At 43.1% G+C, this 72,089-nt stretch overlaps 1 protein-coding gene across 1 annotated transcript; it reads right to left on the bottom strand.

Moving 5' to 3' along the window:
* Positions 1–17,466: 17,466 nt before the first annotated feature.
* LOC8038369 (probable maltase-glucoamylase 2) lies at positions 17,467–56,458 on the bottom strand. Its single transcript, XM_029991449.2, has 22 exons — positions 56,180–56,458; positions 52,158–52,368; positions 49,655–49,803; positions 45,495–45,672; positions 42,354–42,444; positions 41,068–41,177; positions 40,385–40,513; positions 35,393–35,521; positions 31,873–31,956; positions 30,409–30,516; positions 29,761–29,851; positions 28,902–29,016; positions 26,564–26,741; positions 25,325–25,465; positions 23,481–23,620; positions 22,312–22,396; positions 22,184–22,237; positions 21,515–21,630; positions 20,070–20,158; positions 19,827–19,879; positions 19,577–19,753; positions 17,467–17,529 (listed from the first exon to the last, which is right to left on the bottom strand). Exons 1-22 carry the CDS (start codon positions 56,362–56,364, stop codon positions 17,467–17,469), a joined length of 2,676 nt encoding a protein of 891 aa, XP_029847309.2. The 5' UTR covers positions 56,365–56,458.
* Between the last annotated feature and the right edge of the window lie 15,631 nt (positions 56,459–72,089).

Here is a 72,089-nt window from a genome sequence, read left to right as displayed (position 1 = left end):
GGTTTTTAAAGTTGAGGTTCCAGCTCATCAGTCTAAAACAAAAACTTTGCTGCTGGGCAAACATCGCCTTTTGAACTCGTGTGACTGACTAACGTCGCCGTTTATGACGGCGTTCGACAAAACAGAAAGAAACGTTACCGGTCGCTCTTTTGTTTCCACAGGAGTGTTTGCAATATCGCTAAACCGGCAACGCACTTGCGTCATTCCATCACTGTCGTCTGATTATCGAGTAGCAGGTGCCAGTTGATTTGTGTTTTTATTGCCATTTTCTGTCATACTCGTTCAGACCACCAAAACATTATGTCGCGTGTCGTGCGTTTAGCTTTTCTCGGTCTACTTCTAAGAGCCCCAGGTCACCAGTTTTGCGATAAGTATAAAATATCAAGTAAGTTAAAATTTTCTAAATCTAGCTAGAAATTTTTACGTCGCATATTATGAACATATAAATATACCATCTTCCTTTCAAGGCCCACGTAGTTAACGAGGACCACTGTTTTTGTACCTTAATGGTCTCATGCCGTAAATTAAATAATTTTAGTAACAGTTATATACAAAAATACTACAAGCTGTTTTATTTTATTCTTCTTCAAAAGCCAATTAACGTCGCAATATTTTGATGTACCTCATATTGCTTCATATTTTGTTTATTTCAGGTTTTATATTTGCATGGAAATGCCGCGTTCTGTACTAATATTAGATAATGTATTCTAAGGCCACCTACAATATAATCGCGCTTAAAACTGAAGTTAAAGCATCACTGCTGCAAAAATGCTTTGCACTAGGTCATTTGTTAATTTTAATTTTTATTTAGTAGGAAAGTTAACCGACGCGAACATAACTACCTGATTATGGTTACATATCAGCTGCGGCCAGATAAAATGCAGCCGGCCACATACGGCAGTAGGAAATAATTTCTACGGCTTTCCTAAACTCTAGAGGATTTAATGATTCGCGACCCATGTCTAAGTTGCACACGTTTTGTGCCATTAGCTTTGGGATCGTAATATATCCTTTGTATTTCTTTCTTTCTTTCTTTTCTTTCTTTTCTTTATCATTTCTTTGTTATTCTTTTTAAATACACAATCGTTGCTTGGACCCATAGCCGGGGAGGCTAGTCGCGGGTCTAACATTAGAAATAACCTTTACAATGTGGCAGGCAAACAAAACAAATGTACGCACATATCAATGTATACACAAAACAATATACATACTAATTGAAAAATATACACAGGACATGATATTGAACTTATTCATTGGCCCTCGTATTAAGTAATGGTAATTTAAATAGATGTAATGGGAGTGGGTCGTTAGTTTTTATTATTTTAAAGACTATTTCAGCTATTTTTAAGTTGTATAGGAGGTCTAGTGGCAGCACACCAACTGATCGAAATAGAGGACCACTTGGTTCAATATATCTAGAATAAGTAATGAGTCTCATAGCCCTTTTCTGTTATCGACTGAGTGGCTCTAAATACGTGGTCTATGTTCCGCCCCCAGACTCTATACAGTAATTCAAATGACTACGTACAAATGCAAAGTATAGAATGCGCAATATAGACGAATGAAAAAACTCCCGAGCATTTAGTAGTGTGTAGCAACCGTGTGCAAAATCTGTGCTTATGTTTTTAATTTGATTCTTCTAATACATATCGGTTTCAAACAAGACACCTAATTATTTGTAACGGGAAACATGCAGCAACTGCACGTTATCTAAGTATATAGCTATTTCTTATGAATTCGTTTGCTTTCTCCTAGAGTGAAACACAGTGTACTTAGTATTTTTTTAGGTTAAGTGTGAGTCGGTTACTAGTGAACCACGTTAAGACCCTTGTTGATTCTTTATTTATTTTACCTTGTAGTTCACTTATTGTGTCCCCGACAAAAACTAATGCCGTATCATCAGCATACATGAGCGCTTCAGACTGACATAAAACAGAAGGAAAATTATTGACGTAGAGAGAAAAAAGCATGGGCCCCAAAACAGAGCCTTGTGGTACCCCTGTAAGCACTGTTTGTGGTGTAGAAGCTTCGAAAGTTTCTAGCAGAAAAAAAAAAAGAACGTTCACTTTAAGATAAATTAGATAAATAAAAACCTAATATCTGACTACGAGGGCTGCTCAAAAAATAATGCCCCACATTTTTTCTCCCCCCCCCCCCCAAAAAAAAAGGAAAACAACAACAACAGAAGGCGATAGTAATATGGAAATTTACAGGATTCAATTTGATGTTTCCTGTATGAATGTGCTTAATTGCACGGTCGTCGCTCAAAGGACGCTGTTGTAATAGTACGGTAACGTGAAGTGCGTGTCTGACACGCGTCACAAGCGGCGAGCTGTAATTTTGTTTCTGGTGGCGGAGAAACAAAATTGTGGGAAAAATTCAAAATCGTTTGGAACACGTTTGGATGCTGGGTAAAATAATTAAAACCTCGAGAGGTGGAGAGATGAAGTTGTGTGATCGGTCGCAGTCAGAGCTTCCTATTAACGCCGCACTCCCAGACTTGCTGCAGCGCGGGGATGAATTTATTCAATCGAGATGGCACATGCCAAGCCAGCGATTCACCCGAGCTCTCAACCAGCCAAAGAAGTGCAAGGTCAATTATCGGTGTTATCGGCGTGTGCCGCATATGAAGAATCGAGGAGACAGTTTTTCTCCATCTTGACAATTCCCGTCCGCACAGAAGACTCAAACTCAGGAGGCAATTGCCAACTTTTGTTCGACTCTACAGCCCCATTCCCCCTATGAAGCTGATTTGGTCCCATCCGATTTTAATCTCTCGAGGCCAGTAAACAAGGTCTTCAGACCACTAAACAGGTTACGAAACAAAGTCTGCGCTAAACAAGGTTTGGAAAACAAACAAAAAAATGACCGGATCTCCACGTGGTGAAAGATGTTGATTGGGGCGAAGCTCCGGTGGTGCTGATGAAACTGATTTTATTGTTCACAGGTAGTGCTGATGGTGCTGATTTTTTTTTTTTTTTGCTCATAGGTAGTGCTGAGTTCCGGGTTGCCGTTTCGACGTCATTATTACTGCTTTATGGTCAGTAAAATGCAGAGCCAGTGGTTCTTCTAGCGGATTAGCTTGGATCTGCTAGAAGCCGTGGGAACGCATCTCCGCCGCTTAAGTCAACGGTCCATGTCAGAAACAGAATTTGTGGTATGGATCGTGGTTATATACGCATTTGAGCATTTGACCGCAGCGCCCTCTCGTCTTTAAGCGTCGAGCCAATGCATGCAAAGTTTAACGCGATTATATACGCATTTGACCGCAGCGCCCTCTCCTGTATAGACGTTGAGCGGCTACATGCAACGTTTCATCCATGACATCCCCAACTCTTGAGTTACTACCACATCTCAGAGCCCCCTGCTCGTCCCGCAGTCGTGGCCGAGTGGTTAAGGTGATGGTCTAGAAATCCGTTGGGGTCTCCCCGCGCATTTTCGAATCCTGTCGAGTGCGCAAACATTTTTTCCTTTTTATGTAACCACGGACGCCGCACGGACGGACGGAAAAGGTTAGACCCTAAGGAGCTTCGCCCCTAAAAGCGTACGTGGACTGAGACCATGCTTGCATGAGCAGAAAACGAGCTTGTACAGGAAAGGTTTGCGCGCCCTTGTTCCACTTTCGTGTAAAGCCAGAAAAAGCCAGAGATTACGTAAATAATGTAGTGAATGCAAGAAGCAAGCAGTAATATTCGGTGTGAATTAAACATATCTGGATTAAATAGTTTTCAAGTAAACAAATGTAAGGCGCAATACTTTTTGAGCAACCCTCGAACCCTTCGACTGCTTTATAACCATCCATTATTCTGCATATCTACATTTCGAAAGCCTGAACCCACGTATGAATAATTATGCCTCTTTTGGAACGTTTAATTGGGCAGAGAGTTAACTGCTTCTGGCCTAATGCGTCTCGTCCTTACACTCAGCTCATTATCTGAGCTACGTTCTTGATAAGCAGTTATGAATTAGATCTATGCAGGGCCAAATTAAGGTACGGGCTAAGGGGGCTGCAGTTCAGTGCCCCCGACTCTCTGGGGGCCCCCATGCAGCTCGTAGAAAAAAGAAAAGAAAAAAAGACGAAACCTAAAATTATTTTGGAAAGCGATGTTGCTCTGCCTCAGCATTCAAGGAGAGGAATATACAAAGATAATGGCGATGTCAGTGAGGCCAAACGCGCACTTCGCGTAGCACACTCCTATCCCTGTACAAAGCCGGCCCTTTGCGTGGGTGACCGGCCCCTTAGGGTGCTTGTCCGCCTTCTTTTGAAAGCGGCTTCGAGCAAACGAAGAAAACATGCGAGGGGCCCCATAATCTCGAGTTTTTCGCTCATTTTTTTTTATCAGGAAGGGAAATGTCATAAAGAGATTTCCCTACTGATATTTTCCTTCACCCTACTCGGGCTCGTGTCTCGCGCGCGCAAGCACGTGTTTTTGAGCAGCGCTTACACTTTGAAAGTGCGGTCTTCGACACTGCTGGGCAAAGGAACAAAGCTGCATGCCGCCTCCGCGGTGGTCTTGCCGGAGCGCTCCCTAGTTGAAACCAGACGGAAATGGCAATTTTTTTGTATCTTGAGGCTATTTTGGAGTTTAGTTTTACGAACAATGGTGGCCCTCTAGGCAAGCGCACGATTGTTTACGCAGAAGGATGCACACATGGTTCCACTTCGCGAGATGCTGAGTCCGGGTGGCGCGGAGTAATTCCTTTTCGATCATCATCATCGTCGCCATCATCATCATCATTAGGGCCCCTGAAGCGTCCTTAGCCCAGGGCCCCGAAATGCCTTAATCCGGCTCTGGATCTATGCAACGACTTATATATGTGCATATTGTAAAAAAGAGTTGCTGAGCTGTTCACGCGTTCCTGAGTTTGGTCACAGCCTTGAAAGCAAAAAAGGTCACAATCGAAGTTGAGCTATTAATGCTAGGTTTTTTCATAGTTGTATCTTTCTTCGAGTTTTTATCCCATCCTTTTTCATATCCATAATGTTGATGGTGCTCTTAATACATCAACGCCATAAGCTTGCTGGAGTAGAACGAAGTTGTCAACCCATCACATTTATGCAACGGGACATATTCAGTAACAACATAAATGTTTTCTTTCCTCAAAGTCTTGTCACAATACCATGGGACAGTGGTTCTCAACCATTCATGTTTTGGGGAGCCCTTCTGGTTCGACTAAGATGATGGGGGCCCCCCATCCACCAGAGAATACCGGTTTTGGACTATTACAATTAAAAAGTGGTAAATAAAGAAACTAAATTCGCGCAGATCATCTTTGAAGCTATCAAATGCAGGGTAATCAACCCTACTCAGTCGGCGCACACGGTTTGGTATATTTAGCTTTATGGGACAGTCAGCATCAATAATAAAAAAAAGTGCTATTACTGGACTTGTCTGACGGTCGAGGGTTTCGGCGACCCCAAGAACACCTTCAGGGACCCAAAGGGTCCACGGACCATTTGAGAACCACGTCTTGGGGGAATAAATTATTTGAATCATTTACGGGAGTTAATACGCGTGCATTGAGACACCTATCGTTGCCCGACCATGAATTATTTTTTTAACCGACATAACTGGTACAGTCACTCACAGCTTAAGAAGCTTTGAGCGTGGCGTATGGTCACGCTTCCAGCTTTTCGATTCGTTCTTCAGCATTCATATTGGCAGATCGCAATCTTATTGGCTGAGGCGCGATAATGAAATGTTAGCAGAGCACCACGCCCTGCGTTGCATAAGCTGTCAGTGGCTATAGTAGTTCCTTGTGCACCTCTTTAAGTTCTTAGTTTGTTCACAGGGCGCATAAAACCTTTTACTTGGTTTGTTATGGGTTTTTTATATGAAACCGTTTACAATGGTTTTAATTTATTATATTTGTAGAAAACCCAAACCCTCTGCAAATATCTAAAGTGATTAGAAACGGCTTTGAGAAATGTCTGCCGATGTCTGCGCAAATTCGCTTCAAGGTGGACCACACCTACTACCAACAGGTACGTATTCTACATTGTCGGCCTAACGATCTCGAAGTGTGCATCCAGAATAATAATAGGATTTTTCGAAAAACACCTATTTTTCATTATCAAGTCGACAATTCGGCGAGACGCGTTCTAGACATCTCCGAAACTGTTCAGTCTCATGATGCTAGGAATACTTAAAACAAGCGTTCTTTTTTTTAATTGAACATGAAATCAGGTTCGCAATTTTAATATGCTCCTGGCCTTGATTATTTCATCATCCGTATCTCCGTGCCTTGTACCCTGACGCTGACCGAAGGAATCGACGGGTATATTCTAGAGGCTGTAAACTTTGTAACGGCCGGTAACTTGCATTGCTTAGCCTACCCCGTTTATCGAGGCCTCCTCCTCATGATTTTACGTGAATTTCCTGCCCTTTTCATGCCTCTTTAACAATTACTTTTTAGGCTTTCTCTCCATATTAGTTTACTGTATCTGCCAATGTTTTGATTTCCTTTTATGAACCTTAACCCTCTCACCATCTATTACTTCATCCTCGCCAGCAAGTCCAAGTGATTCGGTTGTATCTTCCACCCCTTCACATAGGGCCTAACAATTATTCTTGCCCTATAATACGACATCTTCTATTGGATCAGTCTTGATTTAATATAGGGCAAAGATGGTGTCTGTTTCCTCAACCGTACCATTCAGCATATTGTTCTAAGCAGGGCAGTTTTAACCTCAAAGTGAAGGGCACCTCCACGATTGATCAAATTAATATTATTTTCTTATGTCATCGATTGTGGAGCCGATTCAAATACGCGATGCGTGCGGAGCCAGCAATAGAAAGGCGCTGCTGAGACGCATTCAAAAGCTATAGTGTACATTTAGAAATTTCATGTTTGTGCCGCAATGCTGTTCTTTTTGACCCAAAGAGTTACCAACCTTACACGCCTTACAATTATTTATTGAACATCTTGTTCGCAGTTCTTCAGGACTTGGTGCCAAAGTCTTTCATCGTGCTATCAAGAGAATGGAAACAAGATGCAACAGGTGAGAACCACGTGTGAACAAGAATTGAATGACACGCATGTTATGGGTCTAGGAGCTAAAACTATAGTCTAAAGCAGCCCAGTTATGTCACGTTGTTTATGTCCTTATATTTTGAATTATTTTATGTAATATATTTTATTACAATATTACTGGTCGAAATCTGGTATCTTTTGGTATCATAAAAAATCATAACCTTTCATTGATGTTACCAATGCTAGCTAGACAGTAAAGTGTATGCACTTTTGCCTCCATCATGCTGAAATGTTTCGTCATTAGTGTTATAGAATAATGTCGAACCTCGAAATGAACTGTGGCTAAGGCCACGGGGCGCCATGTTCCATCACGAGCCATTGAGAAACAGCGTGATATATTGCTCCCAAGTGCGCATCAGTGTGCGCGCACGGAAGCGAGATATTTGAGAACAGGTATTTTTATGATTTTTGTTCATTTAACAAAGGGAAGAAAGAAAATGTACCAATGTGCGTGTATCCGAAGAGACAGGATAGTTGGTACAACACTTAGAAGGCTGTACTTTTCCTCATTATTGCTTAACGTATAAATACAAAGCAGCCTTCAAACTGGTCTCATTCCTAGACCTTTCAATAAATCACCCAAGCACGTAGACACATGCTGCGAGTGATGTTACGAATTCTTCACGAACTGTTGTGCTTAAAGCAACTGTCCTCAAGTAAAAACACTGAACAGATGGAACTTCAGACGTGCGTTCGTTAGTGTATTTATTATGTATTAAAGCTTTTATACTGATAAAGAAAGCGCCGTGCAGCTCGCGTACTAGCCTTTTTTTAATTTATTTTGGCATTTGAGTAACTTTTCATAAGGTAGACCTATTGCTAAACTACCTAAGCATCAAGGAGAATTCTGGGATAATAGATTCACGCGCCGCACGCGCTTGCCGTTTCCATATAAAAGATTCGAATTACATAGCCATGCAGAATAAGGCGTCGACGGACGCGAGTGCAAGACACCATTTGTTTCAGGCTTTCGATTTAGAAAAGCTACTGTTGAAGACGCCAGCACGTGCAGCGCGTAACATACATTCCCAGCATTCTCGTTGATGCATATGTAATTTAGCAATGGGCTTATTGGCTTCTTGGTATGCTGGACTTTTAGCATGCAAAAGGTAGTACTTGTTTAACGGAAATAAATACATGTGAACTTCAGCGTCTCTTGCACCAGGGAGCTTACAAAGCAATACACAGTTACTTTTAGAACATACGATCTTTTTGGTCTGGTTAGCTGGCTAGCGTAGTTGGTAGAACGCTCCGCTAGAAAAGGAGAAGTCCCGGGTTCGATACCCGGACCAGGCGGATTTTTTCGGTCGCGCACCAGTCACCTATAGCTGTGTTTGGAGATTTGTGTTTGTCCCCTTTGTTCCCCTTCTCCAGGGATTATTTTCGCCATTCTTGTCCAGCTCGCTTGCACCTTTGCATTTTATTTTCATTATCTAATAAAATAAAAAAAAAATTATTTTATTACATGATATGTGATTAATAGAAACATACTTATAATTATCCATTAATTAATTTTCAATTAGTTTTAGTGCTACTCCTCTTACACCATAATTCTCTAGCTTTGATTTTAGTAAGATGCCTTGTTGAACAGTGTTGAAAGCATTTTTTTTAATCTAGAAACAAGCCGAGCGAGAGCAATTCAGGTCCTTTGTTTTCTTACAATTTAGTCCTTAATATCCAAAAGTGCTTGTTTAGTGAATTCATGCTTCTGAAAACCGTATTGCACGTCAGTTATTACACTACATTTCTGAGAACAAAAAACTAGTTAACCTGTCCTTGATTATGCGTTCGTAAATTTCCGAGATGGGACGAATAGAAATTGGTCTCTGGTATGAATTATTGGTTCTTTGTTTCCTTCGTACGCAGGAACAACTTTGCTATATACTTTATTGTTCAATATTTTATTGCAGTACACCTGCTAGTAACTGCTTTTCTAGAGTGCATGACACCATGCAGATGCTAAAAATGTTAAATCTGCTTTATTACATCACTATATTCTTGTCACTTTCTTACTCAGGCCAAAAAATGCTGTGTGGACAAAATAGCAATAGAAATGGTAAGAATCCAATACATTTTCTTTCATCGTACCTTAACCTCACGTGCCGTAAAGTCTTTAAAAGCCTCTGACACGCAAAAAAAAAAAAAAAATTTTTTTCATGCTAGGCGTTTAATTGGCATATCAGGACATTACAAAAAAATTGTTTCACTATAGAGTTGCGTAGTTTATTAATAAAAAATAGAAATACGAGGCCCAATTCAAAGTTCCCGCCAGTGCACTGTGACGTAACAGTGTACCGCAAGCTGTCGGGGCGGTCAGAAGGGAGGCATCGCCGGAAGTCACGTGAGTTCTACTCCTCCTCGTGCATACGCGGGCGCGTGTAATATTATTTTTTTTTTATATTTTTGTTATTTTCCACATTACCACGAGCGATCCAAGCAAACAAGGTTTCTTTTATTTGCTTTTCATCGCTTAATGTTGCTGTCAAGGTAGAAGAAGAGGAGTCAGTGAATTGACGTGATCAACTACAATGCCTAGAAGGTGCTGTGTGAGGGACAGTCCCGGTATTTCAGCAACTGAAGAAGAGATCACACTGCATGCATTTCCGAGACACATACAAGAGATGGACCGGTGGCCGACTGCGGTTTCCGCAGGAGAGCTATTAGAATCCGTGGGTAGGCGATGGATATGCTCAATGCGCTTTAGTGATGAAGATTACAAGCCTAGGCGAAGTTTACTAAAACTCACAGGTCTCGATATGAGACCTTAACTGCAGGTCTAAAGTTTCTTGCCCATCTCCCTGCAGGAAAGGCACTCAAGAGGCTTGAATTCAGGCATCACGGCGCATCGGCTGCATGTGCGTCTAGTAAACAAATTCTACTCATGTTCTAGACAAAACACGTACTTTATGCTTGACGTTTAATTGTACTTCGTACACTCACCAGTTCGTATTCTTTAGACGGCAGGCATCTTCAGCCTGGAGAATATCCGATGATTCAACGACATCGGTGTCTGAACCTTCAGCATTGCGATCGGGCGTGTCGTATGCTAGCAATCCTAATTTCTGCGAGCGTTCTAAAATTTTTTTCTCAAACCTTGATAGCTCCTTTTGTAATCAGTATAGCTCTGTATCATCGGACTGACGGCATGCACTCGTACACTGGCTTGTACTCGCAACGCTTTCATCATTGACCTCCATCACGTCGATCCACTGACTCTTCGTCCTCAACTTTTACATAACGCAAACTAACTAACGGTACAGCGGTAAAGATCTAGTGGAACTGAAACTTCGTTTTCTACGATCGCTCGTACGAAGAGCAAAATAAAAGAAAAAGAAAAAAAAGCCTTAAGCACGGTCGCGGAGAGCACGAGGAGCGAAACTCACGTGACTTCCGGCGAACCCACTTTTAGTGACTTCCGGCGATGCCTCCCTTCTGACCGCCCCGACACCCTGCGGTACACTGTTACGTCACAGTGCACTGGCGGGAACTTTGAATTGGGCCTCGTATTTCCATTTTTATTAAAAAAAAACAAAAAAACTACGCAACTCTATAGTGAAACAATTTGTTTGTAATGTCCTGATATGCCAATTCAACGCCTCGCATGAGAAAAAAAAATTTGGCGTGTCAGAGGTCCTTTAAGACATGATAGAAGGTTGCTAATTGAGAGGCAGAGTTATTATGCATATTATGTTGTGAATAACAAAAATTGGACATTTATGCGCACATATTCCAAGGCTGCATTCGCTTTGCATGTATAATGCTACCCGTTCGGTACAAAAATCGTCTTAAAAGTTCCTTCGTGTATAGCAAGACATGTAGACTGTTACGTTCAGAAGCGCATGTGTTCAAATTGCTCACTGCTGTATAAAAGCACAGATAAGCAACATTAAGGTATTCCAAAGAGCTGCTTCTACGCTCAGAAAACATGGAAACTCTTTGCGAGGATACAGTTACTCTGTAACTTTGTTCGTAATCCAAAAAAAAATGTGATGTTTGCTCAAATAATTAAGTTGTCAAAAACGCGATGCATATATTGCCCACGTATTTGTAACGGTGTAATAGAGAATTTGAATTCTTCTTAAAAGAAGATAACGTCACTAATCAGATATGATGTTTTGGGATATGATGTGAATAGTATAAATTATTCACGGCTAGCGCATGCTTACTTTCTTTCAGCTGAAATTCAACATGTCCTCATCGGATATTATTAAAGTTGGAAGAGTGCTGGTAAGAGTCTTGTATTAGAACAGCCATAGCTAGTTTCGCGTAAAAGGAAGGTTTGCCGATTTCCACGTAATATATAGCAAGTGTTTTTGTTATTTTTATCAGCCGGTCAAAGCTCTGTTTTGAATGTTTCAAACCATAAACCCGAAGCAACTAGCTGACGTATTTTAAGTGCGGGCAGTCTGTCTTGTTGAGGTGAATACACCAAGTATGAAACAGAAAGTGTGCCATAGGCGATAAATAAAAACGTTGACTTTTTTTCATCTCAAAGACATTACGCCTTTCCCTCCCTCGGTTTGAGGCACCTGGGAACCGATATGTTTTTCTCTTCTTGTGGATTCCTGATCAGCTGTACTCGCACAGAAGAGCAAACGCGAAGTCCACCTTGAATACGTGGCTTTTTGTTTCATCACAATAAATATCTGCCATTAGCCAAAAGGTATAATTATTATTCTTACAATATTTGTTTTTACACATTCTGCATACATGTATATATACAAGGCGTCTCGAATAGCGGACAGGTTCTTTAAATCGATCGCGAAAATCGGTTTCTTAACCTATCACTCTACAATTTTGAGCAGCGTTTTCCACGTGTGCTGCATTATTATTAATAATAATATTATTGTTTACGATGTTTACGATGAAAGACGGAGACACCAGCTCGCCTGTGCTTTTACCCTTTCTTGGTATTAAGTTGTTTACTGCGGTTAACACGGCTGACGATTGTGAATGTCTTCAGCGTGATATAGATTCTACTTCGGCCGTGATGTTTTTTTGTTGTTTTTTTTTCAAATAACCTACACTTAAATGAGTGAAAGACGAAAGTTATGTACTTTTCTAGGAAGCGTAAAATTCTAAGTTTTTACTATGTGTTAGATTCCACCGATATTAGTTGCGTTGAGGACATCCATTATTTAGGCATTTTTATGAATCCTGCAATTAATTTCAATCACCACGTGATTACAATTGCGCATGCTTCCTTTAGAGTGCTGGGAGCTATTACGCGAGTGACAAGCGGTTTTTCTAACCGACTTTGTATTCTCCGTTTGTTTTCTTCACTGAAGCGTAGTCGTGTCGAATATGCCTCAGTTGCCTGGAACTGTATTGGAGTGACGAATTCAGATGTAATTAAGAGTGCTCAACGTGGATTCGTTCGTGTATTGTTTGATCGTTATTTTCAACCGAATTATTTCTAAAGTGATGACAGGATGTGTGAACTCGTGCAGTCAGGCTCATTGCACAATAAGAGAACAATTCGTGGACCGACATATTTGTGTGAGACTGTAAATGGTATAATTGATTCGCCAGAGTTACTCCGTCGGGCGGCGGAGAAAAGCTCACCGGAGAAAAGCTCACCGCAAAACCGGCAGATGCGGAGAAAAGCTCACCGATTTTTTAATTTTTTTCTTAGCTTTGCGGTTTCTGCATCACACGTGGCAATTTAACACAATTCTAATTCGTCACTTCATTAAAAAATATGTCCTTTTTATAATACTATTGAAGTTCAATAGGCATATTTACTAATTCCCCATAAATTAGTAATCAGCCATTTTTTTATAATAATGAAGCCGCAAATATAAAATCAGAGCACCGGACGCCGGTACGAAAGAAAACAATTTATTGACAGCTGACAGTGCGCCGTCGGTAAAGAGGTCTGTTCTTTGCAAGCTAATATGAATAGCGGTGTGTGAACCGCTTAGCTCCAAAGATTCTGTAGTGCCTGATAGATAAGGATGTGTTTGTTGATGTAATCAGTGTCGGCTACGCTGTTTTCTTCTGTTAATTTTACTAACAAAACTTTAGTTGCGAGAACAGCTTCGTACTGCCGTGTTCGTTGCTTTCATTCTGTCGTCGTTGTGTTTAGAAATTTTTATTTACAACAGTGGTGTCATGCCCATAACAAAACCAAAACCCGAGAACGCGCTATGTACAGTATATAGTCTTTCAAGTTGAACGGTTTTCATCATGTATAACGTTTACCAACTCGCCCAATTCGCTACCTTATAGACGACTAGTTCTTATATAGGTCACGAGTAACAACGGTGACGGTGTGCAGCTTTGAAGGTCATTTTCGCCGTAGACGGGCACTATCACACAAGGGCAACGTGTGAAAGCACCAGCACGACCTGCTAGAAACGTGCATGTCCGTGGAAGAACAAAACCTCGATATCCTTCAGACTGTAGTATCCTGTTTTCAAAGGTTAACAAAGGCTTTAAAGAGAATTTCAGACACCACGTTGTTGCGCATGCACCTTCGGATTTTCGGCATTTACAGTTTTGATTTTTAGGGTTTAGGCAGATATTATTAAGTTTTCGAACTATTTCCTGTTCTTCAAGTTCATAAAGTTTTCAGTTAGGCTTTCGTTGCCTAGAGAGTAAACCACAGAAAACACTCGGCTGCAATAATAAATTTGAGTGCAATTAAGCTTATCAAATAGTACAAAAAAGGACATTTTCTTTTTTACAAAGTTCGCGAATTTTAATGATAATAAATTGATATATGTTACGCGTTATCCAACAGCCTTCATATAAAAAGAAGAAGAAAAAATCGGTGAGCTTTTCTCCGCATACGCTCAATGGCCGGTGAGCTTTTCTCCGCATCCGCCAGTTTTGCGGTGAGCTTTTCTCCGGTGAGCTTTTTTGCCAGATTCACTCCGTCACATCTACTTGCACGTTTCCCGTACGTGTAGTAGACTTTATACTTTGTTTTACCCTACCGATTTTAACCATGCTGCGCCCACGACACGCCTACAACTGACGTATAACCATTTAGAGCAGATTTGTGGGAATGTCAGTCTTGATATTTTTGGTAAAGAGCCTGAATTTCGAAACTGTGTTGAGACTACTTGTTTTGTCCTAACACTTTGTTTTTATCCTCTTTAAAATCGTACTACTAATTGACTCACTGATAAGTGCACCACTAAAGAGGCGTTAAGCTGTAGGTGGGTCACTTAAAATAAAAACAGAACAAAATAAAACAAAGCACATTGAATGGACACATAATCAATAAAAACATGGTTTGTCGGGTTATTTTCACTGTTTTTTTTTGTTTTTTTTTTTCGGGGTACTTATGTCGTCTGCTTTGCAGTTCCGTGCTGTTAGCGCGCCTGTTTTTTGGTTCTGCGACGGTCGCTGGCCTGCGGAACGCGCATCGCTTTTGAGTCGAAAATGTCGTCAGCTAACGACGCCGGCTTTTGGCGTCAGTATGCTCGTTCGCTGACGGCAGTTGACGTCGCGACCGCTTGCACTATCTCTTGTCTCCTGTGCCAAGCGGGGCCTTATTTTTTTGAAGACCGGTGGCTTCTTAGCGTTTTCATAGGAGTTGAGCCTTTTTCGTATTTTTTTACTTTGTCCTCGGGTAAGTTCGCTCTATGCATGTTTTATACAAAAAATGCACCACTTGTGGGCAACACTGCACAAAATCGTAGCGCGATAGGTTAAGAGCCGATTTCTAAGGCCGATTTAAAGAGCCTAACCGCTATTTGAGACAGCCTGTAGTTTATAAAAACAGTCGCATTTGCGGAATTCGACTTCAAGCATAATAACAAATTGTTGTCCAACAACGGCACTTTTTAAGCTTCGAGATTGACACGAAAGTGTGACTGATTAAACTTGAAGATTTTTCTTCCGAGCAAGTCAATTAAACTTTTACATAAAGTAAAACAATTTAGACAAACACTATAATGCGCGATTTTCATAAAGGTCCATTTTTTGTAACTTTAGTCTCGTATATATGACGGCATCATCATACGTTATATGTATACTTCAACCTGAATTCTGAACATCTTGTTTTCAGACTTGTGCCATGGAGCCTATGGACACGCTCGACGTGGCTATGTTCTCACTCCGGTACGTCTATAAGACGACAGGCTGAGCTGAGAACGCCCATTTCTCTCACCGCCCCTTCCGGAAAGAGTTACGAAGAAACGAAAGCGCGAAATAGTTTCATTTGAATAAAAGTTCCGTACGGCGTTCTATCCTGGTTTGCACTGCCATCATTGCAGCTAATTCCTCTAAAGCCAAAGCGATCGATCTGTGTATTTGGAGAATTTACTCTGCTTGGCAGCCTTTCTTCCCGACGGTACAGCTTTTGTGTCTCCAAGAGTGATTTGGGGGGTTTCCCATCATTCTGACATAAAGAAAGCATTGAGCGAGGGGAAATTACGGACTTCGAATGTATCTGAAGAACAATTTACGCAAATGTGTCGGTATCTGGACGAGTATCCTGCAACCGTTTGCAACTGATTACTACTAAAGAATATATTGACGATATAGAGGTATCGGGAAGCCCTGAACCCGTTCGTAAAAAGTCTGGTAATGCTATAAACGACTACGTCTTTCATATAGTGCGTAAACGTGGTCTCGCAAATATTACAGAAAAACATTAATTTAGATATACGCAGATCAGAAGTGTTCCAAGGCTACGTGATAGATGGAGCCAGTGTTCCGGTGTGTTTTCTCGTCGTGCGCAATCACAAGTGACTGCTACGTGATCGATCACGCTCAAACTATGGTGACTAGAACGGGTCTCCGACTGGTGTGTTTTTACCGCGTTCAAAAATGTGGTCCCTCTATTTCCATCTGATTAACGCCATAGAAGTGTCATGCTGTCGCCAGTCGCGATCCTGGCGGCGTCCCAAGAGCTGTGGTGTATGTGGCAGGCGGCTGTTCGGCTGCAGGTCTCCAGTGTGGCAGTCCATGGAAGCTTCGGCAGCCGGAAGTTGGGACGCCGCGACGACAGTGACACTCGCGTTCGGTGGCGCTACTCGCAGCCTTCTCGTTAGCATTCCCACGACCGACCGCCAGGATCGAGATATGCAACAGAGCGACACTTCGGCCTCTGTGACGTCATTGAGTGCCGCTTCGGGACCACTTTTTTGTGTATGAGCAGGATAGAACGCTAAGACTCCAGTCGAAGTCGCGCATCAGGCAACATACTCAGAAGCAAATGTGTGAACCCACCTTAGCTCTGATTTTCTGACTGTGGGTGCACTTGAATATTTTAAAGTTTTGTTTTTACGCAGTTTCTGCAGAATATCTCGAGAGATGAATGCAGTAGGCGGAACGTGTCATTAGAAGATACAACGGTAGCTGTCATCAGCGCTGAGGACAATCATAAAAACTTGAATAGAAAACCATCCTTAAAAAAAAAGAGCTTATCCTGCAAGGTGAAGCTCGTGCCGTCTGCTCAAACAATTATTTTATTCAGTATATAAATTAGCTAACAAATGTAGCGGTAGCTATATTCTTAGAAATGCACTTCTACACGCTTCGCGCGAATTGAGTGGGTGAGCATCATTGAACTTCTTTTGACTAGTGTATCTATAGTTAAGAGTATGAGCGTTATACCTTTCTAACGATCCTGTAGTCACAATTATTAAAAAATGGGATGCAATTTTGACCGCGTAATGCGTGCGAAGTGGAGTGCTTCGACTCTCTCCCTGTTGCTGGCAAAGCTGATTCGAGTGAACTAAATGAGGTCAGCCACACACGCCTCAAACTGTCTTCGTGCAACTTTTTCTCTTATCCCCTCACTCCACAGGAGTGAAAATAAAGACGATTATTATATTTAATACATTCACACCGATCCGATGTAAACTCCAGCTAGAGATGCAAGTGTACATCAAAAGCTTATTCAAGACGCTTTTTTTTTTTTTCGAAAGAAATAAATATAACCTTCGTCAAGGCTGACATGAATACCAGTTCTGAGATTACAGGCACGACAAACGTTTATTATTATTCTCCGTTTCAGATGAAGCCCGATAGCTGATGACGCTACGATGCAATGGCGTCAGTGAAGTAGCTCCAAAAGTGCTTCGTCACTGCGCTCCTTCTTCGTTATGCGTTTTCCATCACCGGCAAGACCAATCAAGCCCATACAAAAACCGCAATATCGTGGAGCTTGATTGGTTCTCTGTCTTAGTGTGGAACGTAGTATATATAAACATTTTCCTTCGAGCAAATAAGTACAACCTTCTTCAACCCGCTAGCGGGTCTTCTTTCCCAGTAATCTGTAGTTTACCACAAAAAAAAAAGAAAAAGAAACTTGCAGGTTGTTATTGTTTATACCTAAAATTTCGTAAGAAAAAGTATTGCAGTCTGTCTACAACAAACGCTATGTGCTGCTTGCTTCTGATTTCATAAAACGTTGTGTCCCAGTAAATGTTTCGACGAATCTGCCTTAATAAAACATATAATGCTCCTCTACTAAGTCCATATTTTTATTGTGTAGCTTCCTGAAGAAATGTTGACTGGAGATATCCTCAGGACCTGAAAAAAAGAAAAGAAAAAAGAAAGAAAAAACACTTGCGTACACCTGTTTTTTTGTTGTTGTTTTTTTCTTTTTCCGCCGGCTGTTTAAACGGACGCTCTGGACCGCGCGAGCGTGATTTTTCCGACGAGACAGAGCGCGACCCTATCATTTACGCTCCCAAACGCTTACAAAAACGCCAGCCGCTACGTGTGTAGCTGTCCTAACAAAATTCGCTTCCAAATATGAGAGCCTTTTACGTTCTCTTTGGCAGATTTTGGCTCAAACGTTTAGACGAATGCCGGGACCACGTATCCTTTATTATAACTCATGTCCGACGGGAGCCGGCACTGCGATCCAATGAAGTAGACCAAGCCGCGCCAAACCACATCTTCAAGACGCTCATCGTCCTTGTGCGATTCTTACCATCCACAAAACAAATAGCGCACAGTAAAGGCGCCGCAATTAGCGGCGAGATGTTTTGGTGGCGCCCTCCTAAGGTTCCCCCTTGTGACGTCATTACCTTGCGAAGAACAAGTTCGATGGTGTTTGTAAATAGCATGGTGGAAGCCTGAAATCATTGCGCTCTCAAAGCAACACTGCCAACACCGTCGAAATTAAAGTTCTTTCATTGCTCTTAATTCCGTCGATGGTATACCCTTTCCGACGTCATAGTCCGCTTTTGGGCCAATCGTGGAAGGCCGACCACAGCGACGCTTTCGGTTACGCACGTCGCCAATATTGCGCTTTTTTTTTTTTTTTGTAAGTGCCGGTTACAGTTAACCTACAAACACGACGATCGCCGTGACGATTAATTTATGGCGCTGCTTGCAAGTATTAACATAAGCCCAACGCTGCGTTTCTTAAGCTATCGGCAGCGTTACTAGAGCTCTCAGTTGGGGAAGCTTACCCTTGAAACCCGGACCGCTCGCGTTTAGAGAGACCAAACTAGACACGATTACAAAAGTCAAATTTGAAGGTTTTACGTGCCAAACCTACGACGGGCATCTGGCACGCCCCAGCGGAGGGCTGAGGATTAATTTAGACCACCCGGGGATCTTTTGACGTGCAACCCAAAGCTCGGTTACACGGCGCCTTCTCCGCAATAAGCCTCCGTCATATTGCGGGCACCTCGGTCGGGATTCGAACCCGTCACCTGGGGATCCGTAGGCCGGCGCTCTCGCCTCGGAGCCACCGAGGCGGCTACACGATTACAGCGCCGCACTTTAGCGGCGAGTCAAAACGCGAAAGCTGCTTTATACCGCAAGGTTGCACTGCGAGATGGCGCCACCGGTTCTTGCACGGTTCGACCGGATCGATACGTGCAGCCGTCCAGTTTCCAGAGTGGCCGCTGTGGGAGAAATGGCGGCGCTGCGATCGCGTCTAGTTCAATTCTCGAGTACGGATCGGAGACACCTTTTTTTTTTTTTTTAAGCTGGCTCCTGTGACAGTTTCTTATCCGAGTTAGCTGTCGTTGACTACACCACCACAATCACCGCCATTGTCGTCATCATCACAACCATTTACACAGACGCACTGGGTTTCTGGCAAATTAAAGCAAAAAACACTACACGCAAGATGGCATCAATTTAGCCGATAAAAACAAAAACGCACACACTGATAAAATAACTCGCTAAAACTCTTTAGCCACGCCTGTATCAAAGCAATACTTGAGATAATATACCTTTTTCTAAACAGCATCAGGCAGCACTGGCTGTCGCCATTTCTTGGGCACGAAGCGTATGATTGAACCCGAGTCCTCACCGAGCGGTGACGCAGCAATCGGTTCTCGATACGAGCTGAGCCGAGCTCACGCCGAACCATGACGCAGCGCTCGGGTCCAATACATGCTCAGAGTACGTGCCCGAGGAATGGCGGGCTCGGATAGTTGGCGCACTAGCTACCAGATGGCGCGCACTCTTGAGAAGGGCTAGTCGATAGCCTTATTTTAGTCAAAAATACTCAAATAATTCTAACTGAAACAACAACAAAAAAAATGCCATATGCTGCAGTGGCGCAATTATTTGGGTTCGACTGTTTTTCGTTTTTATTCATTTCTATACTCACTTCGATCTCAGAGTCATGAGTAAACGAAATATCTTTCCTTCCTGCGCTGCTCTCCAGTGAGACATTAGAGACTTCACGAATCCCGTGCACTGTCACGTCTTGAATGGTGAGCATCCAGGAATCATCGGGACTTTGGATTTCTTTCATGTTTATGGACATCTCAAAATCTTTCCCAGCCTGCGAAATAAGAATATTGGCACGTATTACACGGGAACAAAACTTCTTTGTAAAACGTTAGTTTTGCGCTTACCGTTTTAAAAGCGAACGTTCCTTTAATATGAGGCGCATCTCGAATGTTCTCATCTGCAAGGTAACGGCCAAGTTACGGTGCCGTTGTCAGGTGAGTGGTCGTAAACAAGCTCGCAAATCCCACCAGGACACTGGCCTATGAAAGCAGCTGATTTCTGGTATTCCTCTTAAGCGTGATTTGTATTTAAAGCCTCCCCAAAAGGCAAGCTCTAAATATGCATTTCTAGAGGTAAGGAACACTCACGGTACGTGATTCCGTCGTCCCAGTACAAAGCTCCATCCGCTTTACTTTCCCTGTCTGGGGCAACAAAGAGACTTAGTGCCCTGATGGCCCTGAAACAGAAGGCTTGAATGTACGATGAGCAAACAAAATAAACAATGCTTCATATCGGTATTTTTTAGGAAACAAGCGTGCGCGATGCTGCGTTTCTTTTCCGTTGTTTTCGTTTGTGTATGTGTGTGTGGGGGGGAAGGGTGGTACAATGGTAATGATGCTTGAAAGATGTCGTAGATGCCTTGTTGGGGCTGCGTGAATCTACGCTTAGACTTCACGCAGCCTCAAGGTATCTTTGGTGTACCTGTTAAGAAAGCAGATTTGTGATTTCAATTTACTCAGTTTTAAGACATCTGACCAATGGGCATCACAATTATGACAGAGACTTCTTATACGCCTGTTGCACATAAAAAGAATGCGCTGACATATCGCTACCTCGTCGATTCACAACAAATTTATCTTCCCAACAAAACGCTACTACTCTCTTCTGGTATGTAAATCTCAAATAAAGGGTTGCCGTGCAAACACGTAACTGTGTTGTTGCTTTTCCGCCGAAAAACTATAGTACACATCGTCCAACCCTTAGTATCCGCCAAAATGTCGCGCCAGCTGTCCAAATGGACAAGCTATAAAAGTTTAACAACTTGCAGTTATCTCATTCGAAAGTTAAAAGTTACTCTTTTTTTTCTAATTGTGACTTAGAAAATGGAATCCCTTTTTTGGGTAGCCGACGCCATTCACCTTCGTGCATGCTTTGTCTTTGCAAGCCGCCGTTTCCTTATTGAAACTTTTTGAAAATCGTTTCTAACTTATGTATAATATAACGCCACTAAAATACGTTGAGAGCTCGAAAAGAAAGACCGAGAGCAAGAATCAAACTGCTCTTTATCCGTTTCCTGAAATAGGTAACAGAATTTTTTTTCAACTTTGGCATCTGGCGCTAGCGCTACGTTTTGGACCCAAACTGCGAGTTCGGCGGCGAGTAGCTTATTTTTGCGGTGATAAAAACCAATGCCATTTTATTTTTTCCCGCGAATACTGTACAAGTAGTTTTCAAACCGTTCCATTTCAAGGACCGGTTCGAAAATCGTTACGCGAGCCGTCCTTCAAAATTTCGGTACTAATACAATAAAGCAGTGCCTAGAGGCCTTCTTGTAAACAATACTGCACCTCCTAGGGACTGCCTGTCACATAGTTACGCATAAATGAATATCTCAGATTTGCTAAAATAGCGCCTGAATTGGAAGAAAACTCCCCAACAGGTTAGGTACGGCCGAGAAAATTTAGGGGCTTGTAAGACATACGAAGGCACTTCGGGGACTCATTGGTACCGATAGAAACCCGGGTTAAAACACAACGCTCTAAAAAAATCCAAAAAAAAAAAAGAAGCATTACTTTTTTCAATTTTTACTTACGGTTGCTCAGGAATATATGTTGGAACAATGTACCCCCCTCTGATATGGACATGGGCTTGACTTTCGGAAGCCGGGAAAATGATGGTTTGTCCACTGGATGCATTGATGATACTTCCCTGGAATATGTTCATGCACACGCCGTGTGATTGATATTTTTTCTGGTAGACGGCAGATTTTTTATTCAATAAGACAGCATTAAGGCAGGCGTTCTTCTTCACAGTTCAACCAACCGCAATCATAATCACCATGCGGCGCGTAAGGTTGGAGATTCGTACAAATCTCATTTCAGAAAGACGCGCGCTCCTGCGAGTCAACCACAGATAAGAGCTTTCGGAAATGAAACATTAAAAAAAATAGTTTACGCGTATGTTTTATTTTTTTTTATCCACTACAATTCAAGCTAAATGTGCAGAATGTCCTCATTATGCCTTTCACGGGTACCACGAAGGAAACCTTGCCAAAGAACTGACGGAAGCTTGGTTCTGCATTCTATACTGCCTTGCAGGTGTTCAAATTTTTCATTAATTTGAGTTTTTGTTACTATTACCAATTATTCACACTGTAATCGACAAAATGCTAGGTATTATAACTTTTTTTCTTAAAAACGCACTCAATTTAAATAGGAAACGACGAAATGTTTGAGGCAATAAAATCTGTGCTGCAACTCACGTTGTGAAAGTTGTACCAGATGCCTGGGGGAAAATATGCCTCCACTTCAGGGCCCTGCATTGAGAGTTGATTGAAGTAACAAAGCTCATAAATACATATCTGGTTGAAATTCGACTTAGAAACCTTACCTTGTCAACTCTGGGAGACACCAGCACAGAAGAGCCCCACATAAACTGGTAGCTAACGTCAGCAGCCTTTTTGTCCTTGGGAAATCTTTGAATGGAAAATATTAAAAAAAAAAACATTAATGAAAAGAATGTATTTCACTTCAACTGTCACTTAGCAAAATTTTCTAAAAATAAACCCTCGAAGGCATTGCCAATTCTGGTCGGAGCGTATTAAACACCACCGCAAAGATAGTAACTATACAAATATATTTGAAAAAAAAATTGTCAAGTCTGCGTTAGAGCATCTATTTCTGCACTGATATTAAAGGGGCACAAAACGGGATTATGATATCTTTATGGCGTAAACTCCACTCAGTCTGTGCGCCCAAAGCATCATAGGCAACCCAAAACTAAAATTATGCTTGTCTTTTTTTCCCGTTAAAAGGGTGACAAAACATCGCGACACACCATTTTTCCGGTATATTGACGCGCGCGGGGCCAAGCAAGCAACGCTCAGTCACAACTTCTAGTCGATTCGTTCTTATTCTAAATTGACACTTAACTTTTATCATTTCGTCCTACTTTCTTCTTCTCGAAAGTGCTTGTTCATTCTTCAGCTTCAGAACGTTCGATGCTGGAGTGTTCTGGGTCTAATTTTCGCGATGCCGACTCGCACTAGATAAGGAGCTGCGCGTGACCTTTGTCGAGTCAGTCTCGCTCTCGCTTGCTGTTACGTCTCCAGATCGCCGTCCGCTTTTCTGCTGTTTCGACGCTCGTTCTTTATTTTGTTTGGCACAAGTTCGCCCCATTAAACTTTCAGTTTGAAACGGGAATTTCGCCGCATCTGCTCCTGTCATTCGCGACAAGATAAATCAGGAAAGAGACGTAAGGGGATGATCGGTATCGTTTTTAATACAGGAAAAGGCCTCTCCGGATAGTAGTTTGATGTTTTCTAAACTTTTACGGCGCATACACTGAGCTTGAGTCATAGAAAGGCGATCTCAAACTCAATGTTCTGACCCATCTAATAGCCCAAAAATTTTTATATTAAGTGTTCCGATCACAGGTATAAGTGCTTGGCAGTTTGTCTTTGTGAAATTAGTAAAAGCTTTGTTCCGTTTCTTTTCTTTTTAAATTTGATTACGCAACTGATATGACGACTATCTACCCTTAAGAGGTGACTGACTCACTCGAAAAAAAGAGGCCGAACGGCAGGGACTCCCTCCGTGTGAGCTTCATGAGACAGCGTGTAGAAATAAGGTATCAACTGATGCCGCGTCGCGTGGCAAGTTGAATTCGCGTCGAGCAGTGTTGCCGTTGTTGCGTTGACCTGCACAAAACCAACACGTTATTTTTATCCTACAGTTTATAACAAAACGTGAGAAGGGCCCCTTAGCCGATTAGCGGGTCAAGTATAAAGTCGGCTATTAATTATTTTTGTATTTTAATTGTGGTTTCTGCTATGAGAAAGCAGTGCATGGCTTGCCGGGATAGCTAAACTTAAGGCTAAATTAGAACCGAGTACCTTCACCGCATTAGGTATCTCCTAATGCGGCGTTTGTACGAACGTATTCTACGTGGGATAATACGTTCGAACAAAGCAACTCATAAGACATTATCAATCACGTTAGTGTTTCTATAATCAGAGACAGCTTAAGAACCGTAGGTCGTAGTGAGCCACGGACATCTTATCATCGGTCCTCGGCCAATGATATCGTTGCATTACCCGATAAGAAGGCCGATGAACGAACCACGTGGAGAGACGTGTATTGATAAGTAGCCACGCCCTGAGTATCTTAATGTCGGTTCCTATTCGCGTCTCCATCGAACTATAGGGGGAGCTCTGGGAAAGCAAAAATGGTGGAAGAAAGGAGGTCGTTTTCGTCGTTCAGCACGCGGACCTCCGGAAATGTCTTGCATTGCAGCGTAAAATCGGCCTTACATATGAAAACCAAGCGATTTTTCGCCGGTAGAAACCTTCGTCTAGTCAGTGCTTAGTAAAGACACGGCGGAAGCATAAAATTATAGCTGGAAATGATATTTGTTTCTATGCTGCCTACGAGAACCAAGCAGTGGTAGCAGACGACTGAGTCGAAACGACCTCCTCTCCTGAACTTTTCGGTGTTGCCACTACGCGGCATCGGTTTTGCTGGAGTCGCCAATATTTGTAAAATACTTATGACATAGCCTGCAGAAAAAGCGCGCAAGCATGCATATCTACCATGAAAAGACATTTATTAATTTTCCTATTTCGTCTAATGAATTTTTAGTTGAACATATTATAGACGCCAGAAAAACATTTCCATCGAGATTAATTTTGTTTGCTGTCTAGAGTCATCTTCTGCACAAACGTTAAAGCTTTCTGTGGCATAACGGTTTTGTTTTGACTAACATAAAAGCAATTTCAATCACAAATTTCGTAGCACGTCGTTGTAAATTTATGCGCGATACACACTAAACAAAATAATAGAGCAGGTCGCTCCTCGTACCCGAGGATTCTTAGAGACAAACGAAGACTGTCGCACCAATTCCTTTCGACAATTCACATACCTGCTTAAATTCTTCCTTAAACGTAAATTAAGGAAGACGGCTATTTTATCTTGTGCTAACATTGTTATGGCGGACTGTCACAAAGTTACAAACAAAAGCATCTGCCAGACCTTTTGACATCTTCCGAGGGATCATTTGAAGGTGTTATAAGTGAAACCAACAAATAGCATCTGGCACGCCACAGTGAAGGCCTAAACACTATTGTCGACCAACGGGGCATCCTTTTGATCTGCGGCCGAAATCTTTATCACCAAGGCGCCTTCTCCGCAATAAGCTTTCATCAATTTTAAAGACTTTACAAATGAAGAAAAACAGCGAGCAAATAATGATTGCAAAGAATATCGAACTAAATAGGACGATCGCTGTCTGGTTTAGTTCCTTATTTTACGTCTGATCTTTGCGCGCTGTTTTGAATTTGCGCATTTTGCACCTCGATGCCACACATTCAAAAAAGTCCATTTGAGATTTCCAAAAGCTTTCTCACATCTGTGTCTGACAGGCTTGAGACCTCTGCTTCCATCTCGGCCGAGGCCTCGTTTATAAAGAGCGGAAAGAAGGCTGCTGCATGCATCCATGCCAAGCACACGCCATCTAGGTTGGATGTGCACCTGCACGAACCACCAGTCTGCAATCAAGAATTATGGAAATGCCATTATTTCTGAGGGAGAACGCAAGTAACAAAATATGCAATATAATATTTTTTTGTTTAGTTTAGAATCTGCATTTTCAATTTTGCACTGTGTTTGTAGTTATTTTTCACTTTGGCACACCTTACGTCAAAGTGCCTCCACTACACATAAAAGCTTAATGAGCACAACAAATAAACTAAATGAAAACCGGCGACATGACTACATAAGACCGGCAGCGATATTGTCTTATTGAGCAAAATAATATTTATATATTTATGTTTGGCAACTGGGAAGACGGGCGAGGGGATCTGGCGTGATATGGCCTGGATATGACTAATTTCTTCGCGATAAGTAGTTAACTTCCATCGTAAACCGGAGACACGGAAAAATAAAAAAACGGACAAAACAACAACAAGTCTCAATTTGAGACTTGTTGTTGTTTTGTCCGTTTTTTTATTTTTCCGTGTCTCCGGTTTACGATGGAAGTTCTTCACCAGCTCGCCTGTGCTTTTACCCTTTCTTCGATAAGTAGTTAAGTTTGGTGTAGTAACAAACAGGGCATGTTCTCAATAATTCAATGCTAATAACTAAAAAATGCAAAATATATAATAATGTTGACACAGTTCACTCTCGTTCAAAAACTAAAATAACACCACAAGGGCTATAACTTTATGAAACAACGCGTAGCCAGCAGCCACATGTTCATCCAGCGCTTGGGGTCCGAACCAAATTCAGCACTAACCGTTACCTTATTCAAAGTTATAAATGATTTTCTGATATTACGAAAATGGCGGCCGACCGAATTCTCGAATACGTGGAGCTCCCTGGCGCCCCAGAAACCGGAAACGGGCCTAAATGAGCCCCATTTATCCTTGAAATTGTCAGAAAATCACTTATAACTTTTGAATAAGATTGCTGATCCCGCTGAAACTTTGGCGTCTGATTGGAACCCCTATAGCGCTACATTTGGACGAAGAATCAGTGTTGGGTAATGCATTTTTATTCTAGCGGTTAAATAAACACTGTACATTTCTTTCGGGGACACCCTGTATGCAACAATTAAAGGCTTCAATGCGTCAGTAAAACGTACTTACATGAGGCACGCCTAACATTGAGAACTCGACGGTTTTGACCACCGCCTTTTTAAGATTTTCCCAGGTGCAGTCGGGCTCGTGAAACCAATGTCCAGCATATTGTCCGGATCCCGAAAACGTTGAACTACTCAGGATGACCTGTCTTTCGTTTTTCCTTGCACCCAGGAGCTCCAGACATCTGTCGGTATAACATGCCTTCACGCGTGAATTTATCGTTCTACACATTTACGAAGAGCGCTAATATATGTAGCCAAACATAGTGTCGAGGGTAGGAGTAGGCCTCCCTCTTCCTGATAATGTCCAATCAACATTACTGCCACTCCTCAAGGGCGTGTTCGGAGAGGAGTGGTAGCAGAGTTGCGGACATGGCGCAGTACAGAATGTCTATTTTTTCTCCGCCTCTCTCTCTCTCTTACTTTCTGTCTCTTTATCTTTATCGCATCAAAGTAAACCACGAAAAGTGGTTATATGGGGAACAGGCTATTGGCCAACTTGCTGTTTACAAGCAAGTAATAGCGTTCGCGCACACCAGGATTGGGCACTCCGCGTGCAGAAAGACAAGATTCGCGTTAGGCGAACCGTCTGCGAATGCGCCGAGCCGCCAGCAGCGCCACCTCAAAGGTTGCCGTTTGTTTGTTAGCCTATTTGAAGCGTGCAACAAGACAGCTGGCGCAACGGTGCGGCTCTTAACAGAGGCATTTCGCAGTGAACATGGCCGGACTCGCATAGACAATCTGTGTAGAAGCCAAGCTTCGTTTCTAATGGAGGTCAGTTTACTTGAGCATAGCGCTATACAAAACATTCTGGACCACACTCGGCGCGAACTTTTTTTTAAGCGAGACCCAATATTTGAAAACAGAGATCTCCTTCATACGCCGGCGAAAGCCGCCGCTATCATACCGACGCCAGTATACGTCTACTTGATCCGCCGGTGAGCGAAGAGCAATCTGATAGTAAGAGGAGCGAAAAACACTTTTTGTGCGGATTGTAGCAATTACTGTCACCGATGAATGTCGCGCCGTAGTGATTTCCGGACCGCCGAGCACACAAACGCTTCGTAGAGGCACATTCCAGCGAATGTAAGCGGAAAGCATGGCGGTGCGTTGCCGTCGCTGCCCCTTACAACTGCGGGACACGCCATTGAACGCGAGCTCCGAGCAACTCGTGCAGGTTGAATGACGTGAAAACAGATAACAGAGCAACACCGGACGCGGACATTTCTTCGAATTTCAAGGTGCCACAGCTTTACTCACGTAGTAACGAGACCGAAGGCCGCGGGTAGGCGCAGAAGCGGCTAGGACGCCGCGGTCGCATTAGAAGAGGTCCGAGCGGGTGGCGCTTCCTTATGCAACGCGACGCAGACGCTGTCGTTGGTGGCACTGCCAGTCAGCTTCCAGATTAAAGCGGCGCGCCCCCTTTAAGTGTCGGTTGCAGACTCCCAATAGACGCTGAAGGCTTAAAAAGCGCTAGGCCTATTATTTTTATGTTTGTTGCTTTAAGTTTCGTTGTTCGGCCTTATCGACTAATACCGAAATCCCAGTACCTGCAGAGCGATTATTGGCCAGCTCTATCGGGTGTCTCAATTAGCGGCCAGGCTCTTTAAATCGACCGCAAAATTCAGTTTATTAACCTATCGCGCTATGCTTTTGTGCAGCGTTGCCCACAGGTGGTGCATTTTTCTATAAAGTTTGCAAAGAGCGAACTTACCTGAGGAAAAAGTTTAAAAAAAGAAAAATGCTTCACTCCTATGGAAACACAGCGAAGTCACCTGTTTTCAAACGATAAGAAGCCCTATTGATTGAAGGCCGATGGCTTCGCTCGATTTCCATTTGAGTTAAGACTTTCTCTTTCTTTACTTTTCCCTCAGGTACGTTCGCTCTTCGCAAATTTTATAGAAAACATGCACCACCTGCGGGCAACGCTGCGCAAACTCGTAGTGCGATAGGTTAAGAAACCGAAATTTGTGGCCAATTTAAAAAGCCTGGTCACTATTTGAGACACCCGATAGAATAGCGTACGCAAAAGCTATCTGCTCGCAAATAAATGGCGTCGTCGCTCACCATGCGCCATTCCTACACGCGGTTTGGTGCGTTTGCAGTGGCGACGACGCTGTTCCACATGCAGACGTATTCTAAAACTTGCTATTCGGAAGCCCAGGACTCGATACGCCCTGCGTTTCTGAGGCTGTCAGTGGTTGTGCATAAGTATCTGTCGCGTACAGAATCAAGCGCGTAGATAGGTTAGTTAAACATGCTCGCATCCAACGATGCATTTGTTCGTCCTAAAAGCTTGCCCGCCACCATATACACTCAATGATCCGCCAAAATTCCAGACATACCTCCACGTTGCTTTAGAATGGCGGTACCCATACATGTTATGAAGACTGTAGTGCGTCCCTCCATCCTGCATCGCATGACCGCAAATGGTGTTATCAAACATATTCTTCTTTTGGCCTGAAAGTAACGAAATTCAAACATTTTTAGAAGGGTATTCTTCTCCTTTCATAAATCTGCTCCTTCTTTGGAGGAGGGAAAACTCTGCCCGCTTAGCTGGCTTAACACCGGATTGTTTTCTTTGTGAAGCGCATGTAATTTCCCACCTCTATTTCAGCCGATCAAATTCAGGCATCATTATATTCCACTGAATATATATAGAGCGCAATAATACGATATTAATTAGTGTTAATTAGAACCTCAAGAACGTATACGTTCTATTTCTATACCTAATATTACTTATTTTTCTTTTCTTTTTTTTGCATTGTTTTCTTCCGGACAACTTTTGCCATATACCTTGAATTACTGCCCAGTATATTTAAAATAACAGCCACATTCCCTAGTATGGTAATAGCGTCGGACTCCATAACGCCCAACCAACCTCAAACATTTCCTGGTTATATAAAAACATTTTATTTCTCAAACAAACACAAACAAATATTCCGCAATCTTTCCCTGAGCACCTGACTCCATCTAGATTCAGATCTGCATAAGATAGCATGAAAATGATACACTACATTAAGACACGCTCGCATCAACAGCTATAGAATATTGTACATCATTGTTTGAAACTGAGTGTAGACGATCCCGCAATCAGTGTCGGTGCACCTACGCCATACTATCGGCTGTACTTTTGCACAGCTAGATTGCACACCAAAGAGAAAGTGCTCTGCTTAAAAGAATACCCGGGAGTTTCAGCCGTACCTACGGTGTAAGGGGGCCGATTCCACTTGTTATCAGGACAGCGTCCAAGGGTCTGGTTCACTTGAGTCGGATAACTCGGCTCATTGAGTTCCTTCACGTAATAGAACAATGTATATTTGAAGGCATATTTTTTTCACTCCATCAAAGACTTTCTAACCAAACATTGTTCATAGCACTCAGTCTTCCGGCACGAGAACGTAAAAATTACAGTTATGTAACATAATCAAATATTCTATAAGCCGTTAATACGGCAGATCAGTACGTTATTCTAAAGCCTACAAATAAAGAACACACAAGAAATAAATGCCACCGGAAAGGGTAAGAATTTTATCACTCGTTGGAAATAAATGCATGTTTCAAATCGTATGCGTTGAACCTGTCTGGATGAACTTGTTTTATTTTACTGCATAATGTGAATTTATATCTCAAGACCTCACTTCATTTAACATAAAGTTTTGTTCTAATTGTTTTGTGCCAGCTAATCGTTGCCGCACCTGTCTCAATCTTTATTTATAAATCTGAATTCGGTGTCCACGAGTACACTACTCATATCTACAATGAGGTGTAACCAAAAAAAAAAAAACTTTGCATAATAGGAGTTTTAAATGGTCTCCGCAATTTAAAGTTCCCGGAAATGGGTTTGCTTACCAGAACAAGTCCATCAAACCCAATCCTGTCCTGAAGCAAGCTGCACCTGGTTTTCCAAAATTCCACAGCTTTTTCATTGGTGAAATCAATGAAGCCAATATCGCCAACCTATCGCCAAAAATGCCAAACTATCATCTTCAGCGGTAAACCAAAATTTATCTCGAAAGCCACAATATAACCTCGAGTTTCTACAGCGAAGAAAATACTCTTAGGGCCCTTCTCTCCTGAACTGCGAGGGGAAGCACATTTGGGCAAAGTGAAAAAGTGGAGAGGACCTGAGAAGGGAGGATGTCAGGACAACTGGAAAACGTGAAATGTGTACGTCGGCTTTTAAATCAAAATACACGTTTCTGTTTCAGTAGCACCGCGGCATGCATTACCTGTAGCCAAAATATGGTCACAATTCGTTTTCTAGGGTCGCCAAACGTAAAAGCTAAGGAAATGTATTTCTGCCATGTCCATGTCCAAGCATCGCCTCTAACAACGTTCTGCGGTTCTGGCCCTGAATCACAGCATTATATTTTGTACATAGTGCCTTAAGAAAAAGGCATTTGTCAGTGACAGCTTAAAGAGGGCGAGGCGGGCTCCCTAGCATCTCGTTATTCCTAAACAGCACATGGGTTTGTGGTATTTCCCAGTATGAACGACTAAGAGGTAACCATGAAGCAAAGAGTTTCTCGTAATAGACCTTGCGTTTCTTAAACTTGCATTGACTGTACTTAGCGTAACTCGACTCTGGTCACGTATTTTACATATATGCCCCACTGTTTCGTTCACTCGGGCGGAGCCTGACCCAGGAGCGCTGATTTCATTATATCTAGGTAACAAATTGAAATGCCCCCCACCCCCCCCCCCTCCCTAAAGGCTCCAATTTCAGCCCTATGAATTTGAAATGGTTGGATGTGTTTTGCACGCAGCAGGGCATTGTAAGCGGGGAAAAACGACTGCCGGTTTTTCCTATCATCGTTTTTTTTTTCTATATTAGACGTTTGTCATTGAAACTATTAGAGCTGCGGAAGGTAATATTTTAGGGCGGCAACCGAAGTAGTAAATTATGGTGCCTTGCAATACTAGGTCACACTAAACTGCAATCATGTGCCCATGCCGTGTTCGCGCTCTCTTGCGCAACATACGCACGTAGTGTTTGATTCCGAACGGAAATGTCTTAAGAAACAGAAAGTTCATATTGCTTCCAGTGTAAATTTCGTTTTCTATAAAATTAAAAAAATTATTGCCCAAGCGAAAACTATATTTCTATGGCCGCTGAAACCGTAAGAAGTGCAGGTCGTGGTGAGTTTCAAACATATTCTTATCGCTCTGGGGCAAATAAAATCGCTGCATTGGCCAATAAGAAGGACGAAACAATAATTAGGAAGAAGTTTGTACACAACAAACAACGCCATGTGTTTCTTAAAAGGTCAGTAACTTTACCAGCATTTCAGAATGAGAACTATAATTCCTTACTGTGCTCTGGGATCGATTGGAATTTGTGAGCAGGAAAGATTTAACCTCGTCCCTTGAGGAGTCTTCCAGTAATACAACAGGATCCTGAAACCAAAAAAAAATGCAACACGATTTATCATTTATTTTTTTTATATATTCTTCTCATTAATAGTCGTGCCTTGCTACTATAGTGACACCTCGCATTATGGACGAAATCTTCGGCGACCGATCTTTCCTCACGCTATTTTACCCCGTTAATATAGACACCTGCAGTCCGGACTATGGAGAGCTATTTTGGGGACGAATTGGGTTAATATGGGCATCTCTGTCTCGTTGTTATGGACGCCAAAACCCTGTGGTTCAACACAAAAGGTCCAAAAACTCCCCTGAAATGTCAGTGCACTAGGACGTTCGTTGTGGGTCTCGTGGTAAGAGTTGCCCACCAAAAGGTGTTTTTGTTTTGCCTTAAGTAAAATTTGTCATTACCGCTTGCATTCTATTGTTGCGTAAGATCTTGTATAGTTTACAACCGGGAACAAAGAAGAATGAACCCTAAAGCAGTTGGTCACCTCACTAAAGAATGGTCAATGTTCCGGAAACCGAAGAGAAAATCTGACACTGTAACTCGGCAAACGGCTGAGGCTACGGGTGTACAAAGCAACGTTTGGTACACACAAAAGAAGGTCCAGAAATTAGTTCTTTCTTCCCCTCGTGTCCAACGGGTTGGAGAAGGAGGGAACGAGGAACTCCATTCCATGCTTGTTGGTATGTGTGTGCTTCTGACCCTGATTGGTCATTATGTACGACTTTTCTGAGGAACGGAGGCGTCCACAATACCGAGACTTGGCTGTGTTTCTAGGGCAGCGGAGAAAAGCTCACCGGAGAATACCTCACTGGAGAAAAGCTCACCGCAAAGGCCGACAGATGCGGAGAACAGCTCATCGGCCCTTGAGCGGAGGCGGAGAAAAGATCACCGATTTTTTTTTTCTTAGCTTAGTAAATTGTGCGTCACACGTGGATACTTAACGCAATTAGAATTCGTCACTTCACTAATAATAATTGTCTTATTTTTTGTAATATACTTTAAGTTTATTAGGCAAGTATTTATTTATACCTCAGAAATTATTAATCACCTATTTTGTGTATTAATCACGCCGCAAGTTTAAAATCAGAGCATGGGACACCCGTAAAAAGACAATTTATTGGAAGCTTGACAGTCTGCCGTCGGTGGCTCTATCAGATAAAGAGATTTGTTTTTCGTAAGCAAATATGAATAGCGGTGTGTGAACCGTCTCAGCTCCAAAGATTGTGGTGCCTGAGAGATGAATAGGTGTTTGCCGGTGTAATCAGCGTCGACTAAGCTGTTTCCTTTCTGGTTCTTTTTTCTTTTTTTTTTTAGTAATAAAACTTTAGTTGCGAGAGCAGCTTCGCCATGTCGTGTTTGTTGACTTCACTTCGTCTTCGTCCTTTGAGCGGTTTTCATCATGTATAACGTTTACCAACTCGCCCTATTCGCTATCTTACAGAAGACTAGTTCTTATATAGGTCACGAGTAACAACGGTGCCAGTGTGCAGCTCTGAAGGTCATGGGTGGCTCGCCGTAGAAGGGCACTATCACATAAAGGCAACGTGTGGAAAAATCAGCACGAATTGCTAGAAAGCGTACATGCCCGTGGAAGAAAGAAATCCCAATATCCTACTAAGCGTTTTCCCCTGTTTTCAAAGGTTAACAAGAGCTTCAAACAGAATTTCAGGCACCGAGTTGTTGCGCGTGCACTTTCAAATTTTCGGCATTTACAGTTTTGCATTTTAGGTTTTATGCATATATTATTTCGTTTTCGAACTTTTTCCTGTTCTTCAGGTTCATAAAGTATTCAGTTAGGCTTTTGATGCCTACACTCTAAAAGAAGTCCTTTCATTTACTTTCCCGCGCAACACTTGGAGAGCCAATCACCGCAACTTACGGAGGCAGCTCAGCGAATGACGATACCAAAATATCTGTTCAGACCAAAAAACGCAGTCTGAGTTGTGACATTAAGCAATGCAAGCGTGACGTTTTGCATTGCTCAATGTCACAAATAAGACTTCGTTTTTGGGTCGTAACAGATGTTTCGGCATCGTCATTCGGTGAGCTACGTCTGTAAGTTGCGGTGGTTGGCTCTCCGAGTGTTGTGCGGGAAAGTAGACGCACGGGCTTTTTTTAGAGTTAAGAGAGGAAACCACAGAAAACACTTGCCCGCAATTATTCATTTTGGAGCAATATACCCAAAACGCTTCAAACATATTACAAAAAAGGAAAATTTTCTTTTTTTACAAAAGTGGCGAATTTTAATGATAATAAATTGGTGTATGTCACCGTTATCCGACAGCCTCTATATTTACAAAAAAATATATCGGTGAGCTTTTTTTTTTTTTTTTTTTTGCAACCACCTGTATTGGAGTGAGCTTTTCTCTGATGAGCATTCCTCCGGGATTCGTATTTTTAATTGTCATAATATGTTGCCTTTACGCTAAAAGGTCCCCTTTCTCAGGAGTTCACAAGCCAGCCGAAATTATCTGAACGCATTTAGAGTATTTACCGTCAAGTTTATTATTACATAAGACGTTTCAATTTATTGGAATGCAATTACAAGACACTTTCTGCAGTTCCCCAATAAAGACGAGCCAGCTTTGTATTTTATTATATTTCAAGAGCTATAGCGCAACATATCACGCAGTAGCTTTCTTCTAAGCCATGCGCAACACATGCCTACCACAAAATGTCAGACGCCGGACATACGTCGCAGCACTCGACATTTATTAGTCATGTCATAAGTACTGAAAATGAACCCTTCACCACATTTCTTCAATGTGAATTACGTCCAGACAATGACGTAGGGCAAGACGATGTTTAACTCAAAAACGTCGCCTATGCAGAAATAGATCCCTTTCGAAAGTCTGCCTTATGTTAGATTATGTGGAATCCCTATACAATGGCATGTAGAAAGTCATCACAATTTTAATGGCTATACTTTAATGTCCTTAAAATCCGAGCACAAGAGATCAATAAATCAATCTCTAAAAGTTTTATTCAATAGTAACTCGATCAATAAATCGATCACCTTATTTCAGAGACGATAAATCGATCTCTAAAAGAAGGTGGATTACGGAAGCGAAACGCAAACGCCGCGTTACTTTCCTGAGAAAATATCGCATGTTATTTCACAACCTTCTTTCAGGTTCTTCAGCATTTATAAAACGTATTATAACTTCAAAATATGGTTCGAAACTTGAAATACATCTTCGACTTTGAAATGGGTATCACCTTTCAGCCATGAAACAGCTGGCATTAATTTTGTAACTCTCGCTTAATGAAATAAATTCACCAACAGCTGTGTATTAAAATCCATGTGCTAAAATAAGCAATATTTTCATCGATAACTGCCTTATAACAGGTCGCTAAAGTTTCGAACAGGCCACGTTTCAAGTCTACCAGAACTTATTGGAACGACAGCAGCCAACAAAACAGAACAAAAATATAAATCTGCACATGGCTACTCACGGCTCTTAAGTAGAGTCTCACGTCCGTAGTTTTGAGTTGTTCCCGGACCGCATGCATTTTTTTCGAAAGTCCGGAATCAGCGGCAGCATTCTCCACTCCGGTGTAGCCCCAATTTATATACACTGCTGACTTGAACGAGAAAATAAAATGATGACCTCAGAGTTGTTTTCTTGGAAACCACTCATTCCATTACGAAAACAAGGATCCCAGGACACTAAGGAGAAACCCAGCGTTATGCCTCGAGTAATACCGTATTTTCCGGGCTATATTCCGCACCCGGCGCATGGTCCTCAAGCCGTGTATAGTCCGCATATGGTGCTTAGTCGACACGAAAACCTTCTCATACACGGCACACCTTGACAAATGTCTGCATTCTTACCTAACAAAAAAGCTTGTATTACACATAAATCATCATTAACACACCCTTTAATTAACAAAATTCGTCACGTCTCGTCGTAATGAACCCTCTTGAAAAACGAAATTTCTGTATAGTCAGCACGCGTTGATAGTCCGCACTGCTTAACATTTCAACTTTCAAACATGTATAGTCTGCGGACTATAGCCCGGAAAATACGCCACTGCCCTTGTTTATTGCATTATTTTAGAAATTTTGCCCCGCTAAGTGTACTATACTTGAAAGATCCAACAGAGCACGTGTTGTAGAAATCATCAGTTAGGTAAACGAGTTTTGCAAAAATGTGTAATAATAAAAACATGGAGTTGAGTAGCACCACCACCTTCAAATTAACAGTAGAATGTGTCGCGGCTACTTTAAATATTGTTTGGTCTGCCCTTGTCCCTATTAATTTTATTTTTGTGTTTCAGACTATTTTACTTTAAGTCAAAATCTAAACTGGGTTGCTTGACGGGATTACTCAAAATACACACCATGCACTCAAATTACTATACGCTTAAATGAGGTTCTAATGTCTCGGTTCTCGTTAAGGCTTAATTGGTTTGAAATCACGGTTTGACTCTATAATTAAATGGCAACTCCGCTGAATTCCGAAAATATCGAGATAATGAGTGATTCCACATTAAAAAAGCACTAATAAATGGCACTGTGTCATTTGCTTTCCGAAAAAATGAAATATTTATGGTTAACTCTTGCCAAAAACATGTGTATCACGGGGTATGAGATGTCACGTGGTCCTCTAAACAACCACGGGCGGGATTGGAGCGGGACGGTGGGCCACCGTTGGGGCGGGCGTGTGCCAGGCGCAAGTGCCATCTGCACCGCACTCTTCCCCACGTTTTGGTGTTTACGATATTCAACGACGTCTGCACAAATGTGGCATCGATTTACGCACGTAGTGGGAACGAAACTCTGAGAGTCAATATTCACAAACGGCGAGAGTGCGACGACAACGGCGGTTGTGACACGGGAAACGGCGGTAACGGCGTTAACGGCCGGACAAACAAGAAGCGCTGCATTCTGCTGTCCACTCCTGCTCTGCAGACGTTGTTATCATCAGTGAAACTTGGCTAACTCCGGATATTGCAGATAGCGAATTAATCCTAAGTGACTCGTATTTTATCATCCGGAAAGATAGGATTGAGCGGCGGGGAGGGGGAGTGTTGATTGCTGTTAGAAGTACTTTGCATGTTGAAAAGTGTGATATAATATCAAGTTTTGAAGGTGTTTGGGTAAGGATTAGGACGCCTACTGTTTGTATTTTAGTAATCGCATGTTATAAGCCACCTGACTTGTCAGACTTCTCGCCATTACTTTATGATTGCTTAGAGACCCTTGCTCGTTCTTATCCAAATGATCTCATAGTTCTCTCCGGTGACTTTAACTACCCCGAAATAAAATGGCCGGTTGTTCCAAATGTCATATCTTTTGATGCATGGTATAAACTTTCAAAGCAAAGTCGGGATTTTGTTGATGTGATAAACGCCTTCTTTCTTTTTCAAATGGTTGACAAGCCAACTCGTAACTCTGCTTTCTTGGATCTTTTTTTCATTTCGGAGCCAGATTTTATAGCTTCGGTAAACTTTATGGAACCGCTCAGTGATCACACTTCCCTAAATGTTGAACTTGCTCTTCCTACGCAAAAGCACAGTCCGCTGGTAAAAGCTATTTATGATTACTCCAGGGCTAACGTCGATGACTTCTGTCGTAGCTTGCAATCTTTTTCAAGTATTTACATGGTTGGCTTTGACTCTAGGACAGTTCACGAAAACTGGAGATTATTCAAACAAAAGCTACTTGATCTATGTGATCAGTTTATTCCAAAAATAAATATACAGTCTTCTATTGAGAAACCCTGGTTTTCGAACCGCCTTAAACGACTACTGAATAAAAAGCGGAGACTATTTCAAACAGCTAAATTGTCTTTGTCCCCTTCTGCGTGGACAAAGTATGACGAATTCCAATTAGTATGGAAGACAGAGATACGTCGAGCGCAGAACAAGTTTTACAACGAAGACCTCCGCAACCTTATGACAGCTAACCCCAAAAAGTTCTGGAAAGCGGTTAACCCTAAGCAAGTGTCGAAGCCTCACCGATTCACTAATCCTGCGGGAGACGAGCTCGATGTGGGTGCAGTGTGCGAGGAATTCAGTCGTTTTTTTAGCGAGATGTTTTCTGAAGATATTTTCCCCTTACCAGAGCATTCGCCTAATTACGACATAGCCACACAAATGTGCCCAATCACTATGTCTGTGAGCGGAATTCAGAAACTAATAGAACATCTCCCAACAAATTCTGCCCCCGGTCCTGACAATATCACGACGAAGCTACTTAAGCTTAGCAAATGTGAATCTTCCGCAATCCTCTGTTCTATCTTTGAGCAATCCCTAACTAGTGGCCAAATACCTGCTGATTGGAAAAGGGCAAAAGTCACCCCGGTCTCTAAAATTGGTCAAAAGAATGAATTCACGAACTATCGACCCATCTCTCTGACGAGTGTTCCGAGTAAATTAATGGAACATGTTTTATTTTCAAATATCATGGATCACCTGTCAGCCAACAGCCTACTTTTTGTAAACCAGCACGGCTTCCGTCGGTCTCACTCTTGCGAATCCCAACTTTTTGAATTTGTAACTGATATACACAGTAACCTGCATTTTAAAACTGAGACGCATGCAATTTTTATTGACTTCCAAAAAGCATTCGATAAGGTGCCGCATCATCGACTAGTTCTAAAATTACGTGCTTTCCAAGTGGAGCCATTCGTGATAGACTGGATATCGAATTTTCTTTTTAATCGCTCGCAAAGTGTTTGTTATGATTACAAATCTTCATCCCATCAGAAAGTAAAATCGGGAGTGCCGCAGGGGACCGTGCTGGGTCCATTGCTCTTTTTTTTGTACGTGAATGATTTACCCGATAGTATTGTTTCAACCATCCGCTTGTACGCTGATGATTGTGTGGTGTATAGGAAAATATCTTGCATTAGTGATTGCATTCAACTTCAAAATGACCTGATTACCCTAGAAACATGGTGTAAAAAATGGCAAATGCAAATCAACATCCTAAAAACAAAATTCTTAAACTTCAACACTAAGCGAAGTGCCACAGTGTTTAGCTACTCTCTTTTTAATACACCCATTGAACATGTCCACACGTACAAATATCTCGGGGTTCATTTCACGTCAAACTTATCATGGGAAGCTCATATTAATCAGATCGTTGTAAAGGCAAACCAAAGCCTCGGTTTTTTGAGACGAACACTACATATGGCTAACCGGGAGACAAAACTCGTAGCTTACACTGCCCTTGTTCGCCCGCAGCTCGAGTATGCATCTACAACATGGAACCCCCACCAGGCTTACATAATTCAGAAATTAGAGTCGATCCAAAGCAGGGCAACTCGGTTCATTCTTAAAAACTATACACACACTAGCATTACTACGCTAAAAAAAGAACTCGGCCTTCCACTGCTCGCGGAAAGAAGGAAACTGACCAGACTAGTTTCATTGCACGCTTTGTATTATCTGGCCCCTTTAAAGAGAGAATTGTACTGTCCTGCGGCTCATCACATTTCTCCTCGTACAGACCATTCTCAGAAAGTTCATCTGGTAACACCAAGGACCAACCTTTTTAAATTCTCTCCACTGCAATTATCACTTTCAGAATGGAACTCTCTGCCAGAACATATTGTTACAATTCAAGACTCATCTGGATTCAGAGCTGCACTTGCTACTTTTCTCGATATTTAGCAACCTTTAATCCTGTTTTTTCCTTTCTTTGTTTGTTTTTGTTTGCTGCCAAAGCCCCCCCTTATGTAAAGCCCTACGGGCGCTTTAAGGGAACAATAAATGAAATGAAATGACTGCTCCCAGGAAGCTCGCAGCGCAGGCGCGTGACGCCAATCACGTGGACACCGCTGAGGGCCGAGAGGAAACGTTGCTGACGTCACCGGTTACGCTGGCCCGGAGAAGTAAAAACAAGCAAAAAATGGCCATGGTGATGACGTTTAGCTCAATCTTGACTACGTCAACGTCGTAACCTTGACTGTGCTGTTGGTTGCCCCTCAATTCGCCAGCTAGAGTCATCCGATTTCGGCAACTTGGCGCGTTACAAAGTTTGTCGGACCGCTCAAGAAACATTCAGACAGAACTACGTCGTAATATTTGACGTGTAGTCTTTATGGGTGATACTGCAGAGGACTGCATTGTTTTTTCATGAACAAAAATGAAGCGAAGTTGCCCTTTAAACATCAAAACAAACTTAGACGTCACGGGCCAAGGTACGAGTTCAATACTCTAGATTCATTTAGTTCTCTATGCTAACCCACGAGATTAACAATAATAAAGAAGCTGTGCACACATGAACCAGAACACGTGAAAAAAAATGGACAAAGACAGAGAATGCGTCAAAGAAAAAGGGGGGAAAAAACGAGGTGAACTTTGGGTCAAACTGAAGCTTAGGACCCAGCTGAATTATTATGCCATTTTAGCTCAGTATGTACTCTGAATTGTCAACATGCCAATCACTTTCGAGAGGCGAGACTTCACCTCCCTCTCCAACTACCAGCAGCTTACCATTTCAAAGACTCTTGTTTTGAGCTTCTGAACCAGGGACAACGCTGCGTTCGGACTGATATTGTTTCCTCTGAGAGCCAAATGGGGCCCCAATGCCCAAACAGGTAGAAACGCCGGTCGTCCGATCAACTATAATCAATGAAAAGAATCAATTGCACACTGACAGTTGGACAACCAACATCAGCTGTAAGCATGCACAAATACGAAACACTTAACATCAAACCTTATAAGTAAGGTCAGATACTGTAGTGACCGAGAGCTTAGGAAACGCCCAGATGCCTCATATCACCACTCTATAGCCAACCAGATTGCGACATCAGCCGATCATAACGCTGAAGAGCGATTTACGAAGCAAGAAACGCGGTCATGATTAGTCCTGAGCTTCTTAAGCCGTCAGTGGCTATAGTTAAGAATGCGCTCAGTTAACGCCACCATATTCCAGCCAAGGCATCGAATCGCTTTGTGGGCTATACCAGGAAAGGCAGTAACGATGACTAGTTGTGTGACGAGAGCGCGACGTTCGCCTCGATTGCGGACTATTTGCTCAAAGCGGAAGAGCAGTGGCAGGCAGTAGTGAGGGTCTGTGAGGAGTTTCTAGCGCATTCATAACTAGTACTTCACTGTAGACGTACGCACGTTCAAAGCAAAGAGTGTTCGCACGATAATATGAGTATCGACCGTACCTCTGTGAACTGACGAATGACGTCCTCTGGAGACTCGCCCAGAAAGAGGTGAAAATCCAAGATACCGCCGATCGTCCTAAATGTGGCCATAGACGGCTGCATTAGAACATCTGTAATAGTAACAGCCAAGATAAAACAATTATCACAAATAACACATAAATAAAAAACGACGCTCTGCATTTCTACTTCTAGTGCAGAGTGTTAACGGATCAGTACCTAATTTTTTTTTATAAGATAGATGTCTTAGATAGACAAGCTGGTTACTCCGCACCTGGCGTGCGGAGTAACCAGCTTGAGCACACAACAAACGATAGACACCACACAATACAATTCCGTAGTTTATAAGTAAAAAATAGTGAATGAAATATACTATTTCGTTAGCCTACACTTCATCGTGTATTCCTTGCAATAAGCTAGTAAATAAGCCTAAACTTATAAAGTTTCAAATTTCTACTTTCTCTTAGCTTGTCCGACGATTCTTATTCTCCAGAACAATACACATGTTAATATCAAAGCTTAATCTATCCAAAGGTAGTGTATTATAACATTCATTTACATGTGGCTGCTGCTACTCTTTAGCAATCGGCGAGTTACGAACCCTCGAGATACTCTAGTGTAGGTAGAAATTTGTCTCATCTTCTGCAAAGGGGACTTATTGTCCAGACAATAAGCGTAAATAAGCGAGAGCGTGATGCTCGTTTACATTGAAGTGGTTTTTATAGCCATGATCTCGAAGCACATTTATCAGCACATCTGGGCGTAGCAATTAGTTGCGCATGTTATAAACTTGGGCAAAACAGAAACAGAGTGCATACCATATAAATTTTCGCATCATACCTGCAAAGTTCTACATAATAATAATTAAGGTTCTGCTCTTCCCAATTACTATCAGATGAACACACATTTTTTGCTTCGTTCACTCAATATGGTCATCACGCCAAAAGTGTACTTTCCAAACTTGTTACCGGCCTACAGAATCTGACGTCACTGAATTACATTGAACAACGTCAATAACGTTTGCACAAAACTCACTCTTTGGACTCTCAGAGCAAGAATGCATAATAGCCAGGTGATTATTCCTCTTTTCGTTGACTTCAAAGATATAAGGTTTAGCTCCTCGTGAGTTTTTCTTATCTGTAACGTACCGACTAAGCGACTTGTTAATACAGTATTTTGTATATAAGACAAACAACAGAATTGGAGGCAAGCGATGATCGGGAGTAGTGCCGCGTCACTCGTCTTATAAGTGTCCTTATAAAGCGGTAGCCCAGCACCGACTCACCCACCCATAGGGTAGCTGGTGTTCAGAAATACTCCGTGCGCTCTGCCATCTTCCTCGACTACCATGTAGAAGGGATGCGCTCCAGAATGACTGTTCTGAAAGTGAAAGAGTAAAGTCAGATGCATGAGAATACAAATTTTGAACTCCATTCAAAAATTACCTTCGAAAGTTTTGTACCTCTAACAACTCACTAAAACATTTTGTATTTTTCTTTCTTCTTAAATCGTTTTCCTCCTCGTGACCATTATTTTAAAGCGTGAAATTCTCTTTAACGGGGACCTCTTCAATCAAAATTATGTACATCTGTACATTTTCCGCTACATTTAGCGTGGAAATTGACGCCTCGTGACCACGTGACGCATACACCAAGTGAAGAAATGAACGTCACGTGACCTATATGTCAATTCATTTTTTCTGCTCAATTTAGCGGGAAAGCTCATGTCTTGTGACCTAAGCGATAATTCGGCGGAAATCGACTTCACGTGACCCTTACAAAAATTTAGATTCTGCTCTAAATTTAGTGGGAAATTTAGGCCGCGAGACATACCAATACCCACTCCCCTTGTCTCTCCTTCCTTCCCTTTCTCCTCCCTTTCCATCTAATTCCAATTCCCTACCTCCCCCTCTCCCCCTTTCCTCTTCCTCTCTCCCCATCTTTCCCCCATTCCCCGCGGTGACCTCCCTCCTCATCTTCCATCCTTGGTAATGTCACACACCAACTCAGTTTCTCAGTTTCTATATTCTAATCCCCACCCTTCGCTTTTCCTTCTTATGTCAACCCCTCTCCTCGCCCTCCTATAGTACCCTCTCTCCCTGCCCAGTCGCCTTCGTTCCCCCTCTCCCCTTCCTAGTCAAGTGACACACCAATGCCGCTTTCTTATAATTGAAAAAAAACACGTGGGGTCTGTACTCCCAGAACGACTGTTTACTGTCTACTAAACATTTCAAACAATATTTCTCCTAAATACTGCATTTCAAGCATTATAGGACTTTAAATAGAAGGTCGCTGACAATTTTGGTCACCTTAATGCGGAGCGCAAGTTTGTCTGCTTCTTTTGCGCCAGAACGACGCCGAGCTCCGATTGAGCCAATCAGGGCTCGGCGTCGTTCTGACGTCATCACAACCCCTCAAAAGAAGCAGTCGAACTTGCTCACCTAATTAATATGGCTCAGATTATTAAACAATCGTGTTCGTTTGTCGAGTTATTTGTCAAAGAACGAACTGATGGGCTTATTGATGGCAGTCGGGAACTAAAGAAACAATAAGCACGTAGAACGAAGGACGACACAGCCGCAGCTTTGAACTAGAGTCCCTGACAACTTATGAAACGCAGAGTGTGGCCACTCATGTTCGCGCTTCTTGCTTCGGGATTCGTTATTCGGCATTTTTTATTGGCTCATGGCATCATGCCGCAATCTGATTGGCTGCTGCGCAGTAATAGGACACTCGGGACTCGCCAAACCCTGCGTCTTTTTTTTAGGGGTCAGCGGCTCCAGCGACATATACCGGGTGTTTTTGCGAAGACTTTCAAAAATCCTAAAAATTAGGGCGATTGAAAAAAAGAAGAAACTCTCTTCGGGAACAAGCTATCAGCCACGGCGGACGTCAGGAATTGCCAAAAACCTACTAATTAGCCAGATAGTTAATTAAAACTTGTTAATTAACTTTTTAATTAGTGGAAATAGACATATGATTCCAATTAGAAAATTGCTGAGCGTTATCGAAAACCACTAAATCAGTCATTTTTAGAAAGACTTTAAGCGCTTGAGAAGAGTAGTAGCGCACTAAAATTACCACTCGTGGAGCAGGTACAAGGCTGGGGCTAGATAAGAGGCGGAAAAATCGCGCGGGCGCCTTACCGCAACCGCTAGCCTTGTACCTGCTCCACGAGTGGTAACTTTAGTGCGCTACTACTCGTCTCACGCGCTCAAAGTCTTTCTGAAAATGACTGATTTAGTGGTTTTCGATAACGCTCAGCAACTTTCTAATTTGAACCATATGTCTATTTCCCCTAATTAAAAGGTTAATTAACAAGTTTTAATTAATTAGCTGGCTAGTTAGTAGGTTTTTGGCAATTCCTGACGTCCGCCGTGGCTGATAGCTTGTTCCCGAAGAGAGTTTCTTCTTTTTTCAATCGCCCTAATTTTTAGGATTTTTGAAAGTCTTCGCAAAAACACCCGGTATATATCATTTCCCACCACTCGTTACCTTCCCTTTTTTTTATCTGCCAGGTTGCGTACTCGTTGACACGTTTTGGGGAGCATTATAGGTGGAGAGTTGTCTTGGAGTCGTCTTGCTAGCGTTTCGTTAATGAAATCTAATCTTGGACTTCCTGATCTATTAACTCGAAGAAAATTTTCGCCTCTCTGTCTTTCAATAAATTTTCTTTTATAACCCATGCACCGTTGAAACAAGAACTTATTTCGCAGCCTTCATACCTCTCATCCCGCATTGATCACCAGTTCTAAGTGGCCATTCCTCACTTCAGCACAAATAGGTCTTTTTGACTCCTTCATCCTCAAAGCCTGCTCAGAGTGGAATCGGCGTCCTCCTTCCATTGCCTCCATTGAAGATTCTTCATCCTTAATACCCGCCATAACCGAAAATTTTTCTAATCCTGCACGTGTTTAATGTTTATATTTTTACTGCATACTGTACTGCTGTTGATGTATTTACTCCATGTACACTCCCCCTCTGTAATGCCCCACGGGCCCTGAGGGTATTCAAAATAAATGGATAAATGTTAATTTCTAGTTGAAAGATGTGCTTGTGTCGCCGCCTTGTTAAACGCGTGTATTATTTATTTATTTTTTGCACAAATCTTACCGAGATATTTTGTGGGCTCTACACCTGAAATTTTTTTTTGACAAACGCAAACTGATGACGGATTTATCTAATCTTTCAGTAAGTTGTATAAGCCTACTGTTAATAAAGCGCACTTATTCGGTTTTTTTTTCTATTATTGATTTTACGTAAAATATCTTGATCTTTATAATTACAACAAAATTCTTTGTCTGTTGTTCAATCTAAAACTAAATAGTACGAGCTCTCTGGATGTTTTTAAATTGCGTTCAAACTTAGTTTTGGGCAAGGAGGATCTTTTCCAAACAAAATGCGGTGGTCACAGGAAAGTACTGAGCTTACTGATTCGTCGTTCGGTGCCTTCTCTGTAAAGAATGATGTAACTCTCCAGTTCAGGTCGTTCTTGAGAGTTGACTTGGAGCCGGCGCCTCCGAGCCCGAATACATTTTCTGACGCTATTCGAGTCGATATCTGAAGAAACTGCTCCGCCAGAGCGGTTCCCGGTAACCTGGTGTCAAATCTGAAATATATGTTGTTCTTCTTTTTAATTCATAAGTTGTTTTGTAATATCATTCACAAGCGAGTCCCGAAGAGAAACATGTTGCCATAACTGGCATCGCCCAGTCATTCTTGAATGTCAAGGGGCGTCGCTGCGTCGTGCAATACAGCTTCTCCTCCCGATACCAGGTATCAAAAGGTCTAGCACTTTCACATAACTTTGCTGAAAATGCAGTAAGAAGGTTTTTGATGAATACAAGTGGTCAAAGATTAGGGGTTTATCTATTTCTGTAAAGTAATTGTTAAAAAGATGCCGGCAGAACCGAAAGGGATGAAATTAGTCCATGCTTGCTCTTTTGATCAGGAATTTTCTCTTGGATTGAAACGCCGCTACATGCCGCACGAATTGGCAAGGGGGGGGGGGGGGGGGGGGGTTCGTTTTGCTTGCTGCTTAGCGACCGATCAAGTGAGATAGCGCGAATTACTTTAACTCACAAGTCGATCTGTAAATGAGCAAAGCACTGAAATCAAAATATTCGACAGCAAATGCCATTGTACAACGGACACAAAATATGAACATTGTTTTGTTTTGGTTTTGTTCATTCGCTTAAGTTTTGAAAAACACTCTGCTTAAATTGGTAGATGTTTTGTTCCCTACTAAATCATGTGTGCAGCGAAGGAAAACTGCATAAACCTGGTGTGGAGACTAATAAACACGACTTTTGAAACAACCGTCAGGTTTTTATATCGCATGTGTGCTGGCGTGTTCCTTCATGGTTGACAGTAAAACATACAATAAAATGCTGAACATCGTTTGGTGATTTACGGTTCTCATAGTAGCAGGAAGAATAATGAACAGTAAGGGTTATATTCCATAACCAAGTGTTTTTTGTTTTTTTTTCGCGGACAGGCAGAGGTCATAAAGAATAATTATGTGTGCGTGTTGAGAAAGCGGGAGGTTAGTCAACTCCAATGGGTGCCTGGGGTCTCCCTGTAAGTGCGAAATTTCGCAAGATCTCTACAACTTCTGGACTGCACTTTTTAACGTACGTGCACCACACAGTAGTGATTGGCGACCACCACGCCGGTACGATGCTCATCCATATCAAAACGGGCAAGGAAGGATATTAAATTCAGGATCTCCGAGTAATAAAATGAGAGATTCAATTCGCGTGCTTCAAGCTGCGGTGCGTTGATTTGACACACTTGTCATTATTATCATTTGTCATATTATTATTATTAAAAAAATAATAATAATAAACGGGAAAATTAGGTAAAGGCGGTCTTCCGTGTCTTATATCGTGTACAACGCAAGACGACTTTTGTTTCTGAAAGAGAGCCTTGTTTTGGCGGCAGGTCGTCATATACCGGCTGCTGGAACTTTGAGCCGCTGCTTAAGATACAGATATCGGTTATCAAGAAAAAAACACCGCACCACACCAGGATGCCCTTCTGATAAAAGCAATAAGATTCCTCAGTGACGAAGTCTCACCTTCTCCATTGTTTCTTTATCACTAACAGCACTCGTGCCGAAGGACATTCGCGAGACCGGAACGGCTGGTGCTATGGGTTGTTTCAACTTAAAATGGACCACAGCGTTCGCCACGAGCCATCCCAGTCAATCCAGGCCTGTGAGGGCATCACGTGACTGCGTGGGCTTGCGAGTCACGTGACTGCCACGCGGCATTAAATCGTCTCCGGAATTGCTCGTAGCGTCATCTTCAATTCACGTAAGATTAAAAGTACAGCTGCAGACAGAACTGCGCATTTAATATTAACATGCTCAAAGAAGATTCAAGAAGATAAATGAGGCACCCTTCTGATTGAGGCGGGTAGAATGAACTTAAAAGGGAGTCTCATGGAATCCTAAAATTGGTGTCTCACCTCTTTTACGATTCCATAAATCTCTTAAGGAAACGTCTGGGCAACTCTGACGCTTCCAGACGACTCCTTATAAAATGATAGTTCGCACTACATGTTCACCAATAAAGCGTAAAGCTTCGATAACAGTCTAAAAGAAACATGTGAACGAAAAGGCTCATTTCAAAGCCCTGTTTCGCTCTGAGTACGTATGACGCAATATGGCAGAAGATATATTCCAATGTCTCCTGCAATATCAAATACTTCTGGCGTTTTGGGAATTATAGTTAAATTTACTTTTAAACAAACCGATTTAGGATTGCGTTTAGCGAGTGAACCCTGGAGAAGTAATGTCTCCTAAAAGTATTGGTTATATAAAGACAGCCAGAGTGCCTTAGGTATCTGGTATTGCAGTGCGCTTTTATAACAATGAACCTCAGGCCACCTTAAACTTTAAAAAAATATATATTTCTCCAGGTAGAGTTTAAATTATTTATTGCGAGTTTTTCCTACATCATTTGTGAGAGCGAGAAGACTTAAGTGCATTACGTGGTTAGAAGTTTTTTGTTTTTTTTTTACTTTTTGTGCTGTGTTATTAAAGATCCCCTTCGTATGCCATCATGAACTAGTTCCTACTTGTCATGCAAACTGTTTGTCCAAAACTCTATTCAGTGAAAGACTGACACTGGAGATACTGGAGAAGTTTCGTGTCCTCGAGGAAAGTATTGACCTCTACATTACTCGCACGTTCTATCAGCTAACTATAGGAATGCACTTTGGTGCCTAAGCTTTTACGTCAATCGTCAGCCACGAGTGCATTTGACTCTTTCTTTTCCTGTGGCACTAGCCCCTGTTGCTACCGCTTGGAACGGTGGCCAGTCCTCCCCATGTACGGTAAGGGAACAATTATATCGCTTGTTATCTTGTCCTTCAGTGGCAAGATTATCGGCAAAATATTGTCCTCGAGGTACACATGGTAACCTAGATATAAGCTAAGAGCAGCAAACAAGGTCGTTTTGTGAATTTTAGATTCAAGAACAAAACATTTAAAAAAACGGGCCCTAGTAATTAAATGCTGGCTTAGCAATATCCCATGAAACGTATATCGGTGTGAACCAACTTTTAAGTGCGAGTATTCGTGTTTGAATATCTGTGTCACGTGAAAAAATGTATTCATTTGTTTCATTATATTTTAAAATACCGCTGAACTTTTTAAAGTGCCAGGAATTTAATTTTTGCCTAAAGTGCTACCCGATTTTTTATAATGGAATATAATAACATATGCTTGTTCCGATCCTTCTAATAATATGTTACGCTTTATATTGCAAAACGATGTTTCGGACATAACATGATGATTTATTTTTCTTTTCTCTAACGCTAACAAGAGCAACACGAAAGAAAAGTTCAGGTAATTGTGATATGGTGTATAGTTGTCCAATGATTTGTGTCTTCTTCTGAGAGAAATTGAAGCTACTTTGATACATAGTGATCACAAGCAACATTTTCGTGATTGATTTTTCAATACATCCATCATAATAGCAATGGAATATTCACTGCCATTTTATTACGAGACAAAAAGGCCTAACGTATATTTTGTAGCGTACTCGTACTAAAATGCTTCTATGTATTTTGTGTAAATGGCTAAGTTGAATCACCAGAACAAATTGAGCTGCTTGTCACCATTTAATTTGCTCAACTGATCTCTGGTCATTTTACTCTGATATTTACTGCACCAAGTCATGGAACGCGAATAGTGACGCATAATCATACATAAATAAATACCAGTGATACTTGCATTAAGTATGTGCCATATTATTAAACAAATGAAAGCAGCAAAACCGACCATAAAATCGTTCATTGCGGGTGCACCCAAAACAAATGTATTTTAGAAAAACTGGGATCTTCATTTCACGCGCAGTCATTTGTTATGAACGGAGCGTCAAACACCAGTTGGTAATTAGTCCAGAAATTCAAAAAAATAAAAAAGTGGCCAAAACGAATCATTCCGCAGGAGAAGTCAAACAATATAAGTGCTAAAGACAATTCCGGCTCAGTGTATCACAACAATTAAAACGTAATAAATCTGCGCTTCCAGCTCGGAGCTCACCATAACCAAAAGGAAAATATCGTTCTGCAGCACTTACAAGATTTTCCCGTTGTCTCTGCGAGTCACAACGACGCCGAAGGTTTCTCCCCGTTCGCTGTACGACAGGGTGTACTTCCTCGTTTTTTCCGATGTACTTTTGCGTTGTGCCATGGGCCGTCGTTCCAATTTAACGTTCGCTGGTGCCACCTAAACCAACGAACATACGACAATGTAGATTATAGAGCGTTTGATGCACTTTCACTTTCTTGCGACTAGTTCAATTTATATAACCAAACTATTTCGCCTTATATTATTCGTATTAAGTACTTTGTTAAGTTCTTGTTCGCATACAGCTATTATCCCCTATTATTATCAGCATTGGGGTGTGCTATCGAAATGATAAGAGAACTTTTAGTGCGCTTTTTGTTTCAGTGGTGAGATCCGCGTGTCTATCCAGTCTGGTAAATATTATGTACATACTGGAAAAATTTTGAATATAGTGTTATTCAACTAACCACATCGTATAAGTATACGCTCCCAAGTGTTGCGTAGAAGTAAATAATTAGATAAACTTCTACTGTATTACTTTTGGCTAAGGTGTACCTTAACCATGGTAAAAAATATCTCTACAATATCACTATGACAAATTGCGATCGCTTTCCGTATATTCTAATTTTTTAAGGAATTCACTCATCACTTTTAAGGGATGTAATGTTGAAGTTCCAATCTTACCTCTACTCAGCAATGTTAGGGCGGTCTGTCCTTCAACTTGTCCTTATTAGCGTGAGAATTCCGTTCATATTACGTGTGTAATTAAGAATTACAGTGAGATAAAAATTAAGACTGCGTCCTCCTACACCCTCATTACAGCCAGACCGTTCCCCCATGATCCACAAATAGTCAGCTGCTGAGGGGCACGTCGTGCTAACGCCCCTCAACTCGCCATGGCCTGGCTTTCCTGGTTGGTCCGCGGAAGAGTTCACTGCCATGGCTAGTACTGGGTGGTGTTTATTTGACGCATTCTTTACTTAAACCCCACTACAGTAAGTAACTTACCATGTTAGAACCTTACAAACAAAATAAAATTCAGGACACTCTTATTTCACGCCATGAACCACCAAGCAAATGTTCTTGAGGTAGACGCTCGCTTTTATTTTTGGTGTGCTGCTCCTGAAATGTATCTGCTCTAAATTTACAAGCACGTTTTATTTCGTCATCAGAACGTAAGGGGTTTCCTTATCGTGTTTTATAGCTTCCGTATCCGAATGTGCCCCAGTTATTGTGTTTTATGGCATGTTATACGCAAATAACTGTAGGCGTTATCGGTGCTAAGAAAAGAAGCTTTCTTTTCCTTCACGATCTACCGCGTGCACGACTTGGGTTACGCTCGCGCGACGTATACAAATGGGCACGCGATAGCGCAAATGATGTGCTGCGTGAAAACCCCTCTGATAGTGATAAACTCGTAGATTTTCTTCCGCAAAACGTTTGTGGAAAGACATTTATGAACGCGCGTTGGAAATTTGTCTTATTTATTTAATAAAGGTGTTAATCAAGTCAGTGCATAAAAGATATGGTGTCAGAGGTCTTTAAGTACACCTCTACGTTTCAATGCATAATATACATTCAAAATATACGAATCAGGCGGCATGTACACGGTATTGTACGGTGAATCTAATACTCACATTTGCTATGAAAAAAACCGCTCTTAACAGGCACTAATCCCCCCTCTAAAAGAAAACATTTTCGGCGATAATAATAATACACATTAAACGATTCTGAAACTAGCTTTTATATGTTTCGGAATTGCGTCTAACATAAACCATGTATCGTGATAGTGGGCAAAACACTTGTATTTATTTTGCTACCTTGGGGGGGTTGGGGGGGGGGGGGGTGGAATGTACTTTATTTGGTACATACGTGCGGGAGTTTGGTGTCTTTAGAACAGACTATGAAGCACTTCTTCTTCGGGTCGATTTTAAGATATTGTGCTTGTTTCATAATTTATCCAGAGGGTGGCCAAACAGATAGGGCGAGGGACCAGACTTGTGTTGTTGTTTATTTCTATCATTTCAGTTGGTGGCCACAGCGAATTCACTCATAAAGCAGTTGAACGTTATGTTTGTGTACTGTGTGTCCCCTCGTACGCGAAACAAGCACCCTAAAGTTTGGCTCGAATGACGTCGTCTGTTAGGACCGTACGCTTGTCTTGATCTTACCACCTTCATCGTTGAGAAGAGTGCCTCACAAGGTGCCACCGTACGTACTCCAGCTTCCAGGTGCCTACGTGCACCAGGAAGCCGCGATCCGCACTTGGACTTTCAAAGGGCCGCGAGCCGCACTTTGGCCAACTAGCTCTGATCTATCCTAACTGAAAATGTTACTCGCGACAAAAATATTGCGCTAAAAGCTATATCCTTATATTATTATTTGTTGCCTTTTAGGAGAGCCGGAGAGGGTTCCCAATTATTTTGTAACATACGTGTCCTATTTAGACACCTATTTATTTTAGATCAGTGTACGTCCTTTTGAGCAACCCCAATATACGTATCATTACTGACCTGCAACCTGAGACTGGTGTCCGTCTCGTAGGAGACGCTGAAAAGGACGTCGTTAAACTCTCCTCCAAACAAAGGTGGGGTCGCTTTTCTGCGAAGCCTAATGCTGAATCCTCCATCGCCTTGCTCGGTCACATCGCCAAGTTGTTCATAGCCGTAGCCTTCGGGGAAGAAACAAACGGGCAAGTGTCCATCCGTGACTACGTACTTGCACCTGCAACGCAACATTAACAGTTATTGTATTTAATGGTCGCTCGTCACGTCAACAGACATAAAACCGGCTCAGACGTTTGCGTTTGAGCGTTACCGAGAGTCGTGCCCGCTTGTGACCGCTTGCGAAGAAGAAAACACACTTGTCCACTAGCGCCATCTATCAAGTGGCCTTGAAACACTTCCCACCTGAGTGTATATCTCCTAAATATTTGAGCATAATTTTAAACGGGAAACGTTCTTTGTCTAGGTGTTCGGAATTTCGTGAAGCCCAGACAAAAGCGTGGCCGCAAGGCTCGACATTGATTGGTTGACGGGTGAAAGAGGAGGAGTGGGTTGCTCTACGCTGATTGGTTAACATATCATGTGACCAGATGGGTAGGCGAGGAGGAGCTCGACCACCTGTGTGCACTGATGGAGAAAAGCTCGAGACTATAAAAAGCTCAGGAAGATCGCCAGGTTGATCGGCCCGATTAGCGGTAGTATCGCTTCATCCTAGAAACAACTATCAAGCGTACACATGGCACGCGTTAAACTATCAGATGAAAAGTGCCGAGAACGTATGCGTCTGGCGTGTTGGAAACTCAAGAGTATCGCTAAACGTTTGCGACGCCAGAATGTTTCACGTATGCAACACAATTACCTAACGATTTGCCGTAAACTTTTCACCGTGGGTTTTAAATAATTCTGACACCGTTAAAACCGACCATTCCTCCTAGTCAGTGCGTAAATTCGATCTTACAAATAGGGAGAAATCTTCAGTCTAGATCTACGCAGATTGGAAATGTTCCAGGGCTGCTTGATAGATGGCGTCAGTGTGCTAGTGGGTTCTCGATTGTCGTAAGCGGTAACGAGTGAAAACATTGCGAACGGTCAGACTCAATCTGAAGTGGATAAATCAATCTTTACGACAACCCGGAAATTATGCCGTTCCAAAAAAGGTTTGCACGTAATCAATCACGAAGTATACCGGGTGTTTCAGTGAAGACTGACAAAATTCCTTAGTGTATTCGAGGTAAAACCCCAATTTTTTCGGGACCGCATTACTCGTGGTGGCGGACGTCAGAGAAAGCGCGATACTTACTAATTATTGTCGCTAATTAACTAGATATGACTTTTTAATTAGTGAAAATAGACATAGTTCCAATTAGAAACTTGTTACGTGTCATTTAAAACCACTAAATCAGCAATTTTGAGAAAGACACGAGCGCGTGAGAAGCGTAGTAGTGCGCTAAAGTTACCACTCGTGGAGCAGGTACAAGGTTGGGGCTGTCATAGGAGACAAAACGAAATCGCGGAGGCGCCTTATCGCACCCGCTAGCGGTGTACCTGCAGCACGAGTGACAACTATAGTGCACTACTACGCCTCTCACGCGCTCAAAGTCTTTCTGAAGATTACTGATTTGGTTAATTTCGATGACGCTCAGGAAGGTTATAATTATAACCTTATTTTTATATTCACTAATAGAAACGTTAATTAGTCATCTCTGATGCATTAGCGAACTAATTAGTAAGTATCGCGCATTTTATGACATCCGACACCACCAGTAATGCGGTCCGGAAAAAATAATCTATTTACCTGGAATACATTAATTGCAGTTTTTTTTTTTTTTTTTCTCTGAAACACCAGTATATTTTGTTTTATTTGTGGTCACCGAACCCGAGTTGTCTTTGGGGAAATTGTATAAATCTAGGAACTCAAGTACATTTTAGCGCTCAAAACACAAGGACACAAAGACGAGAATCAGACACCACAGTGCGCTACTAACAACTGATTTTATTACATGAAACGTCACTTATATATCATCCATGTTTCTGATATTGCCCCGTCACTAGCCAACCCGATGCCAGGCCGCGTCATTGAGGAAGGCACGTTCCTTGTCAAGTAGATCAATTGAGGCTGATTGAGGAAATTATCGGGACGGTCATCTGTCTGATCATTGTCAAAGCTGCAAGTTTGTGCCGTTGTTTTCAGAGTGCAAGATTCTGGTGAGCCACAAGGAAAAAACTGAGGGAAATAGTCGAGGCAGATGAGATTAAGAAGGGTGGGGCAGCACGTGTCAGCGTGGCCTCAATTGATCTACTTGACAAGGGACGTGCCTTCCTCAATGACGCGGTCTGGCATCGAGTTGGCTAGTGACAGGGAAATATCAGAAACACGGATGGTATCTAAGTGAAGTTTCATGTAATAAAATCAGCTGTTAGTAGCGTACTGTGGTGTCTGATTCTCGTCTTTGTGTCCCTGTGTTTTGAGTGCTAAAATGTATTCCAAGTTCCAAAACCAACTAGCCGAACAATCAATTCTAGAAACTGAGATATATGTGCATATAGTGCCTAGTAATACCACATTAAACATATCAACATTAAGCTTGTGAGACAGCTTTTCTACAGATATAAATAAAACAAATTGATGCGAAAAGCACTGTGTCGACACATCTTTGTTCGCTGCTCAATGGCAGCTGTCTGCAACGTGCAGGAGGTAATCTTTACCTGGTTAACTATATATGCAAATACTAACAAGTCTGTATCACCCGTAAGAAATAAAAACGTTGTCGTGCGTATCTTAATTGAAACTGGATCGCACAGAAATTATTAAATGAGATAAAAGAAAAATGTTTACTTGGAACACTCCCTCAAATTTATAAAAGAAACACTGATTGTCACATTTGTTTCAAATAATTAAACTGCGCAATTATTGAAGCATGACTACATTTCGTTTCAGTTTAACTCCAGACGCAGACAGCACATCGAGCTAATCGGACCAATCAGCGTCAAGGGCACAAGTCACTATACCTTTTTTTGTTCATGATTGGTTCAACGAAAATAGACCACGATGTTCGATTGGTCCCATGAGATCGTAGCGTTGACTGCGTTTGCACTTAAGATAAAACAAAGTCCTAGTAAATCTTCATTCTCCCCATGAAACGTCTGAGAATAGCTACAAACGCGTGTGTAGCTATTATTTATTATTTATATTTTGCCAAAGCGTGATTCTGAGTGCTTTTCTGCCGATATCCTTGTTTACTAAAGCTTTCTTAATGAATCTCGTTTTTGATGTACGTCTTAACAAACCCCCCTCGCCACTTGCAACATCATGACCTACTGCACTCTCTGTTGAATAGAAACAAAATAGCTTTTGATAACGTCTGAGCCTTACTTAGTATAAGTGTCGTTCGCTTAATTAAAAAATATGTCGACTGATAAATCGTGGGACTGTCCTCTGTAAAATGTGCTGGAATGCTGCGTACACCCCTAAGCTTCCACTTCCGTAAATTTTTAAGTTCGACTTGGTTTCCTTAACAAACAAACAACACGAAAATAGCGAGAAACCATCATAATGCATTTTGTTATTTAAGATGGATGCCGGCAAACTTTAGTACCCACTCTTGCGACATTCATGGCCTATTTTCCAATGAACGCGGAGCAAAATATTCGCAACAGTTTGTTGCAGGTTAACAAAAAAAAGGCCAAGCCCCTCCTACAAAGCTCTTTGCTCACTACGTAAAAGTGCTAAAAAAAAGAGACAAAGAGTAGGAATGGACACACGGAAGGCTGCCATCTTTGTTCCCACTGCTACTCTTTGCCCTACTCGCCAACTTTTTGTCCCTTGTGTTTTTTGCGCTTTTAAGTAATAATTACGTACCAAATAACTAACGTGCACATTCTCTGTGCTCACCATGATTGTTGACTTCTTTCCCTCCACTCACCTCCTCCCCGATTTTCTTAACCTGCAACATGCTATAGATCGAACTGGCACATGTCCCTTAGAGCTTTGAATTTTTTAAAGCACCAAAGACCAGCCTCGCCACACTTACCCTCGCTGTAGACATTTGGTGTAGTTCAGCCCCGCGTGATCCAAGTTGCAGTCAATCCGGAGCGGAAACCGCCACTTGTAGAAGCACTCGACGTAGACCACAATTGCCACCATGGTCGCCATGAGTACGACGAGACACGTGCCGATAAATAGCCACAAATAACTTCCGCACCCCTCGCGTTCCATGTCGTCTTTTGGATTGCCCGTCGTTAAAAGGTCCTGGCTACTCTCCTGTACCTGGCCACTGGGAGCTCGGGCCCGCGACAGTGAGTATGAGTACTTTCGCGACGCCATCCTGAGTCCCTCTTTCTTTTTCCGGCGAATCTGCGTGAGGAAGAAAATATTGAAGGGTAGAGACCACTCCAAAAATCGCGCTTCCATATGTTTTTACTGGGCTCTTCTTAGCGTTTCGAGTACGCGAAGTACCTCCTCTTTGCGTAATATCCCCACGCCAAGCAGACGTTGTGATTCAACATTTTGCGTCTGTGTGATGAGCGTAGAAAGAGTGTATATGCGGTATTAACCAAACGCCATAAATGAGCGCGTTGTTCAGAGCACATTTTCAAAACTAGCTTATTTTATCGTTTGACACGAAAAAAAGAAAAGTCCTGATTGTGCGGAATGAAAGTTCCTGCGAGTGCTGTAGGACGTAAAAAGAACAAGGGTTGAGGTGGACAAGATACGCATTGTTTAACCTTTATCCAAATAAAGAACGAACTTCCGAATACTTTCCAAGATGTTTTGAGGTACATATTTGGAATATGTGTATGGCTTTGACTTTCTTAGGAACAATAGCTGTCTTAACAGGGACGCTTGAAATTCATATATTTTTGTTTCATAGATAAATTATGTTTCAGTTCTTTTTGTTCCTCGTTAAACTAGCTGGTTATGCCAGTGTGTTGCGTTTTATAAGATTTAACGGTGCAGAAAACATACGAAGGCGTATTTCAATAAAACATATGCGAAGGTTTATAGTTAGTTTAGCTCAGGAGTTCTTCTCCCGCACTAGCGCTGATACATTGAAAGGGCAGTCTCCACCGTTATGTCTCAAACAGGTAATGTCAAAATCTTTTTTGCTGAAAACTTCTTTTTAAATTCGCCATTCACTTTTGAAGAGTTTACACGTTACGCGTTCATTTTAACTCGATAAATTCAGCAAAATAAAAATTACCGTAATCCAAATCGATCTCTACAATAAGTGCAAAATGAACAAAGAGGGCTCCTTAATTATATCAAACGTCGCTACCCTCGAAACGTCCGTCAAATAATATTCTCAAACTTCTTGCACCCAAAATAGGTGGAGCTACCAAAAGAACTCAGATGGGCCAGTTGGTTAAGCCCATTAAACATACGAGCCCTTGTTTGTCGTTCGCGCTTTTATGTTTAATGGACCTTTTCCGAGAAGCGTTCTGCGCACGCTCGAGCGCCCGATGCCAAGCGGCGGAAGTCGCGAGTGACCCGTTGATTCACTGTGAATTAGGTAATATACACAAGTGCAAACCTCTACTATCCCGAAACGATTTAAAATAAATAAATAAAGTTAATTCAAATACATCAAGAGTTTCCTGCGCGAAACTCACTCCAGCGGTGCAAAGACCGCAGATAATGAATGCTGCTTTTGTTCTTGTCGTCCTATTCTCAAGTCCTTCATGGCGTATCCCATTTTCTGTGGAAAAGACAAATTAGTTCAATCTATATCGATTTTAAAACCGCAGAAAATATAGACAATGAGCGGGTCCTGTGTTTCTGTTAATACATAGATAAAAACAAAATGCTATTTCTGAAACAAATTTAGACTTGCATGTCTTGCTCGGTAGTTATTTCCACCTGTTGACTTGTCTCTCTATCTCCATTCCTACTTTTGTGTGTGTGTGGGGGGGGGGGGGGGGGAGGGGTGTTAGTGTGGGTTTAATTTGTCATTGTGCATATGTAAACCTGTACTTGTGGGTATAAAGAATATGCAACTGCATTAACCCCCAAAACTGCCAACATTTAAAATAGAGAGCAACCCACCTACGCCTCATGCTCTAGATAAATTCATTTACAGGACGGAAGGGAAGGAAGGAGCTTCAGTTCCCCCGCCTCTAGCGCGAGCTTGCTACCATCGACAACGCTTCGACGTCCCGTGCACCTCGAGCGAGCGCGCTGCTAAAGCACGGTGGAAGGCATGCCTGTTTGAAAGGGCGAGCGTTCCAAAGACACGCCCTGGCGCTTTCATTCCGTCAGTGAGCATAGGCCCTTTCCATGGCGAACGCCACCTGGCGGCGTTCCAGTCTTCGACGTCCCAGGTAACTTCCGGTTCATAAAAAATAATGAACAAGGCACACTTTGACACAGCCGCTTGAAATGGCGTTGAAACGTTTAACCACCAATTTTCCAGCTAAATGGAAAAAGAACGAAAAAGTGGGAGATATCTGTTAAACATTTTCGAATATTCTTGTAAACCAACTTGCCTCCTCGAAGTCGTTAAATTGTACAGCCGAAGGCCCTCGTTAAATCTCCAACTTTGTTGTCCGTGTAGCATTTATGCTTTATATCACTGGTGACGTAATCAAGCTCAACAGGCTTGCAACAACGGAACCACCGGAAATCGCTTGGGACACAAGCAGCGGTTCGTGTTTGTAAACAACAAAATGATCTATTAACCTTCGAGAATGCGAGAAACACCCTTTGCTCACCAATTTGTGGAGTTTTAAAGCATACGCCAAGTCCCTTCAGAAAGAACCTCCACCAAACTTCGACTGCGACGCACCTGGCCACTGCACCCAAATGCCCACTCTCTCTTCTATCTCCCACCCGCGCCCGGGTAAGGGTGCTGATAGTTCGCTCTCGTAGTGTAAACACTGGGAAAGGTGCCGCGCTTAATCTAATCACGAGTGTTCACGTCATTATAGCGGGAGATAAGGCTCCAAGAGGTAGCGCTCTTCGTGATAGCTGGCCCTCTTGTTCAGGGCAGTCTGATGTCATCATCCTACGCGCATCAAGGAAGAATTTCTTTACTTCTCCAAGTAGAGAAAGCAGGCGTCAGTGTAATATTTCTTTTCAAAGCCGTATTAAACTTGTCATATTTCCACAATAAAAGAATTTAATGTAGTTTTCTTGAAAAATGCACCTTTTGCTTCGAAACCGAGATTTTTTTACGTTTGTACTAAAAGCAGAATAAAAATATAGAAAGTTGAAGTTTCATTCGATCTATTGTGAACCGGAAAATCCTTCACTGGAGACACGTGGTCTTCTGCCGTTACGTCACGTGAACATGTAACAAACTTTCACAAGTTATTAAACCATGCCAAGGGACGTCAGGTCACCTGACGTTACTATGTCACGGGATATCGTGACACTAGGTGCATGACGTCACCGAGTTGCGTAACACCGTGACATCGCGGTGTCAAAAGTCAAAGGTCAAACGAGACCCCGAGGTAACGTGGTCCCATGGTATTAAATTTTCGTCGACTTTTCAGAATAATTCCCTAGCCCAAAGAACGCGTGCTTCGTCATTAACTGAAGCACATTCAGAACACAGGCTAGTTTTTGTACGGGATTTTTTTTTTCTTTTTCTAGTAACAGAATGGTTTTGACCATTTCCGAAATTATATAACAACATATTTATTTTTGAGCCAAATTTTTAAGCTTAACTAAGTTTGTTAAATGAATAATCATATCTAGAGTCTTTAAGACGAAATATACGAGTGATAGGGTATGCAGTGGGTTTAAATTAGCCAAACAATAATTAATTTGTCCAGAAACTGCAGAATGAATCCAGGATCGACTCTTATTTTGTACCGACTGCTCAAATTCTTACTATGTGACTACACGCGTTCTATGCATATTTCTATGGATTGTTATACGAATGACGTACATTAGTACAAGTAACGTAAATTCCTTTCTCAACGCTCCTGTCTGGAGATGGACTTTTTAGACCAATGGCATGTCCAGATGGAGCCCCTGGTAGAAAAATAGGTTGTTATATATCCAAAAATTATTACAGGACATATGTTCTGATTTTCATATGGTCATGGTTTCACTTTAAAAACACACAATGATTGTTGAAGTATTCATTTCAAAATACAGGTTTACTATTTTTTTTATATTTGCAACACGATTTGAAAATATGACAAAAAATATTTCGCCCATGGCGTCCTAGGTGTCCGAACTTGGGTCGAGTCTGCAGCGTACCTTAGCAGTTCGAGTAAGGTACGCATTATCTTTAAGGTTTTTAATACCTGTAAGATGAGCTATTGCTTCACCAAACGGCTTGTAACTGGATCAGCGAAATACGACGTGATTTACTTGGGCAGCCAACAACGACAGCAGTCGACTCGATTACTTCATGCGTTGGTATGATACTTCAGTAGATCACAGGTACCGAAACGTCACACACGTCTATCTCCACCCATAGCTCACAACTTGAGCCGATACTTTCGCAGCGTATTACTTCATGATTACGGTTTCTGCCTCCTGATAAGTACGTTCCAGGAGCACGGTCACCTCAGCGGCGACAGTCCAGGCCAATCGCTGCAATTTCTCGTCGCAAATAGCAGTTTCCGATTGTGCTTTGGCAAATGAAATTAATTGATTTCTTGCAACTCCCTATTGATGCTAAATCAACCAATTTTATTTCTGTTTTATAAAGCTCAGAGTTGAAGCTAGTAGCCTTATGCGTGTCTCAAAGAATTACGTAATCACTCGGACTGATCGCCATACAAAGTGCGTCAATATTACCCCCTGCTTCTGGTTAGGTCCGAAAGAAGTGAAGGAAGCAGTAGATATATTAAATAGAAAAGTGTAGTCGCACCGCAGTGTTCAAATTCACTTCCTTCAAAATCTAAAATGAGTCCTATCAAAACTTTTACAAACCTGGAGAGGATTTTGTTGTCGTGTGCTGTCCGGTGTGTACACTCCAAAGTGCTGAGCTCTCGATAAATCCAGCTTGATACACACCCGGGGACAACGCTGTAATCAGACTCCCTGACACCGAAGTTTAAGCAAAAGAAATGTCGAAACATGTGACAGAAGGCGATTCACTCAAGGATGTAGGACTGACTCGCCGGCAATCAGACACCTGCCTCGCGGAAAGATAAGGAAGATCTTTTTTTTATGCCACAAATGTCGCCGTAATAGCGTTTGTAACTTTCTTTTCATTCTGCCCTCGAAAGGTCAACGCAGTGAAAAAACGTTCTTGATTGATAGGTCAGCCCCATATGCAGTTACGAGTGGAACAATTACGTGGTGCCTTTGCAGCCAGGAAATTTGAGGTTAAGAATTACACACAATGGAATAAGTGTGGTGTTACTTAGAAATTTATTAATTCTGTTTGTTTGTTTGCTTTATTATTTCATAATTCTAACTTGTGACCTACTATCGACAAACGTGCTTAAAACTATACCGTCGATAATCCTTGCGATAGGTTGCTTCCATCAATCTAATTCAGTTTGACGGAACTGTCCAAACTTCAAAAAGTACAAGTCAAATTACGACGCGCTCAAAATTTCTAGCCGAATATTTTATCAAACGACCTCCTGAAGAGTTATGTAACTACGACTGGTGAGGTACGACTCTACTTAGGACCGCTAAGATACCCAGATTGCCATCTCTGTCTTGCGCCAGTGGCTGTACATTGCTCTGACCGTAGTATACTCGAAAGTTTTTTCTGCACTTCTTTTAACTAAATAATTGACTGACCGATGTTTAAGCATTGTAGAAACAGGAGAAACGACGACAGCCGTAACATGGGTGTTCAAGCTGACAATAGGCAGCTCCATTCGTCATATTACCAGGAGTGCATCGTATAGCAATTCAAGTTGCTAGTAGACGACTTGAATAGCAAATCAATGAACCTTAGTTGGAATCAAGGACAAGGTAGGAATAAAATTACATAACTCATCCTTCGAACACAAAATTATTATGTTTCTTTTAGTTGGGTTATGTTCACGTGCCATCATACCTTATAGCACAGGCCTGGCTCAGAGGAACGCTCTCCAAAAGCGGCTCCAAGCGTTGCACTTGGCCATGTGCGAGACGCTGTTTTGCCCGTCATCCCGGACAGGATATTATCAACGCGACCTAGACGACAATGCCGGCCCACGTTTTGCCCCAACACTATTGAATGAACGCAGAACCACCTACCTTGCGTTAGAGTCGCCGCCAGCGCGTGTGTCGCAGTGCCTCACAACGAACACGACGCTAGTACGCGACGACACCAAGACGGGCGCGCGTGTCGCTTCGCGACGATCGAACATCGGCGTGTTCGCTGCTAGGGGCGCGTCAAGACGCCACTAAAGATGACGTCTTACGCAGGTCTTGTCTTGTATCTGGTATTGCATGGATATATGCAGGGTCTCTGCGCGTAAAGTTTTGAAATCAGACGGCACAAGCAGTGATTTCCCTACACCCGCCCTACAGGGGTGTACTCCCCCCCCCCCCCCTGTTTTTCAGAAGGCATCTCCTTAATTCGCAACGACTCCTATGTTCTTGATGCCACACCCCACACACCCCCCCCCCCCCCCCCGTCCTGATATTGTCACGGGTGGTGACCAAACAAAAAACAGGAAATAAACAGAAAGAAATAACGTTTAATGTGGCGAACTTGTGCCAAAAAATTAAAGAAGGAAACAGAAGAATACAGAGCGTCGCGGGCGTCGAAGTCGGCGTGTCAGCAGAATCGAGCGCTAGGGCGAGACTGACTCGACAAGGTCGCGGGCGGCCTCTTATCTAGAGTGCGCCGCTATCTCGAAGATTCGGCGAAAGCGGTTCGAGCGTCGCGTGATCGGGGCGAGAATGAACACGCACTTTCTAGAAAACAAAAGCAGGGATAAATGATAGAAGTTACGTGCGGTACATGAATAAACGGGAACTTTCTGGAGGACCGTGACCGAGCGTTGCTTTCTCAGCCTTGCGCGCGGCATTACTCCCCCCTTTAAAAGTGCATCGCCCCGATGCAGTGTAAAACAAATCAAAATAAAAAAGAACGATAAACTAAAGAGTCTTTTGGAGCACAAAAGGTCCACAGTCCTATCGAGCGTTGTACGGCTTCAGGCGCACGACGTGGACGACCTCAGGTCGTGGTGGGCGGCGAGACGATGTTCGTGTTCCGTCGGGCATCACCTCGTAGTTCAGCTCGCCGAGGCGACGAAGTACCTTGTATGGTCCAAAGTACCGTTTCAGCAGTTTCTCACTGAGGCCGCGGCGACGGATGGGCGTCCATACCCACACCCTATCTCCGGGCTGGAAGTGGACGTCCCTGCGACGAAGGTTGTAGCGGCCGGCGTCGACGCGTTGCTGGTCTTGAATCAGGAGTCGGGCGAGCTGGCGAATTTCTTCGGCGCGTTGAGCAACCGCCTGGGCGTCGTCGCTCTCGTTGTCAGATGGCTCATGGGGCAGCATGGCGTCCAGCATGGTCGTTACCTTCCGACCATGTACCAGCTGGAAAGGGGTGAATCCAGTGGTCTCTTGAACCGCCGTATTGTAGGCGAACGTGACGTAGGGCAGCACCTCGTCCCACGTCTTGTGCTCTACGTCGACGTACATCGAGATCATATCGGCGATTGTCTTGTTGAGTCGCTCGGTCAGTCCGTTGGTCTGCGGGTGGTATGCAGTGGTTCGACGATGGCCGGTGCCACTGAGACGAAGGATCTCTTGCGTCAGCTGGGCCATGAACGAAGATCCGCGATCTGTAATCAGAACCTCGGGAGCGCCGTGCCGGAGGACGATGGACTCGATGAAAAACTTGGCGACTTCCACAGCAGTCCCTGAAGGAAGAGCTTTCGTTTCGGCGTACCGCGTGATATAATCTGTGGCGACGATGATCCAGCGGTTCCCCGACGTCGAAGGCGGAAAAGGACCAAGTAGATCCATTCCGATCTGCTGGAAGGGTGTAGTTGGAGGAGAAATGGGCTGCAGAAGTCCGGCCGGCCTCGTCGGCGGTTTCTTGCGTCGCTGGCACTCGTGGCATGATCGTGTGTATAGGTGGACGGTCTTGGGGAGCTTCGGCCAGTAATACTTTTCACGAATACGGGCCAGTGTCCGGCTGTAACCAAGGTGTCCGGATGTCGGGTCGTCGTGGCAGGCTTGGAAGATCTCCTCTCGAAGGTCACTCGGGATTACCAGCAACCAAGGTGTGTTGTTGTTGCCGAAGTTCTCTTTGTAGAGTACACCTTGTCGGATGGCGAAGGTCGGCAGTACTCGTGAGAAGACACGTGGCACGGTACTCCTGCCCCCTTCCAGGTGCTCGATTAATGCGCGCAGCTCAGGATCGTCCCGTTGACGTCGTGCCATATCGTCGGTGTTCACTGCTCCTAGAAAGCACTCGTCGTCATTGTCGTCGCTGCAGCCGGAAGGGGTTTCGACGGGGGCTCTGGACAGGCAGTCGGCGTCGCTGTGCTTGCGGCCTGACTTATAGACCACTGTCATGTTGAACTCTTGTAGTCGAAGACCAAATGGGAGCTTGCGGCGATCTTCGGGCCATGGCGGCGTAGCTCAAAGTAGGCTCCTCTGGCGTCGTCGTTTTGATCGGAATCTCAGGTTGGAAGGCTCGGTGGACTTCCTCTCGGACGACCTCGGCGAGCGACAGGGAGGACGAGCGATCCGTAGCGGGGAGCATCTTGCGGATTTCTTCCCGGACGACTTCACGGATGATGTCACGGATGCCTGGGAGGTCGGTACCAAGGTCGTATCCGGATGTCGCCAGAGTAGTCACGCCAGGGTGCCGCTCGTAGTGTCTGGCGCGTGCTAGTAGCGCACGCTCCATATTCGTCGCCTCCGTGACGAACCCGTCGACAGTTGTCGGAGGATTGCGAATGAGACCTCCGAATATCTCGCTTCTGACACCCCTCATCAGGTGTCGCAGCTTCTTCTCCTCTGTAGCCTGAGGATCGGCGCGGGCGCTCAGGCGAAGAACATCCTCAACGAAGCTGGTGATGCTTTCATTCAGACCTTGGGTCCTTGTTCGAAGGATGTCTTCGGCCCTCTCGCGTCGGTGTTGGCTGGTAAACGTCTTCACTAGCTCTTGCTTGCACACCTCCCACGAGGTTAAAGAAGCCTCGTGGTTCTCCAGCCAGTACCTTGCAGTACCTTCCAGCGAGAAGTAAAGGTTCTGCAAGCAGTGCTCAGCTGACCACCCGTTATGTCGGGCCACACGTTCATAATGTTGCAGCCAGTCCTCGATGTCCTCGTGGGTGTCTCCGTGGAAAGGCGTCGGAGTTTTGGGTGCGACGGGCAGGTATACGACGCTGGCGGTGGACGGGTTCTGGGACGACTGGCTGTCCATCGTTGGCCTCGTTGGCTGCTTAGTCTCGGGCGGTAGAGGTCCGAATTCCGGGTGTAGACCTTGGGTGCGACGACTGAACCGGATCTCGGAAGTGCTTTCTTCGGTTCTTCGTGGGCTAGGCGTCGGACTTGCACTGTGGGCCCTCGGAGGGGTACGCGGCAGGGGCATGCAATACCCCGCACCTCCACCAAATGTCACGGGTGGTGACCAAACAAAAAACAGGAAATAAACAGAAAGAAATAACGTTTAATGTGGCGAACTTGTGCCAAAAAATTAAAGAAGGAAACAGAAGAAAACAGAGCGTCGCGGGCGTCGAAGTCGGCGTGTCAGCAGAATCGAGCGCTAGGGCGAGACTGACTCGACAAGGTCGCGGGCGGCCTCTTATCTAGAGTGCGCCGCTATCTCGAAGATTCGGCGAAAGCGGTTCGAGCGTCGCGTGATCGGGGCGAGAATGAACACGCACTTTCTAGAAAACAAAAGCAGGGATAAATGATAGAAGTTACGTGCGGTACATGAATAAACGGGAACTTTCTGGAGGACCGTGACCGAGCGTTGCTTTCTCAGCCTTGCGCGCGGCAATATCAATTCCTGGGGAAACCCCTGGACACAGGTGTATGACGTTGGCACGTGAAGCATCAATACCCTACCAGGGCGAAGCTACTGCCATTGTCGATCTTGAAACCCCAACTTAAATCTACCTAACGTGAATATTCGATACTTTTTCCTTCAAATACTTACTTCATACTAACCTAAATTTCGCTTAGTTCCCCCGAGAGGCGCTGAATACGCCAGGTTTCAGAACTGCAGCACTTCGGTTCATCTTGGTGCTTGAAATTCTTGTTTCCAGTCGGCTGAAGCTTCGTCTGAAATTGCAGGAAGCAGTCTCGCGGAGTCCACGACAGAGCAAAAACTAGCTAGCGTGTATTACAGAGAGTATCCAACCGCTCGATTGAGGTCACGTGGTTTGTGGGCCGAGTGTGCAGTACGAGTTGCGAGTAGGGCACAAACGTGTTGACCGTCTGCGAGCGTTTCTGCCTTTCCGCCTGCGGTCGTCCTCACCACGCGGCAATACAGCGCATACGCACTTGCGACCAATCTCCGTCAGAGACGTCCGCCATTAAGTTGCAAACGCTCCTTATGGCTTGATATAGACCCAGTCAACTTTCTGTGGGAGGGGGCCTGTCAGGATGGTGACGACCGATTATGGTGTTCGCCCGATGAAAGCCCCCGGAAATCAAATAAAAAAAAAAGTTTTTCGATCTTGCTGGACACTCTACGACGTTGGTTGGTTTACAATGTCCAATGGGGCCGATTTAATTTCAAATTTCAAAACAAAACGACAGCAACTCAGAAGTAATCTCCATTACAAAACTCCCAGAATGACAAGCCATACTTCGGGGATCCCCAATCTCAAGAGCCAAATCCCTAAGGATCCTCTCGGCACCTTTTTCTATACACGTAGGAGCCTCCTTTTCCTTCAGGGATCGTCCAATCACTTCATATTTGACAGATGTTACACTTAGCCAATAATCAGCTAGATGTTAACGAGATCCCCTTCCGACCCCTCAACGGTCAAAACCAAATTCCTTGTACAGTCACTACGTCCTTTCCTGGCCGCCTGGCTGGCGCCGCACAGTTAAGTTATTACTACGATTAAAAACGAAGTTTCGACACTAAACGGCGAAATACCGCGGCGGACACAAGCACAGTCCGCTTAAAGGCTACAAGCGCGGACGGATGTGCCGCTGCCCAAGACACGGGGGTTCCGGCGCCCCAAACCGACACCCAATCCGTTTGTAAACGACCGGGATCCGACTCGTCTTCAGCGCACCCCGCGGCTGCTCGGAGGTCCCCGCGCGTGGGTGTGGAAGACGACTCCCCGTTCATGCCCTCCCGGAGAGCGTGCCCCTGTCGCGAGTCTACGAGCCAACTCTCCCTTCCAAAAATGCCGACCCAAACATAGGCATATCAGCTTTTCTACGAAGAAACGTTACTTATTACGACAAAATATTTCCTTACTTAACAGACCCTTCCTCCAATCTACACTGTTTAAGCAAAACGATATAGCCTGAGCTTCCTGACACCGTGTTTAAAATCCAGAAAGCTGCAGTTTCGTATCGTAACAATCGCCAATTGCACGCGCGCTGCAGTAAGCACCAAATTGGAGGAGTACCCGCAAGAAAATTGTGAATGCAGTGCCGGCACTAAGCTATGACTTATTTAAAAGCTATGGCGATGATCGGAAAGAGCCTCCCACTTTCACTCTGATCGCTCCACTAAACTTCGGGCTATGTGACTTTGTCCTAATACTTATTCTATGCAATCACGAAAATGCCCACTGTTTATTAGCTGAATTTTCTCCTAAGTAATAAAATCGACCTTCATTCAATCACAATGGAATATTTACGTGCTCAGTTGAATAGAAATAAACGAATTGAAAAAAAAAAACAGTTTATATTGTATGTTGCGTTATGTCGAGTTCCTCTGTTGTTTCTGCGTGTAAATTGATGTTATGTTTCTCTATATTTAGTGTTGACCGCCAACAGTAATATGCTTTCCCGGTAATGCGTTACAACACAAACAAAAAAGGAACATACAAAGACATCAAACTAAAAAATACCAAAGTTAAAAATACATAACAAAAAAAATTAGGTATCCCTCTATAGTTCTGACGTTGCTAAGTTTTGAAAATAGCCTAATACACAAACATGCCAATCGAAGGCGAAAGAACGTCACTACAACCGTTATATCTGTTATAGGAAACCACAAGAGACCGAGGGACTCGTCAAGCTGCTAATCGGTTTTGTTCCCTCGCTTCCGCAATTTATGTACCAGGGTGGAAAATATAGTTAAATCTTTGCTATGCATTCACCCTTCCCCCTTCCCCCCCCCTTCCCCCCTTCCCAACGCGAAACCGACGATCTCAAAATTCACATCAGAAGGCAGAAAACCCTGCTGCGAGAAGCGAGCAGACGGCCGGGAGTCGTGGCCTGCTCCTGTAATCCAGCTTCCTGGAGGCCTGGTTCAGAGGACGGCCCCGGTCCGGAGTTGGGGCCCCGCGCTGTGTCCGTGCCGACAGGGCGTCCGCGCCAAGCGGGGCGTCGATATGGCGGGCCCGGGGGAGCCCGGGGTGGCCAGGTCGCCTAAGGAGGAGCGCACCGGCCCAGGGCGGACACGCAGCAGGCAGAAGCTCCCGCGTGCCGCAGTGGCGGGATCGCGCCCTGGAACGGGACACGCGGGGCTGTCCGGACCGGCTGTCCGGACCTGGACCTTTTCGGGCTCACTTTTGACGCCACGTTGCCAAATAAATGCATCACGCTTTTTTTTTTTTTTTTACTGTCATAGTTAGTCGTAAAAAAATTGGCTTGGAAGGGAGGTACGAATCGTATGTTTCTCTTTTTATACTTAGGTTAGCTGGTGCCAGAATTTTACACGTTACTGAAATAAGTAACCGATTACAATTACAATTACGTCACTGAAAAAATTAATCAATTGCAATTTCAATTACAGCCTAAAAAAAGTAATCGAAAAAATACTCGAAAGTCATCGATTACTCCCCACCTTACTTTTCATTCAGCTTTTTTTTTTTTTTTTTTTATTACGGTAGCATAATCTTTGAGCCTCGCGCTCAGTCGTTCCGAAAGAAAACAAAAACAAAAACGAAAGCCTTTACCGTTTTTTTTTTAGAGCTGAGTTAGTGAATTTAACACACCCACTCCCTCTCGTTAAAAGAGAGCGCTGTTTCAATACACAATGCACAAGAGGCTGGATAAGGTCATTTTTAATACCCAATGTAGTCTCCGGTGTACAAAAAGAAAAAAATATGCATCCGTGCTTAGTGGTTTTGAAACAGAAAAACGAAATGACCGTTGCCCAGAGCTAGTGACTCCAGCACATCTAATCTCTCCCGCCCCCCCCCCCCCCCCCCCCCGCCCCCCTCCGAAAAAATTTAAAATTTGTAAAGGGTAATTTTGTAATTGATTACAGCAAAATACAATTACAAGGATCGTTACTCCTTAAAGGAAGTAAATGAAGCGTTACAAAATTACAGTAAAGTGTATTCGATTACAAGTAATCCATTACTTGTAACACGTTACGTACAAGTCTGCCTGGTGCAAGCTACCGCCCGTTATAAAGGGTATTGCCATTACCATCTATCCATCCATACATCCATTGGGCACGAGGCGTACGATATAATCCGAGTCCTTCCCGAACACGGAGGCAGTACTCGTTTTCGGTACGAGCTAAGCCGAGTTCACGTCGAATGCTGATGCCGCACTCGTGTCCAATACATAATCAGAACGCGTGGACAAGCAATAGCAGACTCGGGTAGTTGACGATGACGATTGATGGCGAGGCTTCTTTCTCACGGTTTTTTGTTTACGTCTTGTCCGGCTAAACTGAGCGGGGAATTTTGCCGCGAAACTTAGGCGGAATTTAGTGCCAGCAGGTGCCATAGTGCCAGGTGAAGTCACAGTGTCACGTGATCTCGCGGTGCCAAGCGACGTGCAGTGTCACGTGAACACCGTCCGCTAAATTTAGCAGCACGTAACTCTGGCAATATTAGTCGGAGCAGTGGAAGTCTGTGCAGCAGCGTGCGGCACCTCGGCTGTCGCCGACGCCCTTTTGTAGACGCGACAGGGAACCGTGAATACCCCTTATGACAAATCGGTATAACGTTTCTCTATCTTATTTCTTTTATCGGTTGTTTTTGAAGGGCATTAGAGAGGGGGGGGGGGGGTGTCAAGAACGAGCTATAATGCGGTTTCTCTTATAATTTCAGGGGGACAGGTGGCTGAGAGTGGTGACGCACCACATCTCGGAGCAGGGGGAGCAAAGCCTAGCTCTGTGGTTCCCAGATGTCCAGGGTTTAATCCCCAACTTTGAACGTTTCAATCTTGGTTAGCATTGTACCAGCATTGCTATAGTGCACGTAGTGAAATACTTCAGGAACAACCACTTTGCCTGAAGTAAGTACAGGAAGCGACATCAAAGCGCTTGACTTTGCCATCCGACGGCCGCTGGAACGCTTTGGTGGATTGAAACTTATTTGTCAAACTAGGTCATTTTAATGAAGGTTTGCGACGAAGACAAACAAAAAATAGACTCAGAAAGGCGTCAAAAAGTGTCACGAACCTCCGTACAAAGTCGAACATGGAAGAGATGCTTAGTACAGTGAAGCCCATCGCAGTTGCCTTAGACATCGCGAAGAGCTCTTTCTACACCCGGTTGGGGGTTGCTGGACCTCGGAAGGAGCTTGGAGAAAACTTGAGATTTATGCCAGTCGACGAAGCAAATCTTGCATGCTTCCGTCAACGATACGAGCAGGCACTGACTCGCGCGCACGTTTAGAGTTCCATGGTGGATCCGGTTCGTGCAGAGCGCAATCAGCTCACTGAAAAGGAGAGGAACCAGGTCCTGACGTTCGCAGAGGAGGCCTACTGCGGAACCGGTTTTTTGCCCGCACTCATTAAGTTCCAAGCCGGGTCCTCGCTATTTACCGCCGCCCTGTTCAGTGAAAAGGTGCTTAACAGCGTGAGGCCGATCGACTGGTGGAGGTCTCACAGCAGTGCCCTTGAGTCTGCGAGAGCGGAGCTCCGAGGTGTTACTACGCTTCTTACAAGCGTTTCATAGACGGCCATATTGACAGAATATCGTCGTCGCTTGTATAAGTGAATTCTAAACTCATAAACAGCTTGGGTACTGAGAAGGCAGGAAAGTTTGTATTTTATTACAAGCCGTTGAACGAAAACCGCACCATGCAATAACATAGCTTTCATCTGATTGGTAGGGTCAGGATGCCACCCCCTTTCTTTCTTTTTTTATGATCGTCTTCTGCTAGTTATGCCCAAAAACTGAGGCATAAAAAGAGCTGTTTTGACAAAGGTTTCAATTGTATAAACACGAAAATGGCGCCTGTCTTGATTTATCGATATTTTACGGAGAAATAAAGGTTGCTCATTCACGGAAATAACCAAGCTGCCTTTTCTAGCAAAGCGTATGGACCCGTTTTGCAAGACTGCCCTCTGTTAGCAGCTGAGGAATCCCTGCAGGATGGTGGACTAAAACTTTACGGCACACTTTATGGGTTTAGTTGGATTAGGAGGGGAAAACACACCCGCAGAAAATGGTGATGGGCGCAGTGATTTCGAACTTCCGACGTTGTTAAATTGGTTGGTTTTCTTCTCGCGTTTTCCGCGTTCAAACGTTCGCTATCTTATGGAATAATTTGCACGTGAAACGATGTCAGTTGTTCCGCCATTGTGCAGGGGTGGCGACCTTCTAATAACCGGCAGGTACCTTTCGGAAGGGGTCTATTGCGTAGTTTAGATCAAGTGTAAAGAGTCTTTAGTTATATTGGGCTTTACAAAACGATTAATTTTACAGTAAGCAAAGGGCGTCACAAAAGAAAATGTACACGATCTTTTTAACCGCAAATATAAACTAGGCATCGCCGAACGCTCATTCTCCGCCCAAAGGTAGAGCTAGAGGTCACAATCAGATCCCAAAGTTTTAGCCCGATCCGATAACTTAATCAAAAGTTATAAGTGATTTTCGGAAAATTTCAATGGGAAAATGGAGCCCATTTTTGCCCGTTTTCGGTTTCTGGTGCCATAGAGCCCTATGTGTTTGAAAACTCTGTCGG

Source organism: Ixodes scapularis, unplaced genomic scaffold (assembly GCF_016920785.2).
Source record: "Ixodes scapularis isolate PalLabHiFi unplaced genomic scaffold, ASM1692078v2 PGA_scaffold1__304_contigs__length_218370807, whole genome shotgun sequence".
In the NCBI taxonomy this organism is placed as follows: Eukaryota; Metazoa; Arthropoda; class Arachnida; order Ixodida; family Ixodidae; genus Ixodes; species Ixodes scapularis.
The sequence above is the reverse complement of the archived record's forward strand: the minus strand, read 5'-3'. Positions and strand labels throughout refer to the sequence as shown.

What these genes read in the sequence shown, in the direction of transcription:
- LOC8038369 (XM_029991449.2), bottom strand. Translation starts at nt 56,364, where the DNA reads ATGGAACGCGAGGGGTGCGGAAGTTATTTGTGGCTATTTATCGGCACG. An exon ending in TGAGACTCTACTTAAGAGCC is followed by an intron (nt 31,957 to 35,392) that starts GTGAGTAGCCAT and finishes TTTTGGTTTCAG; the next exon opens with GATCCTGTTGTATTACTGGA. An exon ending in ACATATATTCCTGAGCAACC is followed by an intron (nt 20,159 to 21,514) that starts GTAAGTAAAAAT and finishes CTTCTGTTTCAG; the next exon opens with GGCCATCAGGGCACTAAGTC.